Genomic DNA, 72,089 nt, shown 5'->3' on the forward strand with positions numbered 1-72,089 from the left:
CCTTGATCCTCCCAAAATATCTGTGCCCAAATCTGTAACTCTTAAACTAGCCTAGCCCTCTTTTGTCTCTCATCTCCAGGTAGCCTCCAACTACTTCCCACCCTTAATCTTTTATTACTGGAGTCTGACCTCATTTGACTCCTCCTGAAGACCCTCCTCAAACTCCTCCTCTAGAACACCCCTAGATTTCTCTCATAATCTTTCTGTAGATAAGAGCCCATCTTCCCTCTATGAAAGAGCCAGAGAATTATCTAGCTCAGACTCACTCTGTGTCAGATTATTCTGGCCTGCTTGTCCAATACAAGCATCACAGATACAGAGGCTCCTTAAGAGTCTACTCATTATGGCTTTACTTTGGCCGAGAGAAGACTTCAGTCGAATTCATTTGGCAGGACCCAGTATGTTGGTATTTTGGGGTCTTGAGCACCCCTAAACCCTACACCTCAGCATTTATGTTACCCCTAACCTCTACAATCTCCTCCAACCTTGTTATTTTACAGATGGGGAACTGAGGCCCAGAGAAGCTACAGTACTTACCCAAGTTCATGAAATAAGTCAGAAAGACCTGAGTTCAAATTTGACCTCAGACACTTACTGGTTGTGTAACCCTGACCATGCCTCAGTTTTCTTATCTGTAAAATTGGGATAACAATAGCATCTACCTTTGTAGAACATGAAAGGAGTGAGACAGAAGATCCCCGAGAATAAATTTGGAAGTGGATTTTATTACCGTGGGACTGTCGGGGTCGCATACCCAGATCAGACAGTGAGTTGGCATGGACAATGTGCTGGTTTTTAAAGAGATTACAATAGTCTGGTTACGTAAGCTGAAACTACAATCAGTGATTGGTCAATGTATATTTGAATTTTTCCCATGCCGGAGAAGTTTTTTTCTAGGCTGAGGGACAGGGAACCTAGAATGGGCAGAGACGGGGAATAACTGGTAGGTGGGTGGGGTGGGCAGGGGATGGGGAAGAATGGAGCAGGCCTTTATCCTAGGCTGAAATTCCTGATCATGGATCACTTAGGGAAGGGAAGGGTGGAGTTGTGCTGAAATTCCTGCTCACAGATCAATTAGGGAAAGGGAAGGGTAGAGTTGTGCTCAACACCTTCTAGGATTGTTGTGAGGTTAAAATGAGATGATTTTTGTAAAGTACTTTGTAAACCTAAAGCATTATATAAGGCTAACTATTACTGTTGTTTATTCAGTTTCATTATTTTAATATATTATTTCTTGAATTTTCTTCAGAGTTTCTTTTTCTTCTTGTTGCTGGATAATAGCACTCAATTAATATGTAATTGTAAAGCCTTCCTCTAATGTCCTTCTCTGGTATCTTATTGTGTAGAAAACCTGGATTCTTTTCTTCTTCTTCTTATTTGTGTTATAGATAATTAAAAAAAAATTATTTTATTTTTTGTTTTTATATCACATTCATATCCAAATATATTTCTCCTTCTCTACCCCTACCCCTAAGTGAGCCTTCCCTTATGCAAAGATTAAAAGAGAAAAAGTAAGAAATACGTCAGCAGAACCAAGCAATTCCCATTTTGACTGTGTCTGAAAGCACATGGAGCCCCATAGTTTCTCCATTCAGCCAATGAAAAGTGGAAAGAACATTTTCTCTATGATTTTCTATAGTCAAACTTGGTCATTAAAATTGCCCAGCATTCACTTTTGATCTTGTGTTTGTATCTACATTGTTGCAATCATTGTATATATTGTTTTGCTGGTTCAGGTTGCTTTCCCTCCGCATTGATTCATGGAAGTGTTCCCTTATTTCTCTGAATTCTTCATTTTTGTCAAATCATAGCAACAGCAAGGTAATACCCTGTAACATTTATGTACCGTGATTTGCTTAGCCATTCCCAAAGTGATGTGACCCTGAATTTTTGAAATCTATGCCAGAGGAGCTTAAGCTCTGACAGGTCCCTATTTATAGGAATTGGTTAGAAAGTCTTCACGTGCCACCTCAGCTAGTCTGTCATCCAAGGACTAGCCTACTGAAGGCAAGAGAGGTCCATCACTAGGATCATTTCAGGCTGATGGATTTCTTGGCTACTCTTAAAGATTGCTTATCAAGTTGTAGAAGGGTTGCAATCTGTGTTAATGGAGGGAATTACTCTCTAAAGTGATAGGGGCATATATCTATATCTATATATACACACATATATACATACATACACATACATATGTACATATATAATAAAACTAAGGGGCATCATAGAAGAATGATTATTTCAACAAATATTTATTGAGTACTACAATGTCTTAGGTGTTATGATTGGTGCTATAAAGGATGCAAAGGTGAAAAAAACATAATTTCAGCCTGTAAAGAGATTAATATGCTTTCTTGTTGTGCACTGGAAGAAGTAGGTAAAGTGGGATGGCATTCTGCTCTCCAGATGACATTATACCATCCCCTACATTACACCACCCCTTACTTTAAAAACTACAAGTAAATGGAATAAACCATCCTATTTCTTTCCTTCCCACCCCTTACCTCCTTTAAAACATTTTCTTTCTAGCTTAAGAAAATGGGTAACCTTCCATGATTCAAAATATTAAGGAAGTTATGACATTTAGTGACAGAAAAAGTACTTGTGCATTTTCAATGTTCTTAAGAGTTAAGGAATATTAGCATAAAATGTATTTAATTGCATTTAACTACCTATACATGGCAGCATGTATATTCTCAGGTAGTCTTTAAAATAATAATATTGTAATCATAACTATAATGTCTTGTCAATTTCTTATCTATTTTTTCCTTGACTAGCCATTTTCATATCTTATACCAACACTGGACTATGGAAATCAGGGACTCAGTCAGAAAGGAGAATGTCATCAGGAATCCTTAGTGTACCACACATGGCTGCCAAGCTGCATTATGGAGAATGTCCCCCCAGTTAGATTGTAAGCTTCCCCCAGTCAGGGACTATTTAATTTCAGCATCTAGCACTGTGCCTGGCACATAAGTAAGGGCATAATAAGTGTTTAGTGATTGCTTAATTAATGGGATAAGACTAAAAATGACAAATTTCTAACCAGAAGTAATTTCTGAATGCATAAAAACTTCCCTTTGATTTGTGAATACATGTACTGAATAGAAAAAAGAACAGAATTTGAATCAGTGACCTGGGTTTGAGTTTTCTTTCTACTACTTGATGTTTGACCTTGGGCAAGTCACTTAACCTCTCTGATCCACATTTCCTTCAACCCTGAAATGAAGATAATAATACTTATCCTGTCTATAGATGTCTTCTTGTGCATCCTAATTATGTGAGATGATTTTCCCTAACTTTCCTTTTCCCCTAACTTTCCTTTTCTTCCCCCCACTGAGACTATTTTTCTTCCTCTGTCTTCCACTCTTCTTCTTCTTCTTCTTTTTTGCTTTTTGGAGGGGGGAGGGCAGGGCAATTAGGGTTAAGTGACTTGTCCAAGTAATTAACAAGTAATTAAGTAATAAAAAGTAACAGTAAGTGTTAAGTGTCTGAGTTCAGATTTGAACTCAAGTCCTCCTGACTCCAAGGGCCAGTGCTCTATTCACTGCACCACCTAGCTGCCCCCTCTCTTCCATTCTTCTTAAAGTCATCAAGATGAAACAGAAGGCTCCCTGGTCTTTTCCAATTGGATTCCCTCTATGTATGACCTCTAATGATGATAGAGCTCAAAGGGGACTCGTATCATCTCCCCATAACTGAATGCAATCAATCTATCCTTGCTAAAACCTTTATTATTGTTCATTCATGTTTACCTTCCTATGTTTCCTCTTAACTCCTGTGTTTGAACTTCAAAGCTTCTCCACAGCTCTCTGGTCTTCTCTTCCTCTATTTTATTAAAGATCCATTTTTCCCTCTGTAGTAGCTCAGTTTTGCTGGGCAAATTATTCTTCTCTGTATCCATTGTCTTTTACTATTCTTCCCTTATCATTTTATCTGCCACATCTTCTTCTAAACCTTTTTTTTTTTAAAGCAATCGGGGTTAAGTAACTTGCTCAAGGTTACACGGCCAGTTATTTCTGGGTGTGGTGCTGAGTATCTGAGCCCGGATTTGATCCAGGTCATCCCGACACTGGAGGTGGTGCTCTTACTGGCTGAGCCACCTGGCCACCCCTAAGCAATTGGGGTTAAGTAACTTGCTCAAGGTTACATGGCCAGGTGTTTCTGGGTGGGTGCTAAGTGTCTGAGCCTGGGATTCGATCTCCAGGTCTTCTCAACACTGGAGCCGGTGCTCTTACTCACTGTGCTACCTGGCCGCCCCTCTTCTAAACCTTTTAATCCCTTCTGTGACTCCCCCTCCACCTACTCTCTCAGCTGAGGAACTTGACTCATATTTTACAGAAAAGACTGAGACCATTCACTGTGAACTCCCCCGTTCTCCCTCTTCCTCACCTCCAAATGTCTTATGCCATTATTTCCTCTTCCACCCCTGTCACACATGGTTCTTACAACTTGTTCAAATGATCTCATTCAATCCCTTCTTTTTCAATAGATTGCCTACTCTGTCATTAACATTCTTCCACTTATCTTCAGTCTCTTTCTGCCTACTGCTCATTTTCTACTTCCTACAGACATGAATGTATCTCTTCATTCTGGAAAAAACTCTTACTTGGTCCTCCCTTCCCCACTATCATTTTATATTTCTTTTGCCCTTTGTAGCTAAACTTCTTGAAAAGGTCACCCACAATTTGTGCCTCCATTTTCTCTTGTCATTCTCTTTTTAACTCTTTACAATGCAGCTTCTGTCCTTGTTACTCCACTGAAACTGCCCTCTCCAAAGATATTAACAATTGCTTACTTGCCAAATCCAGTGTCCTTTTCTCAATTCTCATTCTCCTTGACCTCTCTGCAGCCTTTGACATTATTGATCTCACCCCCTTGATACTCTCTCTTCTCTAAGTCTCGGGACACTATTCTGTCCTGGTTCTTCTACCTATCTGAGCCCTTATCTGTCTCCTATGTGGGATTCTTTTTTAGATCATGCCCCCTCGTTGTATGTATCCCTCAGGGTTCTGTCCTAGGCTTTCTTCTCTTCTCCCCCTATACTATTTCTCTTGGTGATTGATTGTATTAGCTCCCATAGCTATCCTGCCCCAAATTTTCTGCTAACCTCCAATCTTACATCTCTAATTGCCTTTCAGACACCTTAAACTGGATGTTGAATTGTTGTTGTTCATTTGTTTCAGTCATGTTCAAATCTTTGTGACCCTGTTTAGGGTTTTCTTGGCAAACATACTAGAGTGGTTTGCCATTTCCTTCTCCAAAATGAAAAAAAAAATAACATGGTCCCAGACCTCAAGGGAGTGTTATTGTTGTTGTTCAGTCATTTTAGTCTCTTCATGACCTCACTTGAGGTTTTCTTGGCAAAGACGTTGGAGTGGTTTGCCATTTCCTTCTCCAGCTCATTTTACAAATGAGGAACTGAGGCAAATAGGGTTAAATGTCATGCTTATGGTCAAGCAGCTAGTAAGTATCTAAGGCCAGATTTGAACTCAGGAAGATGGGTCTGACTGCAGGCCTAGCATGATAGACACTGTGCCACCTATCTGTCTCCAGGATCTTGAGTAGACATCTTAAACTCAAAATATTTGAAATAGAATAAATTTTCTTTTTCCCTAAATCCTCCCCCATTCCTACTTTTCCTATTATTGTAGAGGGGAACACCATTCTCCTAGTTCCTCAGGCTGACTCTAGGAGTCATTCTGTATTTCTCATTCTCTTATCTGCCCCTTGCCCCATCAATTTGTGTCAAAATGCCTCCTTCTCTCCTGTGACATTGCCACTTTTAGGGCGGGCCCTGATAAGCTCACACCTCAATAGCCTGCTGATGGGTCTTCTGGCCTCAAATTGCTTTCACTCCAATTCATCTTCCATTCAGACACCAAAGTGGTTTTCTTTTCTTTTCTTTTTTTTTTTTTTTTTAAAGCAATCGGGGTTAAGTAACTTGCTCAAGGTTACACGGCCAGTTATTTCTGGGTGTGGTGCTAAGTATCTGAGCCCGGATTCGATCCCAGGTCATCCTGACACTGGAGCTGGTGCTCTTACTCGATGAGCCACCTGGCCACCCCTTGCCAAAGTGGTTTTCTTAAAGGACATATATTTCTCACATACCCCAAGCCCCCACTCAATAAACTCCACTGGCTTCTTATCTTCAGGATCAAATATAAAATGCTTTGTTTGGTGTTAATAGCCCTTCATAACCTAACCCCCTCCTACCTTTCCAAACTACTTATGCCCTACTACTTGCCATGTACTCTTTATTTGAGTGACACAGACCTCCTGGCTGTTTTACAAACAAGACACTCTATCTCTCAGATCCAGGCATTTTCGCTGACTGTCCCTCATATCTAAAATGCTTTCCTTCCTCTCATCTGACTACTGACCTCCCTGGATTCCTTTAAGTACCAATTAAAATTACACCTTTTACAGGGGCCTTTCTCAAACTCCTCTTAATTCTAGTGCTTTCCCTATGTTGATCATTTCTATCTATCCCAGGTACACTTTGTATACATGCTTCTCCCATTAGATTGTAAACTCCTTCAGGGCAGGGACTATCTTTTGCATCTTTTTTTTATCCTTAATACTTAGCATAGTAGCTACTTAATGAATGTTTATTGATTGATTCTAGAATGTTATATTCTAAGTTCTCTGTTCCTTTATAGTGGTAGCTGCTAAATCTTAGGTTATCCTGATTGTGACTCCTCATTACTTAAATTCTTTCTTTTTGGCTGCTTGCAGTATTTTTCCTTTGATCTAGAAGCTCTGGATTTTGCCTATGATGTTCCTGGGAGTTTTCATTTTGTGTTTTCTTTCTGGAGGTGACCAATGTATTCTTTGTTATTTCTGCTCTGCCTACAGATTCTAGGAGACCTGGGCAGTTTTCTTTTAAGATTTCTTGAAATAGAATGTTTAAGCTTCTTTGTTTGTTTGTTATGGTACTTAGCCCGATGATTCTTAATTTTTTTCCCTCCTTAATCTGTTTTCTAAACAAGTTGTGTTTTCTATTAGATACCTTATATTTTCCTCTATTTTTCAGACTTTTGACTTTGTTTTAGTATTTTCCATTGTCTTATGGAGTCATTGACTTCTCTTTGGTCCATTCTAATTTTTAGGAAGTTTATTACTTGGGCAAAGTTTTGTCCCTCTTGTGCCATACTATTAATTCCCTTTCTAATTCTTTCTTCTATAACTCTTATTCCCCACCCCCACCCTCAAACTATCTTATTTCATTTATAAAAGTTTTTTTAATAACTTAAAAAAAATTCTAGCCTCATCTCTTCAAGGAATTATAGTTGTTTGTGCCCATTCTGTGTTTTTCTCTAAGGCTTTGCTTCTATATGTTTTGGAGTCATCCTTTTCTTCTGTATTTGTGTCTTGAATATCTCTGCTAACACAATAGCTCCTAATGGCAGGGTTGTTGCTTCCCCCCACGCCCCCATTCTTCCAGCCTGCTTCCTGACTTTGATTTTCATATTAGGTCTGGGATCTGCTATACTTTGGGAGGGAAGACCTAGGCTAGTGTTGTTGATGCTTTCTTGGGGGTATTTAGTGTTGTGTAATTCCAGAATCTCAGGGACAAGTTGGGGACCTTCAAGTTTTGAGTGTTCCCAAAGTGGTCTGATCCAGGGCAAAGTCTGATTGCTACCCTTTGGTCTGAGCTCTGCAAGTTCCTGGCCCGGATTTTGATCAGAGCAACAAAGAATGCTGCTGGACACAGCTCCTGTTAGCCAGCTGGGAAATTCTGCTGTTTCAGAGTGATAGAACTTCAGGGCTCCCTTGCTTTGGAATTCCTACCCTACTTATTCCTCTGTTAGAAGCTAGACCTGAGATCTTTCTCTGCTCCTGGGATCTGAGTCAAACTACTACTGCTTTCTTTTGAATTTCCTCCTTTACAGTACCTGCCTGCAGGGAACAGCACTCTGCCCCATTTCCCCTCAACTCTCCACGTGCAAATCCTCTTCTCAGGTTGCCCTGGATCTGTGACTCAGAATTGAGTAATGGGCAAGAAAGTTGCCATTTGGCATGTGGACACATCACAGTGCCCCAGTATAAGTCAGAGGGTGTCCCCATGTGAGCTTGGGACCTCTTCTTTCCCTAATGCATTGCTTCTCCCTGGGCTGCATGCTTCTGCCCAGATCTAGTCCCTGGTGTCAACAGATTTCATTGTCTTCCTATGCAGACCTGGGCAAGACAATTAACTCACTGTAGCTTTTTCTGCAATTCTCTATCAGGATTCAGTCTGGTGCATTTTCTAAATCTATTTAGAGGAGTTTTGTGGACAGAAGTTTGGCTGCATCTTGGTTCTTTTCCCCCTCTTCCCACTGTCTTCTTCGAGTCTGGCTCAGGGAATTGAGACTCAACTGAGATTTTAGAGATATACATATATACACGCATACATCTATATATTGTATATTTATATGTAGATTTATTTATATAGAAAAATATAAATTGACATATGTTTAAATATACATCTCTCTCTCATCCATGAAGTAATGGACAAACGTAAGGTGGGAAGAAGATGGTAATGATCATTATTATTTTGCTATTGTGTAAAGGGGATTTGATGAGATTGTTAATCAAACTTATTAGAGGGTAATAAGGATAAAAGCAATACTATGGGAGAGGCACAAAGACTTGGCATTTGTCATCTTTTGCTATTGCAGTGATATATTCAGATAGAGCAGGTCTAATGGTAAGGGGTGAAAGTGTCTGTTCTAGAAGTCCCTTATGTTTTGGATACCCATTGGAAAACAAATACCTTTTGGTGCTAATGGTCCAATGGAGAGGCAATCTCTTTCTCATTGCTCCTGCACTGTCTAAATATCTCAATGTAAAGGCAGGGGTAGGAAGGACCCACTTGCCTCTAGTTTTCCATGCCTTTGCTTTTAACCTTACTCTTCTGCTGGTTAGAGGGGCTCTGTGGTCAATTCTCTTCTTTCTCTAAGAGTAATACTGCTTAGAAATTTTCTTTCTGTTCTGAAGGTGACGTTCTGAATTCTTGAACTTAAAGGCACTCTCAAGGCAATCTCCAAAACTGATATTACCCCAAAAATCTTTCATTGACTAGGGAATCAAAATCTCTCCTCCCCTACACAGGAGGTGGGGTTCAGGAGCAGTATTCATGAATTCTCCTCTTAGGAGCATTTCTGAGGTGAACACATACATTCCTGCTCACGCTACATGCTTCTTTGGGGATTCTCTTACTGCCCTGGCTATTGCCATCTCTTGGTTAAGGAAAGTTCACTTTGAGGAGCTCTCTCAGGCTTTGTGTACAAATATAGCTGTCTTCATTACATACTTCCGTCCTAAGGCAGCCATCACCATTTTGTAAGGAAAGAGACTGTGCACGCTCATGCTTCCTCCTTCATTCTCAGAACACAAATTCATTCTGCTAGATATTGACGTGTCTTCTAAATAGGATAAAGGCAAAAAAAAAAAAAAGACAAAAGAACCAAGAGATGGCTTCTCTGACAAGAGTCTGTTTTCAGAGTCCTAAGCTAATCATTTGGAGGGTCCTGAAACCAAGTAAGGAACTGCTACCTGACTTCTTAATAGACTACCAATGGGCAAGCTCACATTCTCATTGGGAAGGTGTCCATTAGACACAAAGAATCACTATCTTTTAGACCCTTTAAAATAAAATCGGATCAGGTAACTCCAAATCATCCCCTACCTTTTACAATTGTTATTGTAGCTATTTTTGGTTCTGCCTCTTTGTCTCTTGCTTGGATTTCAAAGGAGATACTCCATTTAAAAAGTGTTGTCACGGGGCAGTTAGGTGGCACAGTGAATAGACCACCAGCCCTGGAGTCAGGAGGACCTGAGTTCAAATGTGACCTCAGACAGGTAACACAAAAAACTAGCCGTGTGACCTTGGGCAAGTCACTTAACCCCAATTGCCCTCCAAAAAGCAAAAAAAAAAAAAAGGTTTGTCACTCCTAGTTCCTTTTGTTTAGCTAATTTAGAAGTAAACATGCAGACCTACCTTTAATTTATTGGGAGAGAATATCTTGAAATCTAACACTCCTAGATCTCTAATCTAGTCGTAGGGTGAGAATAATAATAATAACAACAATTAATATTTAATAATTTATGTATTATATACAATATATCACATATAACATAATTAATACATAATATATTTATATATTATTTATATGTATAATATAACATTTTAAGGTGAGTAAAGTACTTAAGTGCTCTTGTTTCAGGAATTGAATTCAATTCTAGTTCTCTATCCATTAAATCAGTTGCCTCAGAAGCCTGACAGCCAACATTCCGCTTGTGAAAAGCTGTTTACCCCTTTGGTGGGAATGCCTACATTGGCTAGTCAAGGGCCCCAAAAGTTTCTCTACCTAATAAATAGTTACTGATGAGATGCAGGCTCTGGGAACACCCCTTAAACTCTGATTGAATCATCCCATTTGATGAGACATTTGCATGAGGGTAAGCCTTTCACTGTGGCTCTGCCCAAACCTTTGTTACTAGCTTGTCCCCCCATTGTCCATCTACTTTCCACCCTTGAGCCTCTCAAAATATCTATACCCAAATCAACTGTTACCTGACCTCATTACCTCCTCCTGAAGACCCTCCCCAAATGCATACCCTAGACCACCCCTAGATTCCTCCCACAACCTTTCTGTATATAAGACCCCATCTTGTCTCCGTGTGTGAGAGTGCCATAGAATTTTCTAGCATAGACTTACTCTGTGTCCAATACAAGTGAACTTTTAATACACTTTTCTTTGGCCAAGAGAAGACTTGAGTTGAATTCATTCAGCAGGACCCAGAGTGTTGGTATTTTGGGGTCTCGAGCACCCCTACCCTAAACCTCATCATTTTATGGTAAACCTCTTCCGCACCTCACATGTTCCACCAATAAAATTTCCTTTGATTAACAAACTCTCCTTTTAAAATGTAAATCTTCTCTTGTAAGATTAAATTTGAGTGACTCCATACCTTAGTCTGAACTACTGAATCTCAATGCATAATCATCTCCACCGATAACTGTTGCACCCTGTTTTTTCAGTCCAAAAATTGGTTGGTAGCCTTTCATCACATAATTGTTGCATGGTATAATTTGTTTGTTAGGCTGCTTAAGGTAAACAGAGCAGAAATGTATTCACCAGTGGCATTTGTATCTGCATTTATCTCCTGCATGTTGAGAGCCAGGAGACTAAAATTCTTAATGTACAGAAAGTGTATTTCCAAAAGTGCCTTGCCTGATTTGTTTAGAGCACTGTAGTACTGAAGTTTTGTTGCTCACCCAATGAAGAGCTGAGGTGCAAGGGGAGAAAGCAGGCAAGCAAAGCTGCCACGAGGAAATCATGTGATATGGTTAAGACTTGCATCTTTCCAATTGTAACCTGTATTCTTGAGTATTCTGTGCAGTCTAATCTCACACCAAAGATAGTTTAGTAATAAAGGATTTTTACATAATCCTGGCACAATTTTTTTTTTTGCCTTTTGGAGGGCAGTTGGGGTTAAATAACAAGGTTACATGGCTAGTTTTTTTGTGTGGGTGTTAAGTGTCTGAGCCTGGAACCGAACTTGGGTCCTCCTGACTCTGGGGCCAGCGCTTTACTCATTGTGCCACCAAGCCGCCCCCTGGCACAACTTTTAAAAGCTTCACATAATGATTATACTGCACTTTTTGGCAAAAAAAAATTTGTCATAAAATCTACAATGATTATGTGGTAAAATATGGTACTTAGATATGATACTTAGATAAGATACTAAAATATGGTACTTATAGATCAAAATATCTATACCCTTTGATCAGAGATTCAATTACTGGACATATCCCAAGGAGGTCAAAGGGAGAAAGAAAGGTCCCATATACATTAAAATATTTATAGCAGTAGTTTTGTGCTGTGTTAGCAAAGAAATAGAAATAAGGTAGATGTTCACCAACTGGGAAATGGCTAAGCAAATTGTAATATAAGAATGTAATTAAATATTATTATGAAATGATGAATGTAAAAAATAGAGAAAAGTATGGGAAGTTTCATATGAATTGATGCAAAAATGAACTAAGTAGAAGAAGGAAAACAGTATGTGTGATACTATAAAGCCAATCACAAGTAGCTCTCCTGAGGACTGCTACTGTGAATAACTTTAAGAGTCTAATTGCATAGTATAATGAACTCTCTATTTATTCAGCAATAAACTAAAGCATAACATTCAAGAAACTAAAGCATAATATTCCCAACATCACAACATAACACCTTATTATTAAGGTAGTGTAATGGGAATGTAAATTTTTAAGATCTTTCCTGCCCCTAGGCTAAAGTGCACTTGGAGCCTGGGGTGGGAGGCTTGTTTTTCAGTAGATACTTTTTGATTGATCAGTGGGTCCAGAAGGTTGTTACATTCTCTGAGCCAGGAGAAGGCTATATAAACCCTGATTTGAGGCTTTGTTTTGGGGGCTCACTTTGAGAAGTGTTTTGTGATTTGATCAGATGAGACTCTGGGAAGCCGTTGTTGAGAGCCCCCCGGCTTTGAAAAACCCAGATGTTGATTGGGTATGGATGTAATAGTTGGGCAGTTTGGAAACTTGTCTACTTGATCTGTTTCTCTGTCTTGATAATTCTGTCTGTATACTCTGAAGTTTGGGGTACTGACCTTTTTCCCCTGAACTAGGTAAACGATATAATGTTTGACTGATTAAAGTAAGCTTGTTAACCCATTTTGAGTTGCTTTCCTTTAGCAAAGCAGATCTAAGAACCTGTGTTGGCAGCCACCCTGGGGACGCTTGGGGTGCTTGCTGCTACAGGTAGCCACATAGTCTTAAACAAAATATATCATTCAGTATATCTTATACTCATCTTTATGGGGTAGCAGAAAATACAAGCAATCTAAATGGAAAGAACAGCAATCTCCAAAACCTGAATGATATATAATCTTTTTTTCTCTTTTTTTTTGAGGGGAGAGGGTAGGGCAGTTGGGTTTAAGTGACTTGCCCAAGGTCACACAGCTAGTAAGTGTTAAGTGTCTGAGGCCGGATTTGAACTCAGGTCCTCCTGACTCCAGGGGCAGTGCTCTATTCACTTCACCACCTAGCTGTCCCTGTTATGTAATCTTAATGACCAAACTTGGCCCCAAAGAAGAAATGAGAAAATGTACTTTCCTCCTGTCTTTGCAGAGATGGCCAACTATGAATGAAGAATCTTGTAGATATGGTCAGACTTAGTCAGTGTGTTGTTAGCTTTTGCTAGACTACATTTTTTCTTTTCAAAATTCTTTGCTTCACAGAGTGACTTTCTGGGTAAGACAGAGAAGAGGAATATACTTGGAAATGAAGGTAATATAAAAACAAAAGATAAGAATGAAAAAAACTTTAAATAAAAAATGAAATTGTCCAGTGTTTTCAATAATCTCCAGATCTTTCCTAACACAAAACTCTCATCTCTTCTCTGGGTGTATTCTCTGGGTAGTGTTATATGGATATCATAGAATACCACAATGTCTAAAGAATCAAAATTGTGGATAATGCAAAGGATAATGCCAAAGATGCATGACGTATGTAAATAGGCTACCATGTATTATCCTTGATGATACAATACTCTAATGGGTATAAAGAATTCCATTCATGAAACTTAAGAATAGAGTCAGAGAGGCAACTAGGTGGCACAGTGAATAGAGCACCAGCCCTGGAGTCAGGAGGACCTGAGTTCAAATCCAGTCTCAGACACTTGACACACTTACTAGCTGTGTGACCTTGGGCAAATCACTTAACCCCAACTGCCTTGCTTTACTCCCTCCAAAAAAAAAAAGAATAGCATCATAGAATAGAGTAGAAAGAATAAGAATAGAAATCAGCAAGCAACCACAACAGGACTGTTCTGGTACCAATAAAATATTGAAAGAGCTAGATTCATTCCTCCAAAATGGTGGGTCCTTTATGGAGGATTTATGGGAAAATAGGAACAAAAGTCATACCCGGTAAGGAAATGTGAGTGGATTGCATTTTGCATTGTTTGAAGGCAACCCTACACCACTGAGTTTATGGATTTATTCCCTCAAATGACAGTAGTATCAATAGTCTCTGTATAAGTAATATTTAACTCTCACTGAAAATTAACTTAGTTGTGTCTTGATTAAGAGGTGTAGGTAGCCAAAACCTAGTCTGGAGCATTAAGTACTATAGGAGCTATTCTGTTTGGAGGTAATTTTAAAGGGTGTATAACTACTTCTTGTTTTCTTTTCTTTTGACAATGTCAAGGTATGATAGTATAATTTAGGGATGATATAAACCTTCTGCCAATAAAATGGTAATGGTATGGACCATTTGAACTTTATAGGAGGGATTTCTCTTTTTCCCATTTGTTGCCCCTGAGTAGTGCTAAGGAGATATGAGCCTCAAGGGATCTATATTCTATCATCATTGATCAGAGAGATTACATCTATTAATGTCTGAGTATTTTGCAAAAGTATTCTGGAGATATTTCTGTGTTTTCATTGATTTCATTAATTAATAGATGTGATTATCCTATTGTTAAAGCTAAAAGTCTTGATTAAGTCCCATAATATTTATTTCTTACTGAGAAATTCCATAAATGGGCCAGTTGTTTTAAACAAATGGCACCACAATTTCAACCTGATAAAAATAATTGGAGCAATGATTATACTATTGATCTAATAGTTGAAAAGCCCCATACTGCTTTCCTTTTTATAGGGTTCTTTAGCTTAAATTGTTGCATTAGATGGGATGTTTGTTAACTATGTTGAACATTCTAAGATTTTTTTTGTTCTGTACATTTATGAAAGACTTTTGAGAATTTCTTGTGCATTGTTAAAATTATAAGCCTAATATAACAAAAGTGGAAAACAGTTGTGATCTTAATTCATTTTTAAAAAAATTAGTGAGTGCTGCGTAAATTCAGTTTTTGGAAAATGCGTTTCTTTTTTTCTCATAGTGCCTTAAGAATGTACTAGTTATGATACCATAACTTAGTTACCTTACCATTAAATGAATTTAATTATCTTCCCACATGTCATTGGATTCAGAGTTTAGAGAACCTGGGCATTGCCAGTTGCTATCTGTATGAAGTTAGGCAAGTTATTTTTCCTCCGTGGGTCTTACTTTCCTCATTTGTAAAATGAGTGGGCTGTGCTCTCCTTTGATGTCTGTATGTACTTATGTAAGAGTGTGATATAGATTTGTAGGGGATTATTTTTACTACTCCACCTTGGCAAACCCTTTCCAAAAGTTACTTAAGGCTAGCTGACTAAATGATTCTCATCTGATAACCCTGCAGGGAAACACACCAATGGGAGCTTGAGCCAGTTGCTTTGGAGTATGATCCCTGACCTCTCAGGGCTATCACTAGAATCCAGAGGGGGCAATACAGCTAAACTGTGGGGGCCCAATTCATTAATGGGAGTGGGAATTGGGCTAGGTATCCTTAGTCATTATGTGGACTATACACAAATGAAAGTTCTGTTCCATTCTAATTCAACAGAAACTAGAAAATACTGGTTCAGTCACAGGATAACCTTAGGAAATAAGATTCTCACCCCCTCTTCCTCCCTAAAGACCATGTGTACAACGTGGCAAACATCGAGCTAAGGATCAAAATCTTCTATCATTACTATCTATTAATAGCAAGTACTTAAATACTTTGTCATTTTCAAAAAGAAGAATTCAGTAAGTAGGTTAGAATAGTTAATCTCTAAGGTCCCTTCTAGATCTAAATCCTGTGATTCTATAAAAATAAGCCATTCTCTCTTTAAAACAGATGCTGCCCAATTCCTGTCTTCCCTGATCATTCCAGTCCACAGTGACTTCTCCCTTTTCTGAACTACGACATTGTTTGCTATCTCTGTCCTTCACTTGGCACTTAACCAAACAGTTTAAGATTAAAAACTTCTAGAAGACAAAAGCTTATCCTGTTGCTGCATATTCTTTGTAATGGTGACCCTCTCATCTTTATTTCTACAACATCTCTCACATTCATCCCCTCTCGTGACTTACAACCTATCATCTTAGCTCAGAACTTCATCATCTCTCCTCTGTCCCATTGCAAGGTCTCCTAATTGCTCTTCCTGCCTCAATTCTCTCCCCATTCCAGCCTTCCTTCCATTCATTGCCAAAATGATCTTCCCATGCTGCTCTCCTACTCAATAATTTCCAATGACTTCCCATTGCCTCTAGGATATAATGTAAATTCCTCTATTTAGCTATCAAAGCCCTTCACGACTGGTCTCAACCTATCTCTCTAGCTTCATTACACATTATTCCCTTTTCCATACCCTGTGATCTAGCCAAACTAGTTTTCTCTCTGTTCCTCACACAAGGCACTCAGTCTCCCAGTCTTTGCACTGGTCATACCCAGTACCTGAAATGCCCTCCCTCCCCACCTCTACTTCACAGAATCCCTCACTTCTCTTAGCTCTTGGCTCTAATAACACCAGCACCAACACATCATCTTTCCTGAGCCTCCCAACTACTAGTGCTAAATTACCTTGTCTTTATTTTCTATATGTTTATATATTTACATGTTGTCTCCTCTAAGAGATTCGAAGCTCCTAGAGAACAGAAACTATTGCAATTTTTCATTTATATCCCCAGAACCTTGTGCATAGTAGATGCTACAGAAATGCTTGCTGATTTATAGTCCTTTAGTCCTGAGTACAAAAGTTTTTGGCAGCAGACAATTGTAGAATTTTACAGTTGGAAGGAAACTCAGTGGACATCTAGTCCTACTCACATCTGAAAAAAATCTCTTCTGTGGTCCACCTGGAGAACCCTCTCTGGGATGCTTCCCACTTTGGCACTTGCAGGTTTTATCCTCAACTGCCCTCAGGTTTATAGACCCTGTGCTACTAAAATTATAGCTCATGAGCCCCCGACTTGCAAGCTTCTCTTGAAGAGTAAGCCAATATATAATTAGCTCAAAGGAAAAGTATTTACTAGGAAAAGGCATAGTAAGAATAGTAGCTATAAAACATTTCCCCAACAAACCTAAGGTATATTCTCTCACAAATACGCATAGCATCTATGCAAAGAGGGGCAAAAACTTGGAATACAATGGTGATAAAGCACATAAGTAGGGGCCACACACATATGACCAGGGTAACTTGTGCCTCAAGGACTCAGGCCCTATATGTCCTCTGTCTCCTAATGGAGTTCTCAAGTTTTCCCCTTGGTGCATTGTCTCTGCTGGGCAGGTGGCTCAGCTGGCCTTCTGGCTGGAGGCTGTGTCACTTACAATGTATCTGCAAATGTCATGACCACTGGGGCAGAGGAGAGAGAAATCCTCTCTTCACACCTCAATCTTGTCCTCCCCCCAAGAACTTCTTTCTCAGGGCCAGGTTCTTCCTTAACTGATGGCTTCTGCCTCAACTGACTTGAAAAAAAATAACCTAATGACATAATATAATACTAAGATATAATATGTAATAACACGTACATACATGTATACATGTACATGCATACCTGTATGTATATACATATATGTGTATTTGGAAAATTCAACTTTTTTTTTTAAGCAATTGGGGTTAAGTAACTTGCTCAAGGTTACATGGCCAGTTATTTCTGGGTGTGGTGCTAAGTATCAGAGTCCGGATTCGATCTCAGGTCATCCTGACTCTGGGGCTGGTGATCTTACTCACTGTGCTACCTGGCCACCCCAAAAATCCAACTTTTTAATGGCCCTCAGAGTACAACCAGTATTTACTGCCAACCAGCATAGTCAGAGATGTGCTGGTAAATGTTTAACCATTAGCTCACTGGAAAAAAATGTTCACACAGCACTCTTTGAAATTTAATCTGCATTATTAACAATTTTTCCATCAGTTTCTTAAGTCTAGACAATCAAAAAAACAATAAATGAAGCCCAGATTTATAATATTTGCCAATTTCTAAGGTATAAATATTCATAGTGAAAATTTAACAAGGGACTCAATTCTCACAATCAGTGAGTAGAACTGACTTCAGTACAGCCTTGACATTGGCCCTTCAAATTCAATCAGAGAAACAGGTCCATACTTCTGAAAAGGACAACAACACAATTAATATCTTGTTAACACGTAAATATCTTGTCATCTGGGGTGGCTAGGTGGTGCAGTGAATAGAGCACCAGGCCTGGAGTCAGGAACACCTGAGTTCAAATCCAGCCTCAGACACTTAACACTTACTAGCCGTGGGACCTTGGGCAAGTCACTTAACCCCAATTGCCCTGCCTTCCCCCCTCCAAAAAGCAAAAAAAAACAAAACCCAAAAATCTTGTCAACTGTGATTATGGGGTGTGGGTGAAGATGGTTAGGGAACAACACACTCTTCTACGCGTGCCACATTGGCAGCTTTGCTTCTTTACCATTCCACTTCTGAATATCATCATTCATTGTTATGAATTTCTTTCTTATATCAAGCTTAAGTTAACTTCTCTGGAATTTCCATTCATTGCTTCAAATTCTTCCTTCCAAGGCCAAACAGAACACATCTAATTCCTCCTCCAGATGACAGTCTTTCAAACACATGAAAACAGTCATCATGACCCTCCACTAATTCTCCCCCCTGCCCCAAGTCTTCTGTTCTTCAGGCTAAGCATTCCTAGCCTTTTCAGCAATCTTCATACATCTTTTTTAGAAAAAAACATTATTTTTAATTTATGGAACAAAACAAGAATTTTCATAGCATAGTATAATAAAAAAGATGATTACACATGAAACTGAAAATCTAAGTACAACTTGCTATTCCTTTCAAATATACAACAAAATTATCATATAAATTCCCTCCCCCCTTTTCCCTTCTGTTTCCCCTCCCCCCAGAGATGGCCGCCATTAGGCAGAAATAATACTTACTAGAAGTCCTTCGCTATCCTAAGTGCTTTCCTTTGATCCTCTCCAGAATATCAATGCCTTTTGGTATAGTGCTTAGAAATGAATACAATTCTCTAGATGTGGTCTGATCAGGACAGATTACAGGAAGACCAGCACTTGATTTCTATAGGAATATGCCTCTCAATGCTGTCTAAGACCTCATTGTTGTTCAGTCATTTTTCAACCATGTCTGACTCTTCGTGACCCCATTTGGGGTTTTTATGGCAAAGATAGTGGAGTGGTTTGCCATTTCCTTCTCCAGTTCATTTTATGGATTAGGAAACTGAGACAAAACAGGGTTAAGGGACTTACTCAGGGACACACAGCTATTAAGTGTCTGAGGTTGGATTTGAACTCAGGAAGATAAATCATCCTGACACCGGGCATAGCACTTTATCTACTGTACTACCTAACTGCCCAAGATCTCATTATATTATCTCCTATGATACTGTTGATTCATACAGAACTTGCTCTTCACTAAAAATCTATCCTTTTTTTTTTTTTAAGATGACCTACTGCTGGGGGGCAGAGTCAAGATGACAGAATAGAAACAGGACTTCCTCGGGGCTCTGGCTCCCACCTCCTCCAATTCATGTAAAAGGTGACTGTGAACAAACTTTGGAGCTACAGAACCCACAAAATGACACAGAGAAGCTAAGCTCCTGCTGAGGACAGCCTGGCAGGCTCGCAGGAAGTGGCCAGTGCAGGGCTTTGGAAGCAGAGCCCAGCCCCATGCAAGCTGGAGGTCTTAGCCCCAGGCAGCCTGACCAGCCACCGGCTATAGGGACTTCAGATCACCAACAGCTGTGGTGGTTTCCAGAATTATCAACCCATAGATGCTAAGGACAAAGTGTGAGGTCAATGCAGTGTGGACTTTGGGATCCAGTAATTTGGGAGTGTGGTCAGTCTTTATCCCCTGGAGGGAGAAGCTGCTGAGGCACCGTGGCCGTGCAGCTGCCACCATGTGGCAGCTTCAGCTCCTGGCCTCCGGATTTTAGGGGGACCAAGAAGCCAGTCTGAGGGGTAATCCCTCTTGCTTTAACCTGCTTGGATCTGGATTGTGGTATAGGATGGAGGTCCTGGGCTGTGCAACAAGCTCGACAGAGAGTGTGGAGGCTTCAGAGAGGGCACCCAACTAATACCTTCTGCAGCTGAGAAAACCCCAGTGATTGGGATGAAGCTCCCCTGTCTGGTAGCAGAGTCCTACTATGGTAAAAAGCCCAAAAGTCAAGTAATTGAGTGACAACATGAGCAGGAAAAGGAAGCAAAGCAAACAGAGCAACCCAACTTTACACTCCTATTTTGGGGACAAAAAGGATCAAAGCATGGAACAGGAGGAACACAGTGAAGTCAGAACTCTTGCACCAAAAGCTTCCAAGAAAAAAATACAAGCCGGTTACAGGCCATAGAGGACCTTAAAAAGGATTTTGAAAATCAAACAAGAGAAGTGGAGGAAAAATTGGGAAAAGAAATGAGAATGATGCAAGAAAATTATGAAATGAGAGTCAACAACCTGACTGAAGAAAATAAAACCTTAAAAAATAGACTAATTCAAAAGGCAAAAGAGGCTCAAAAAGGCAATGAGGAGAAGAATGCCTTAGAAAAGCCGAATTTGCCAGATGGAAAAAGCTCACTGAAGAGAATCATTCCTTCAGAATTAGATTGGAGCAAATGGAAGCTAGTGGCTTTATGAGAAATCAAGATACTATTAAACAGATCCAAACAAATGAAAAAAATAGAAGGCAATGTGAACTATCTCACTGGAAAAACCACTGACCTGGAAAAGAGATCCAGGAGAGATAATTAAAAAATTATTGGACTACCTGAAAGCCATGATCAAAAAAAGAACCTAGAAATCATCCTTCAAGAAATTCTCAAGTAAAATTGCCCTGATGTTTTAGAACCAGAGGGCAAAATAGAGGTTGAAAGAATCCACCAATCACCTCTTTACAAAGATCCCAAAAGAAAACTCCTAGGAATATGATAGCCAGATTCTGGAGTTCCCAGATCAAAGAGAACATATTACAAGCAGCCAGGAAGAAACAATTTGAATATTGTGGAAACACAATCAGGATAATACAGGATCTAGCAGATTCTACACTGAGGGACTAAAGGGCTTGGAATATGATATTTTGGAGGTCAAAGGAGATGGGATTAAAACCAAGAGTCACCTACCCAGCAAAACTGAATATCATGTTTCAGGGGAAAATATGGTCATCCAGTGGAATAGAGGACTTTCAAGCATTCTTGATGAAAAAACCAGAGTTGCATAGAAAATTTGACATTGAGATACAAGAAGCAAGAGAAGCATGAGAAGGTAAATAGGGAAAAGAAATCATAAGGAACATACCAAAGTTGAACTATTTACATTCCTACATGGAAAAACAGTAATTGTAACTTATGAAACTTTTCTCAGTATGGGAAAAGGAATAGAAACGTGTATATATATTATATATGTATATATGTGTGTATGTGTGTGTGTATATACATACATATATGTCTATATAGGAGGGTATATGGGCATATGAATACATATGTGAATGTGTGTATGTATGTGTACAGGTATACATAGATAGAGGGCACAGGAACAATTTAATAGGAAGGGATGATACTTAAAAGGTGAAAAGGCAGGATAGTTGTGGTTAAGTGACTTGCTCAAGGTCACTCAGCTAGTAAGTGTTAAGTGTCTGAAACTGGATTTGAACTTGGGTCCTCTCCACTCCAGGAACGGTGCTCTATTCACTGCACCATCTAGCTGCCCCAATGAGAATTCTTAAGTCTTTCAAAGTTGTTTGTTTTGACTATGTTGTTGTTACTATATAAATTGTTCTGGTTCTGCTCATTTTGCTCTGCATCATTTCATACAAGTCTTCCCAGGTTTCTCAGAAACCATTCTTTTTTGTAATTTTTTTAAGGCACACTAGTATTCTGTTACATTCAGGTATCATAATTTGGCCAGTCATTTCCCAATTAACGGGTACTTCCGCAGTTTCCAGTGCTTTGTCATCACAAAAAGAGCTGCTATAGATATCTTTATATTAATGGGTCCTTTTCCTCTTTCATCTCTTTGATGCAGAGACCAAGTAATGATATTTCTAGGCCTAAGATTATGCACAGTTAGTAACTTTTGGGACATAGTTCTGAATTTCTTTCCAGAAAACCTGGTCCAATTCATGGCTCCACCAAAAGCACATCAATGTAGCTATTTTCCTGAACTCTCCAACATTTAAAAATTTCCTTTTTTTTGTCACAAATTTGAATGGTGGGAGGTAGAATCTTATAATGACTATAATTTGCATGTTTCTGATTATTAGTAATTTAGTACATTTTTAAAAATATGATTGTTGATAGCTTGGATTTCCTCACTTGAGAACTGACTGTTCATATCATTTGATCACTTATCACCTGGAAAATGTCTTAGTCCTATAAATTGGTATCAGTTTCTTGAAAAGAGATCTTTGTAAAAATTTTTCTGCAAAAAAAAAATTCTAAGTTAACTGTTTTCCTTCTTTACTGCATTGGTCTTATTTGTATAAAACCATTTAGAATTTTATGTAAACAAAATTGTCCATTTTATCTTTTGTGATTCTTTCTATTTCTTTTTATTTTCTTCCCCTATCCACAGATGCACAAGATATTTTTCTTTGCTTATCTGATTTGTTTATTATGTTGCCTTTTATAGCTAAGTCACTTATCTATTTGCAGTTTAACTTAGTACATGATGTTAGTCTAAACCCAATTTCTGCCAGACTGCTGCCCAGTTTTTCAACAGTTTTTGTCAGATAGTGAGTCCTTACTCTGATACCTGGGGCTATGGGTTTAATAGAAGCTTAGCAGTTATATTTTGTATGTAATTTGTTTCCCTATTTTACTTCTCTGTCTTCTAATCAGTATCAAATAATTTTAATGATTACTGCTTTTTAGTATAGTTTGAGATCTAGAATTCTAGGTTCCCTTCTTTCCCACTTCTTTTGTTCATTATTTTCCTTGAGATTTTTGAACTTTTGTTTCCTCAGATTAATTTTTCTTTTCTTTTCTTTTCTTTGCTTGCTTTTTGGAGGGCAATTGGGGTTAAGTGACTTGCCCAAAGTCACATGGCTAGTAAGTGTATCAAGTGTCTGAGGCTGCATTTGAACTGCGGTCCTCCTGACTCCAGGGCTGGTGCTCTATTCACTGCACCATCTAGCCACCCCTGAATATTATTCTTTTTTTTTTTAGGTTAATTTTTAAAATTACATTTTCTTGCTCTATTAAATAATCCCTTGTCAGTTTTATTGGTGTGTCATTGAATAAGTAAAATCATGTAGGTGGTGTTGTCATTTTTGTTATATTGGCTCAGGCTACCCATGAGTAAATAATATTTCCATAATTATTTATATTCTTATTTCTATAAACAGTATTTTGTGGTTTGGTTCATATAGTTCCTGTGTGTTTCTTGGTAGATAAATCCCCAAGTATTTTATGCATTCTATAGTATCTTTAAATGTTTCTTTATCTCTTCCTGTTGGATTTTATGGGTAATATATAGAAATGGTGATGATTGTATGGATACATTTGTATACTGCTACTTTACTGGAGTTATTGTTTCAATTAATTTTTACTTTACTCCCTAGAGTTCTCTAACCTATCACGTAATCTACATAAAACTAATAATTTCTAAGTATATCTTAATATATAATTGTACCCATTACATATAATAATATATAAAATCTCATGCATTCTTACCAATCCTGTGCCTTTTGAAAAAAGTACACTATCTCAGCCATATTTCAGTCAAAGGTTTCTTCCCTTCTACTTTCCTTGATACCGATGAGGTCAAAGTTGTCTTTGCATTGAGATCTCTTTAAACTTGCTTGTTAACCATACTTTGTGTATTCATGTTTAAATATCTTAGGCCATGGATTTTATTGCTGCCTCCTTTCTTTGATTATGTCTTCTTGAACTTTTGATGATTTCTACTGATATTCTTCTTACTACACCATGGCCTCTTTCTATGGTATCCAGTTTGGTGGACACCTATATCAATATCTAGTCTAGATTAATATAGATGATTTTGTCTATTATCTACAGATATATATGTAGATAATCTATATCTACCATATAGTAGTATATCTACTATGTATAGATAACCAATATCTATAGTAGATATAGTAGACATATATACTATATTCACTGTATATATAGACGATCTGTATATAGATACCTATAAATATAGATAATATATGCATATGTACTATATATATCTGTTATATTGATATCTATTATATATTAGATATCTATATACAGATAATTTATATCTATAGTGGATATAGTAGTATTTCTTTTATAGATATTTATGTATGTATATAAATATAAAATATAAATTTTATAGATATCTATATATTTGTTTTATCTTGATCTACCATATATGTATCTATAGATATCGATATAGATAATCTGCATATAGTAGTATATCAATGTACAACAGTATATACACACAGTATATGTAGCACACATATAGTATATGTATAGGACTATATATAGTGGTATATCTATAGATAATCTATACGCATATAGATTAGATATTGATATAGATATATAGATACATACATATGTACCTCTCACACTGACTGTTGCAAAGTCTTCTAATTTATCTCCATGTGTCCATTCTTTGCTGTCTTCAAGCCATCCTCCAAATAATTGCCAATTTCATATTCCTAAACCATACATTTGACCATGTCATTCCGTACTAAAAAATCTTAAATGGCTGTAGGTTAAAATCCAGATTCCCTTGTCTGGCCTTTTCTGTCTGGATCATACTTACCTTTCAAGTCTTGTTTCATATTAGTTTCCTTCCACACCTAGTTCTTCTAGTCTAACTGGCTTCACACATGACATTCCATTTCCCACTTCCATGTCTTTGTACACAATTGGAATGTGCTCTCTTTTCCCCTCCACCTGAGAAAATCCCTCACTTCCTTTACAGCAAAACTAAGATGTCACTTCCTAAAGGAGAACTTTCCTGACTTTTTCAATGATGATCATTCCCTCCCTCCTAAAATTATTTTGCTTTTACTTTTTTATATAATGTATATTTGATTTATATGAAGTTTCTTTCCTTTTAGAATGTGAATTCCTTGAAGGCAGGGACTATTTCATTTTTTTCTGTTTGGATCCCTAATGGCCAGAGTTTAACAAAGTTTTGCTGAATATGTATAGAAGAGACTTTAGAAATCTATGTTTTTGGAGTCAAGATGGCGGAGTAGAAGCAGGACCTCCCTGTTGCTCTGGCTTCCACCTTCTCCGATCCATGTAAAAGGGGACTCTAAACAAACTTTGGAGCTGCAGAACCCACAAAATGACACAGAGAAGCTAACTGCCCACTGAGGACATCCCGGCAAGCTGGCAGGAATTGGCCAGCATAGTGCTCTGGGAGCCGAGCCCCACCCCACGCAGAGGCTTTAGCCCCAGGGTGGGCCTGATCAGCTGCCAGCCTAAGGGACTCCAAATCAGCAGCAGCTTGTAATGGGAATGCAAATTTGGAAGATCTTCCCTGCCCCTAGGCTAAAATGCACCTGAAGCCTGGGGAGGGAGGCTTGTTTTTCAGTAGATACTTCTTGATTGGCCAGTGAGTCAATAAGGTTGTTACATTCTCTGAGCCAGGAGAAGGCTATATAAGCCCTGATGTGTAGCTTTGTTTTGGGACTCACTTTGAGAAGTGTTCTGTGATTTGATCTGAATTCTGGGAAGCCGTTGTTGAGAGTCCCCCGGCTTTGAAAAACCCAGATGTGGAAACCCAGATGTTGACTGGGTATGGATGTAATGGCTGGACAGTTTGGTAATCTGTCTACTTGATCTGTTTCTGTCTTGATAATTCTGCCTGTATGCTTTGAAGTTCGGGGTGCTGACCTTTTTCCCCTGAACAAGGTAAACGATATATGTCTGACTGATTAAAGTAAGCTGGTTAACCCATTTTGAGTTGCTTTCCTTTAACAAAGCAGATCCAAGAACCTGTGGTAGCTGCAAACCCTGAGGACTCTTGGGGTGCTTGCTGCTACACAGCTGTGGCCATTTACAGATTTATCAATGCATAGATGTGAAGGACAAGGTGAGAGGTCAGTGCAGTCTGGACTTTGGGACCCAGTAAGTGGGAGTGCATGGCTTTTGCCCCCCGGGGTGAGAAGCTGCTAAGATGCCGGCACAGCCAGTCAGAGCCACTTGGCAGCTTCAGCTCCTGTCCTGCAGAGTATAGGGGGACCAAGCACCAGTCTGAGGGGTAATCGCTCTTGCTTTAACCTGCTTGGATCTGGATTGCAGTCTAGGGTGGAAGTCCTGGGGTGTGTGTCCAGCTTGCCAGAGCATGTGGAGACCTCACAGAGGGCACCCATGTAATACCTCTGGCAGCTGAGAAAACCCCAGAGTTTGGGACGAAAGCTCCCCTGTCTGGTGGCAGAGTCCTACTGTGGCAAAAAGCCCAGGGGTCAAGTGACTGAGGGGCGACATGACCAGGCAAAGGAAACAAAGCAGACAGAAGATTCCAACATTAGACTCCTATTTTGGGGACCGAAAGGAGCAAAGCATGGAACAGGAGGGAGACAGTGAAGTCAGAACTTCTGCACCAAAAGCTTCAAAGGAAAATGCGAGCTGGTTACAGGCCATAGAGGACCTTAAGAGGCAGATAAGAGAAGTGGAGGAAAAATTGGGAAGAGAAATGAGAACAATGCAAGAAAATTACAAAATGAGAGTCAACAGCCTGACTGAGGAAAATAATACTTTAAAAAATAGACTAATTCAAATGACAAAAGAGGCTCAAAAAAGCAATGAGGAGAAGAATGCCTTAAAAAGCCAAATTTGCCAGATGGAAAAAGAATCTCAAAATCTCAGTGAGGAGAATCATTGCTTCAGAATTATATTGGAGCAAATGGAAGCTAATGACTTTATGAGAAATCAAGATGCTGTTAAATAGATCCAAACAAATGAAAGAATAGAAGGCAATGTGAAATATCTCATGGAAAACACCACTGACCTGGAAAATAGATCCAGGAGAGATATTTTAAAAATTATTGGACTACCTAAAAGTCATGACCAAAGTAAGAACCTAGAAATCATCCTCTAGGAAGTTCTCAAAGAAAACTGCCCTGATGTTTTAGAACTAGAGGGCAAAATAGAGGTTGAAAGAATCTACCAATCACCTCCTGATAAAGATCCCCAAAATAAAACTCCTAGGAATATTATAGCCAAGTTCTGGAATTCCCAGATTAAGGAGAGAATATTACAAGCAGCCAGGAAGAAACAATTTGAATATTGTGGAAACACAATCAGGATAACACAAGATCTAGCAGCTTCTACATTAAGGGATCGAAGGGCTTGGCATATGATATTCCGGAGGGCAAAGGAGCTGGGATTAAAACCAAGAGTCACCTACCCAGCAAAACTGAGTATCATGTTTCAGGGGAAAATATGGTCATTCAGTGTAATAGAGGACTTTAAAGCATTCTTGCTGAAAAAAACTAGAATAGAAAATCTGCCATTCAGATACAAGAAGCAAGAGAAGCATGAGAAGGTAAACAGGGAAATGAAATCATAAGGAACTTATCAAAGTTGAACTATTAACATTCCTACATTGAAAAACAATAATTGTAACTGATGAAACTTTTCTCAGTAGTTGAAGGGAATAGAAATATATATATGAGGGTATATGGGCATATGAATACATATGTGAATGTGTATACGTATGTTTACTGGTATACATAGATAGAGGGCACAGGACCAATTTAACAGGAAGGGACGATACTTAAAAGGTGAAATTAAGAGGTGAGAGAGGAATATAATGAGAGGAGATGGGGAGAGACAGAATAGGGTAAATTATCTCATATAGAAGAGGCAAGGGAAAATGGTTACAATGGAGGGGAAGAATAGGAAGGCAAAAGGGAATGAGTCAACCTTATTCCCATTGAATTTGGCTTGAGGAGGGAATGAAATACACACCAAATAGGGTATGTCGCCCTCTAGGAGAGTAGGGGGGGAAGGGGATGAGAGGGGGGATGATGGAAGGGAGGGCAGGCTCAGGGGGAGGGAAGTTGGAAGCATCCACTTTTGAAAAGGGACAGGATCAAAGTAGAGAATAGAACAAGTGGGAGGTGGGATAGGAGGGAGGGAAATCTAGTCAGTCTTTTACAATATATCTACTATGTTCTTGTTTTGCTTTAACCACACATGTGCAACCTATACTGAACTGCTTATCTTCCCAGTAAGGGTGGGTGACAAGGGAGGAAGGGAATGAATCTGGAATTCAAAGTTTTAAAATCAAATATTCAAATATTTATATATTATTATTATTATTAATAATAATACTATTTTACATGTAATTGGGAAATAAGATATACAAGCACTGGGGCATAGAGATCCACTGGAAAAGTTGAAGGGGTATGGGAGAAAATATGGGAGAGAGCAGTTTGGAGGAGGGTATATCCTGTGAGACTGCTATTTTGGGGTGGTGGGTAGGGGAAAAACAGGGAGAAAATTTGTATCACAAAATCTTGCAGAAATGAATGATCTAAATCAGAAGTTAATTAAGCATTTGAAAAAAATTAAAAAGAAATCTTTGTTTTCTATTCATGGGGGGTAGGGAGGGGAGATTGTTGTTATTACTACTTAAAATTTGAAGAAACCAGAAGACCAGCCCATACTCTCCACAGATCAATAATATTTCATAACAAGACAGAGACATAAGTGGAACTATAAATACAAAATTCTGACTTTGGTTCTTTAAGGTTATGGGATATTTGGTAATTTTATTTACTTAGAGTTAATATTTTCATGTGCAAAGAAAAAAAATGGACTCTTAGCAAAAGTAGAGGATAACTGGTGGAAATCCCACATGCTCCATTAGCATCCATGAAGCAGCTAGAGAAATATAGAAAGAACCTGAGCACCTTGGGTGAACTGAATTTATATAGGACCTGAGCAAATTTGCACAGGATGGGCAGGTATGGATGACCTGTGATCTGCATTGTTGGATGGAATAGGAACCTGGATGAGATCACAAATCTAACAAGTATTGAAATATAAGAAATTAAGAGAAATATTCAAATGAATAGGACCTGACATAGACCAGCAAATTAAGCCACTGGAAGTATTAAATATAGGTCACTCTTATGAATTAAAAAAAGCATCAATATTCACTTTATATAGGTGTATACCATGTAGTAAGTTGAAGATTCCCATATATTATAGTTTAAAAATGTCCCAAATTAGTTGTTAAGCCCAAGTTTTCTCTATTTAAGCAATCAATCTAAATGAGGGGAAGCTAGGTAGCACAGTACATAGAGTGCTGGGCCTTAGTTCATATCTAGCATAAGACACTTACTAGCTGTGTGACCCTGGGCAAGTCACTTCACCCTGTTTTGCCCTAGTCTCCTCATCTGTAAAATGAGCTGGAGAAGGAAATGTCAAAACACTCTAGTATCTATGCCAAGAAAATCCCAAATGGGGTCATGAATAGTTGGACACAACTGAACAAAAAAATCTAAATCAACTGTGGTGTTGCTTTATTTTGCTGTCTGGAAACAGTACTACCTATGTACTTAATCTTCTAGCTAAGCTGTCTTTTCTTTTATTAGCATCTTATAAAGAATACTTTGCCATAGACTAGTCATGCAGAAGATATGCAGGCTTTAAACACATGCATTTGTAATTCTGTAAAGCATGGTGTTGAGCTCTATTACTTGTTCCAACAAAAACTACTGAGGAAAATGTACACTCATTCCTCTGCCCATTGCTTCCAACCAAAGACCCAGACTAAGATAGACAAGCAAGCTCAGTGAAAGCAATCATAAGAACAAAGTAGTGCATGGAAACCTCATTTATTTGCTTTCAAATGTAGTCAAAATTATTTGAGAAGGAGGGTTGTTGGATTAAGAAAAGATTTATGGATCCAGTGATGTCAGTGGGAAAATATCTCTTGAACAATGAGGTTGAAGCCTTTTCTTTTAAAAATAAATGCATTTATTTCTTTTTATGTGATTTAATAATCTGTTCCTTTCACTCTGTCCTCCTGAATGAATAACAACAAACAAGCAAAAATCACAGCCCTCAAGTCTGAGAAAACAAATTCTTACTTTGGTCTTGCTGGAAAATATAGAGATGTTTCTGTCTGAGTTATAGGTTTATCACCTCTCTCGTAAAAGATGAATGGTATGTCCTAACTTTTGTATTCTGGACATGTGGTTTGTCAATGCATTGATTAGAGTTCTAAAATCTTTCAAAGTTGTTTTTCCTCTATAGCGCTATTGTCGTATAAAGTGTTCTCCCATTTCTGCTCACTTTTCTCTGCATCAGTTTATTGGGTTTTTCCAAGTTTCCTCTGAAACTATCCATTTCACATTATTTATGTTATATTGTACTTTTATTTTGTTGAATGTTTCTCTTTTACATTTTAATCTGGATCCAGTCACACTTGGGAATTTTATAGGCAACATGTGGCCCATGGGCCATTAAGTTTAATACTTCTGATCCAGAACATTTCATTCCTTAAGGAAGTGGATAAGTTAGGTGTGAATGTAATTTAGTTTATTCTCTTTAAGTGAATATATATATGTACACACATATACAAACACACAAATATATGTAATATACACATATGTTATATATATATATATATATATATATACCTATTTAAAACATAGGCTTTTAAAATAAGTGAATCTTTCTCAAATAAAATACACACTTCCCTGAATTCTTAGACATAAAATACTGGGTATAATTTAACTTCTTCTTGATCACTCAGGGTCATTGTTATAACTCAGTAAGATTGGGACATAATGTTGTTAGAAAAAACAACATGCTATCTTGTCCTGATTCCTAATATTTTCATGCTTTCCCTTCTTGGTCTTTTTCTAAACTCATTCCACGCAAATCTCTCCCCAGCTTTGGACCTTTTGCTTTGAGACTCAAAAAACCAATTTGGCATCCTGTAAAAAAGTTAATAAACTGGTCAGTGACTTGGATGGAAGATTACTCTGTTGGGTTTATATCCCAAGGAGGTCAATTACAAGAAAAAAGGAAAATTCCATGTATGCCAAAATATTCATAGCAACACTGTCTGGAATAACAGAAAGCTAGAAACAAATTATGTGCCCAACAATTGTAGGGACTAGCTGATTCCCTCCCTTAATGCAATGTGACAGGCATTCTGTGGCTCATGGATGCAGTGGAATGCTGCTATATCATAAGGAACCACAAATATGAAGAATTCATAAAAATGGGGAGGCTGTATGAGCTGAATGATAGTGAAGAAAGGATTACCAAGAATAATATAGGCAATGACATAACGGAAGGTAATGTGAAAAGGCAACAAAACTCAAGTCAAGGAGAATACTAGTTCCAAATTATTGAAGTTAAAAAGAAATCTTTCATTTCTGTCAATAAACTACAAAAATAGAAATTTATGTTTACTCTCAGTTGCAATCTCCATATTAAGAGGTTTTTATGGGGGGTACGTATCTGAGAGGTGTATTGTTTACTGAGAAATTGCTGATGCATCACAATGTGTCAGTTTATAAAAAACACACCTGATTTTAGGTCATACTTGAATTTCATAACAGATAATTTGGGAAAATTTAGGAAAGATATTCAGACCAACATGGTATATCTGATATACACATACCTAGCTATTCAGTTACATGCACATGCACAAACATCACTTTTTTTTTAAGCTGGTGCACAATGGCATTATTGACCTTTCTTCCTCCCCTAAACTTACTTCTTCAAACATCCTCATTTTCCTTATGGATACCACGATCATCCCAGTCACATGGGTTTGTAAGGAAGACTGGCTTTTGCCTTTTCTTTCATGTCCAATCAGTTGTCTACTCTACCTCCAAAACATCACATGCACACAGCTGCTAAAATAATCTCCTTAGGAGGTCTGACCATGTCACTCCCCTGCTCAAAAGCCTTCAATAGCTTCTCATTAATTATTAGATGAAAGACAAACTCTTTAGTTTAGCATTAAAACTCTCCACAATTTGGCTTCCAATCTGCCTTTTCAGTTTTGTTTCGTATTACCCACCTTTAATGAACTTGATCTTCCAATAAAAATTTACTATTAGCTATTTCCTGAACTTCACATTCTATCTCCTACCTCTGTGCAATCATTTAGGTCTCCCTCAATGCCTGATATACCCTCTCTCCTTATATCAGTCTTTCAGAATCCTTATTATCTCAAGTATCACCTCTTCAACAAAGCTTTCCCTAATTGTCCCAATGAATCATTACTTTGCATTAGTGACCTTCACTCCCCCTCCCCCCTTTTAATGTTTCAAATACAAAAGTATTGGTGATTTCATCACAGGAGCTTAGCTAATGGAGCAAGTGAAATAAACTGTTTGGGAATTGGGGGCAGCAGATTTTAGAACACATCTGAAAGCTAAAATTACCGTAATGAAATTCAGTCATACATGAAAGCAACCTTCATTATATTCCATTCACATTTGTTTCCAAAGATGAGCTATTTAGAACAGCCACTCTGCATTAATTCTTTAGTGTTTCTAAAAGGGCAGGAATTCTTCCCCCTCCTTTTTTAAAGCACCTTAATTATCACTGAATTAATATTTCATTTTTTCCTGATCTTTAATTTCTTAGTCTTTACATATAAGTGTAGAAAACCTGGGCCACTTAAATCTTGCAGAAAAGTACTGAAAATCCAGAGCATTTGTAAATCTATCAATGAAGACAAAAAAATCATTGATAACTGCTAAGGTTCTTAGAGTGACAGCAGAGGTAGTGATGTTGGTTTAGTCCTCAACTTAATATTAAAAATTCTCTGTTGAAAATTAGTAGAAAAATGAAACAGTAATTTTTGTTTGCCTAAAATAAACTTTGTTTGGAGAATAATTACAAGTGTAGTTTTTGACCATATAAAATTGTTTCAGAGAAATCTTTTTAGTATTAAAGCAGGCTTATCATCCATACTGGGACAGCAAGGAGACACAATTGATAGACTGACAGTCCTAGAGGCAGGAAGACTTATCTCCCCAATTCTCCATAATTAGGGAAAAAGGAAAAGGAGCTATTTGTTCTGAGATGTTTATAGTAGCTTTCTTTGTACTAACAAAGAACTAGAAATTGCAGGGATGTCCATCAAGTGGGGAATGACTGAACAAGTTGTGGTATATCATTGTAATAGAATATTACTGTGCTATGAGAAATGATAAGCACAATGATTTTTAGGAAAAAGTGGAAACACTTGCATGAAATGAGTGAAATGAGCAGAACCAAGAGAACATTGTATGCAGAAACAGTAATATTGTTTTAAGAAAAAACTTTGAGCAAATAAGTTATTTTTATTATGATAAATACCCAAATTAACTATAAAGGATATATGAAGAAAGACTCTATCTGCATCCAAAGAAAGAACTTATAAATAGAAGTATTTATAGAATAAATTTACATATACATACACACATGTTATGTTCCTGTTTGTTTCTAATGATAGCCATCTCTAGGATGGGGGTAAGGGAAGAAAAAAAAGAAATTTACATGATAGTTTTATTGTATATTTGAAAGGAATAATAAGTTGTACATAGTAGATTTACAGTTTCATATGCAATCATCTTTTTTATTGTACTGTTATGGAAATTCTTTTTTTATTCCATAAATTAAAAAATAAAATAAAATATTTTTTAAAAAGACATCTTCCTGAGTTCAAATCTGGCCTCAGATACTTACTAGTCATGTAACTCTGGGCAAGTCACTTGATCCTTTTTGCTTATTTTCTCATTTGTAAAATGAACTGGAGAAGGAAATGGCAAACTGTTCAAGTATCTGTGCCAAAAAATCTAAGATGAGTTCACAAAGAGTTGGACAGGACTGATACAACTGAACAATAAGAATATCATCTATACTATGACTATACTTATTTATAAGAGCTTTTAATTAGTATTTTGGCCTTAGTTTGTTTTGGCTTATAATTCATAAGGTTCATTTTTTTTAATTGGCAAGAAAACTTCTAGTAATGATGTCCATATTTGTAAAAATCTCAATTATTCATTTTCAATTAAGTATAATAATTTAATAATTAAATATAATTATGTGAAGTACATCTGTACCTAAATAACACTGCTCATGGTTAATGAAGCTTTTCTAAATGGTGTGTCATATTCCCAAGGGTTATAGGCTAATATCATAAAAGACCCAATTCCTGTCATAAAGTTTTCATAATAGAGCTGAGAGAAAGGTACTCCAAATACTCCCTACAAGGATGAAACCACCAATTCTTATGTGTTTTAATCTCTAAAATAAGGGGAAAACAAAGGTGAAGGTAACTAATAGAGTGTGATGTTTCCTATGATCTTTCAAAGATGCAAGAAAAGTATTCTTTGCTTTTATTCAAGGGTCTTCCCAAGCAAGAAGTATGTTTTTTTTTTTTTAGCACTTTTCCCCTCTATCATTTGGATTGGTACATATTCATGGCTCCTTCCCTTAACTTCAAATACAGGAGAGGGACCAGAACAGTTTCCATCTGTCCTGGCTGTTTTTCCATATATAGCTCCTCACATACCCTGTAGTCTGGGTCCTAAGAGAAAGGAATGAAATGGGTGTGGCTTGCTGCTTTAGCTTGCTTTTTACCCATTTTAAATTCAATAAGCATATATTGTACCAGGTATGGCGCTAAGCGATAGGGACAAAAAAAGAAAGGCAGTGATAAATAAGAAAAAGAAAACATCTTGTGAAGGTATGGGGGAAGACAATGCATAAAAGGAAGCTGAAAAGCAGGGGAATATGGGAGGCCACCACATGGTACTTCATGGGGCAGGTGAAGGCATAATGTTAGAAGCAGGTTGTAACTAAGCAGCACCATGATGAAAAATGGAGAGTTACTTGGAAAGTTCAAAGTCTTTGATGAAGTATGGCTTTGGGAGGAGTTTAATGCTACCATATGGTTAATGTCAGTGCATATTACTCCCCTCTCTGCCACTCATTTCCTGTTTTCCCCATGAATAGATAGCAGTGGGAGTAGGAATTGTTTCATTCTTTGTATTTACATCCCCAGTGCCAGTTACAGTGCCTGGCAAATAGTAAGCACTTAACAAATACTTGTTTATTGATTGAGATAATGATCTCACATAGATTGTCCCTGGGGCAGGTAGGTGGCACAGTGGATAGAGTGCTGGGCCTGGAGTCAGGAAGACTCATCTCCCTGAGTTCAAATCTGACCTCAGATACTTACTTAACTGTATGACCCTGGTAAGTCCCTTAACCCCAATTGCCCTGCCTTCCCCCCTCTAAAAAGATAAAAAAAAAAGAAAGAAAAGAAAACCCTAAATGGAATTTAAAAAAAAAGCCAGACACAACTGAACAACAACAAAAAAAGAGTGTCCCTGAAAGAAATAGTAAAAGATAACAGTTCAAATTTTTGTGTGTGTGTGTATGTGTGAAATCTGGATATGAAATATCAAGAATTTGATAATTTCACCTGTGCTTTGGTTATATGTCATCTGGTGAGTGTCATTTTGTGAGCAGAGTTTTAAATAATGCATTTAATTGACACTGACAAGTTTGACAGCTACCTATGCTATTTCTTCAACCACAATCCAAATGGATAATCCGCAATATTTTATTAATGTCAGATGGTCCACACTAGATAAAGGTAAACTGATGTCCACTTATGTGAGGTACCCAGATCTTCCTGCTTTCATAAATTCAGAAGCACAGTTTGGGGTAGCAGATAAAGCACTAGATTTGGAATCTGGAATTTGGAGGAGAAACTGGGTTTGATTTCTATCCCAGGTACTTGTTACTTATGACACCTTGGAAAAATCCAGAAAAATCTTTCTGGACCTCAGTCTCTTCCACTGTAAAATGACAGGTTGAACTCCATGACCTCTTATGCTTACTTCCTGGTCTCAATCAATCATCCTAATAAACTGTTCACTTTCTCTGCATTATAAAGGTCTTTCTGTAAGAGCACAATGACTGGCACATAGTAAGTACTTAAAAATGTTCCGGGGTGGCTAGGTGGTGCAGTGAATAGAACACCAGCCCTGGAGTCAGGAGGACCTGAGTTCAAATGCGGCCTCAGACACTTGACACACTTACTAGCCGTGTGACTTTGGGCGAGTCACTTAGCCCCAATTGCCCTCCAAAAAAAAAAGCAAAAAAATTTTCCTTGAATGACTGACTGATAGAACCAAAATAATGGGTCCTGTGTATATTAGGTGGTATTACTTTCACCCTATTTGTTAATTCATAGGTTTGAAGTGATAGCTGGGCAACTAAAATGCCTGAAGACATATAGTACATATATTGAGATAAGTTTGAAAAGGACAAAGAAAACTAAGAAAAATGGATTAAATTTAAAGTCTGTATAAATACAACACATAAAGTATACATTAACTACACTGTTAGTTCTAATCCTACCATGAGAGATGCTGATAGTTTCCTGCTGACTTTACTCCCTAAACCCTTCCTCTTTCCCACCCACCCTACCCCCTAGCATCCCAATGAGAAAAAAAGAGACCAACCAGGAAATGTAAAATAAAACCCATTAATTAAATAGTCACAAAATAAACACAGACTTTCCCATTATTCCACTGGACTAAATCCAGCCAAGAAAGGAGATTGCAAAACAAAAGCTGTAGCTTTATTACTCTCAAATGGTGATAAATACCGTGTTTACGAAAAGTCATAATCCCCAGGGCTGACACTAACTTAAAATTGTTACAGAAAGTTTTTCTAACACTTACCCTAAACTAAGGGATTTAAAAAAATAACCCCCAACTTACTTTTCATCTGGAATTTTAGGAAAGTTCACATTTTCTCAGAAAAGCACTTCTAATTTTTGCTGTATTTCTGTGAGCTAACTCTAGGTATTTGAAAAATTGAAAAGTTGATTTTTTAAAAAGTTACTGATAAGAAAAAATAAAATATGTTTTTCTCTTTTTTTTTTTTGGAGAGTGGAAGGCAGGGCAATTGGGGTTGTGTCTGAGGGCAGATTTGAACTCAGGTCTACTGACTCCAGGGCCAGTGCTCTGTTCACTGTGCCACTAAGTCACCCCCCAAAAATGAAATTTAATTAAAGCAATGCATTCCTCACCCCATCCCCCTTGCTTATAGGAAAAAAAAAACCTGGAAAATATTTGCAATCTAAGAATAGTAGAACAGTTTGAAGAAAATGCTCACTTCCACCTGGGCAGAAGTCTGGAGGTCTTTTTGGAATTTCAGCAGGTTGGGATAATGACCTTGCCCTTATGTTAACTCCCTACCACAAGGAAAAAATGTCTTGGTCTGCACGAAATAATGCTCTGGTCTGGTTTTTTGAGGAAGATTGATTTATCATGGCATAGCAGATACAGCTACTAAAGGTCTCTTTGTTGAATTAAAAGAAAGGTTCATAAATCGCTTGTCTTGCCATGTTATTATTGTTAAATCACTGTTTTGCAGGTAGAAGCAGAGACTAACATTTTGATATTATTTTATATGAAATGAGGATCTTAAAATGATCCTACTTCCTCCCTCCCCCCTTGCTATTATGTAAGAAATCTTTTTGTTATTTTTGCCTTGTGCTGGACGCTATAGGATCAAGGTGACTTTCCAAACATGGTGGTGTATTTTCAATTTTCGCCAGGGTTTTGAATTCAAGTGGAGATGTGTGTGTGTGTGTGTGTGTGTGTGTGTGTGTGTGTGTGTCTAAATCAGGCCATCCTCCGTGTGACATGCCACGTTCTGTAGCAAATGTTCTCTGTGTCTTTTCTGGTCATCATTTTTTGACTTGTTTCTGTATACAGAATCCCACTCCACCCAGGATATTGGTTAAATTCATGAACATTTACTGATCATGATGCATCTAACAGTGCTTGTATTGATGTTTTCATTGACTCCTCAAAATGACCCAGCTTAATTCCTGCTCAGCCTGATTTGAAAGTCCTTTGCTCTAGATGTTAGCCAGGTCCATGGGCAGCACAAACATTGGAATAAAGTAGAAATCGAGTGCCCCCTTTTTACTACCTCCCTCTCCATTCACCATTTCCAATTAATTAAGCCCTTGCAAAAAGAAAACAGCAGTACCCTAGCCATCCTGCTAATGAAGCCAGGCCAAATGGGGAAAAAATCTAGTTAGACTCTTGAAGGCTTTTCACAGCTGGTGTCGATTTTACAACATTGTTCTCTAGGGCTGTGGAGTCTTGTCCAATTACTTTAGTGTTTTGGATGACCCTGCTGCCTTTTCTTTTAGGGTACAAATGGCAAGACTGGGGGAGGATGGCTTAAATACTGAACCATGTTGGTAATAATGTTGCCTGTGTAAAATAAACATGAATAGAGACAGGAAAAAATAAAAACATGGAGGAAGATAGCATTTTGACTAGAGTTTGGTAGTTTTGACTTTTTTAGTCTCCTATGTGATTCAGGCAGAACGTTATTTAACAATAAGCAAATGGTTTCACAGTGATGGAGTCAGCAGAAGTATTACCAGAGTAGGTCAAACAGGGCTTTGCTTGACCAACTGTAAGGGACACCAAATTAGTACCACAAGTATTGGAGGAAGGGTTGTGACGCGAGTTATGGGGGAGAAATTGGACGAGCTTCTGCCCATCTGTTTCGAGCCAGACTTTTCCAACCTTTCTGATCTAGCGGGGGTGGCACCAGTAGGGTCTTGTTCATTATCTTGTTCCTATAGGGAACCTACAAGGTTCTTCCAAGGAACCAAGGTGACCTACCAGTGGCCTACCTGGGACTCTCCTCGCCCAATCTTACTCCCTGAGGCTAGTCAGGAATGAGGGCAAAAACCAGACGATCCCTGCAGCTGCTGAAACCAGCCCCTGCACTTGACCTAGGGGCATGATAGCTGGCATGGGTGGCCTTTTCTTTTATCTATGAGATCCTAGCCCTCCCATCTCAAGGGTCAGGTCTTCCTATTGCCAGCTGTCCCCAAGAATGAATCTTTTGGTTGGTACAGATACTGAAGTGGTATAGATACTTAAAGACTCATGATGATGGTTGCTTTACATTTTGCCATCTGCTCTGCTAAGATCAGATCCACAGTCCTGGTTCCCACTCCCACCACCTCAGTGCCTAAGGGTCCTTGTCCTTTGCCACTTTCTGTTTGGGGTCAAGCTTCACCTCCCATCAATGTGATTAGGGAGAAAGTTTCTCTTTTTAAGTAGGCAGGCATAGTGGTAGCAAAGGGAAAAGATAGGCGGGCCGAGAAGTATATCAGACCTCTCTCCTTCAATGCCTGTCATACTAAAGAGGTTACCCATAAAGAGGGTTAGGGTTGTTCTGGAGACCCCAAAATACCAACATGCCGGGTCCTGCTGAATGAATTTGACTCAAGTCTTCTCAGCCAAAGAAAAGTAAAGTTTATTAAAAGTTCACTTGTCTTGAACACAGAGTAAGTCTGTGCCAGGTCATTCTATGGTGCTCTCACACCACATGGAGGGAAGATGGGGTCTTATATCCAGAAAGTTGTGGGAAGAATCTAGGAGTGGTCTAGAGGAGGAGTTTGGGGAGCCTGTCTTCAGGAGAAGTCAAGGGTGGATTGATATTTTGATAGGCTCAAGGGTGGGAAGTAGATGGACAATGGAGGGCTAGTCTAGTAACAGAGGTTTGGGCCCAGCCACAATGTAAGGCTTATGGCCTCATGCAAATGCCTCATCAAATGGGATGATTTAATCAGAGTTCAAGGGGGCTCTCAGAGACACTGAATAGATGAATGACTTGACTAGCACCCGCTTAGCAGGAATAATCAGCCACCATCTTTCTATAGCTTTCCTTCACTCAGGCAACACTCTCTGGCTCCACCTCCTCTCCTTTCCCTCCTGTTGCTCTTCCCTGGTTCTCTTTCTCCTTCTCTGCTAGATCATTATTAATGTCCTGGCTATCTGTCAAGGATCTCTCCTGGGGGCTCTTCTCTCTCCACACCCTCTCTCCTGGAAATCTTTATCATCTCTTATGTGGATGACTTTCAGAACTAGAATCTCTCTCCTGATTTTCAGTCTGCATTAGAGGATTTGGAGATCATAGATAAGGCACTAGAAGTCTTTCTATACACACACATATTTACACATACATTATTCATAGATGTGTGTATATATATATATATATATATACACATAGAGACATGTATGTCTGTGCACAGAGGTATGTGGTGCCATGGATGAAACAGGAAGACTCAATTTCCTGAGTTTAAATTTGGCCTTAGATACTTACTAGCTATATGACCCTGGGGAAGTCAGTTCACTCTGTTTGCCTTAGTTTCCTCATCTGTAAAATGAACTAGAGAAGGAAATGGCAAACCACACCAGTATCTTTGCCAAGAAAACTCCAAAATGGTGTAACAAAGAGTTGGACATGGTTGAAATGATATAACAAATATATGTATGTGTGTGTGCGTGCATGTGTGTGTGTGTGTGTATGCATGTGTGTCTATATACTCATCTATTTACAGGTCATGTCCTCCCACTAGAATATAGAGCTACTGAGAACAGGAATTGTTTGTTTTGTCTTTGTATCCCCAACACCTTGTATCATAGGTACTTAATCAGTGACTCTTTAGATGGAGTGGAAGCTATAAGATGATCCACAGGACTGAGTGCTTTCAGTCCTATGCATTTCACTGTATTCCAGGGTCTCTGTCTTCCCTGCTTTCCCCCAGTGGAGGGTGGTACAAAAATTCCTAATTACAGCCTTCTTTCTTAGAAAAAAATTCAGGGAGTTTTTATCCAAATATTTGTGTTTTCCCATCTGCTTTGATGGCCATCCAGTTTCCAGATAAAACTCAGTATTGAGTATAATGACAGCATCTGTAAACAAAAAAGTAATGTGGTTGCTTTACAAAAACAAAAAAACAAAAACTCAGAACTTCAGGTTTCTGGATGACTCAGTGACCACTACTATACTTTATATAGTGATAATAAAAGAATTGCAGAATGTTCAGACTTCTTTTATACAACTGCACACTTTCCTGATGTAACAGCCTGCTGCCATCTTGTCTTCATCTGAATAGCAAGAATAGGGTGTGTTCTTGGCATTATCATCCTTCCCTCAAGCTTAGGCTGCAAGGAGACTGGAATGGAATGTTGTCTACAGGAATAAAAATGACTTGAAATTGTGGCAGGAGGAGAAACTAATTCTTCATGTCTTCAACACTTGCTTGCTTTCTGTGGTCTCAATTTCAGCTGATTGAACCCTTCAGAAATGTCTTCAGAATACTAGGCTGAGTCAAAAAAGGAAGAGAGAAATAGAACATAAGAGGAATTGGCTGTTCCTGGGATGGATTGAGCCCCTGTCCTAGTCATAGAGGCTCCTGTTATTCTCTGAGAAAGAATTTTACTACCTACAGGGAGGCTGAGGAATCAATGACATCAGTAATATCCCCATTATATTCAAATTAAAGTTCAAAAACTGACTTATATGAGCCTCAATATGTCCCATATTAACTCAATGGTGGTGGGCCAAAGGGGAAAATATTTTGAAGAAGGAAGACTATTTAACATTGCATGTGGAGTTGACAAAATTGGATCTTCAGTAAATGTCCCCTAGCCTCAAGTTTTATACCTCTGCTGACCTCAGTATCAGTTCTGATATCACCAGAATGCTAAGTGCCGCAGTGGATTGTGTTGAATTTGGAGTCAGGAAGCTCTGTGTTTATATCCTGTCTCAGACACTTGCTGTCTATGTGACCTTGGGCAAGTTATTTAACCCCTGTCAGCCTGTTTCCTCATCTATAAACTATAATAATAACACCTACTTCACAGGTTTGTTGTGAGAATTAAGTGAGATAACAGATGTAAAGGGTTTGCAAACCATAAAGTACTAGATAAATGCTAGTTATTGTTATTACTATAATTAATAATAATATATATTACACATGTAACTGTATACAGGATCAATTACAATATATATGATATGTGTAACTATTATATAGTATGTCTATAGAAGTAATGTATAGTATATACTATTTATGTAACTATAAATAGTATGTCTATATAATTAATATATAGTATATGTACTATATTTTTGTTGTGTTGTGGTTTTTGTCCTTTCCTCTTGAAGAGGACCATGACATCAGGGAGATGATAACATGACTTGCAGTTGACTTTGATTTGAGTGAGAGAGGGCTGTGTAAGGTCACCAGCCTCATTTTCCCCTCCAGAGTCATCTGGGTCATCCAGTGGCCAGAGAAATGGTCTGGATGATGGACTGGAGATGGCCCAGGATGCAATGGGAGACCCTGGCCCTTGTAGGTCTTTTCAGGTTCTCACTTTGAACGAGGTAAAGCCCACTCTGTAAATAGGCCTCTTTAAGAAGTGAGTCAAAAGATGGCCTCTATAACAACAGCAACAACAACAACAATAATAATACATATATGTGTAATACATCATATATAAATAAACATATATCCGAATAAATATATGTGTATATATGCACACACGTGTGTATATGTGTATATTTGCACATATGTATACATGTATGTGTGTATATGTATATATGTATGTGTGTGTATATATATATAGTTAACCCTCCCATATCACCAGGGTTAGGGGTGTGGGAAGAAATTCGAATTTTTTTTCTTTTATGGTATTATAAAACTTGGTTTGATATTATACAATACTACACATGTATTCTATGCATTTCTGAGTTTCTAAACCTTTTCCATGTTGTCTGATGGCCTTCATGTGTTGTCTGCAGCTTTTGCAAAACTCCCCCAAATTCCCATTTAATTTCTTATGCCAACCTGTGATACACTGAAAACATGATTACTATATATATATAATTGATACATAGTATACATACCCTATATGTGTAACTATATATGTATATTTAATTAATACGTGGTATATATACACTATATAGAGTATATATAATTAATATATAACTTACATTATATATTGTTGGTAAAGTACCATCCTGATAAAAAAATAGATTAGGTAGCCTCCTATACAGAGTGAAAGTGCTTTCATTTAAAAAATCATTCTATCTAAAATATCTTTCCCATACAGCCTAAATTCCTTTGCCTTAACCCCAAACAGATGCTTTATTGGATTGCTAAAATGTGAACATGCTATGAATGGTAATTTATTAAGCCTTATCAATCACTTGTCTCTCAGGGTGGATGAGATTATTAATTTTTTTTCCACAGGGCATGTATTTGCAGTACCAGAGAGAAGATAAGGAGAGAAAGTAGGTGCCTTTTGGAAGACAAGAAGAGAGAGTGTTGCCCAGGGATGGGGAACACAGGAAGGGAAGCATTGGAAACACCAAAGACAAACTTCACTTCCTTTACAATTTGATCTAGGATTAGTCCTACATAGGCCAAGGACCATCTGGGCCTGTGGTGGTCTTGAGGAGAGTGAGTATATCGTAGAAAGTAAAGAAAGCACCGATGAATTCTCTGCCTTATTTCATCTACAACCAAGGGCATGTATACTGGAGCCAGTCTTGTGAGCTGATTGTAACATTTTCATTGTGAGCATTTATACCTGTGGAAATCTACAAATGCTACAAATATGGGCTTGATTTATTGTTCTATTGATTATTTAGACTTAAGAAAATAATGGAAAAATATTAATATTGTAAATTAAGATTAAAAGTGTGTCATGTATATATTTCCTCTCCCCCCTCCCTCCCAAGCCAGTTGATAAACATTTACCAATATATCTTTGTTTATAAATCTATTCAACAAATTGATGGCCTCCGTATACCCCTAGGATGATATACATATAGTCTTTTGGTATCTCAGTTTCTCCATTTAAAAATGTATGTCTATGGGGCGGCCAGGTAGCACAGCGAGTAAGAGCACCGGCTCCAGTGTCAGGATGACCTGGAGATCGAATCCCGCACTCAGACACTTAGCACCCACCCAGAAACACCTGGCCATGTAACCTTGAGCAAGTTACTTAACCCCAATTTCTTTGGGGTGGCCGGGTGGCTCAGTGAGTAAGAGCACTGGCTCCAGTGTTGGGATGACCTGGAGATCAAATCCCAGGCTCAGACACTCAGCACCACACCCAGAAATAACTGGCCATGTAACCTTGAGCAACTTACTTAACCCCGATTGCTTAAAAATAAAAATGTATGTCTAAGTAGTAACCTGAAATTTTGGTGATGTAGGACATATTAAAATGAAGTTATCTTTTAAAAATTAGAATAGACCTGTTTTATATTTTCTATCTATATTGTATACTAAAAACTACCCTATTAAATTGTCATTTAATTTTTAGTGTCTGTATTAAAAAGACTTTCAGATTCTTGGCTAGAAAGTTGTACAGAGGTCTAAATCAACTTTATAAATATCTTTTTGGTGTGGTCTTTTCTTCTAGGGTGTAACAAGGACAAAATCCATCTCAGCTGTAAGAGAGCCATTCCATTTATTTCCTTTCCCCAGGTCTCCTGGTGGTAATTAACAAATGGTTCTTGTTTTCTGTCTATTAAATGTATAAGCAAACATGGTTTATCTTTAACTTTCACAAGTAATACTGATTTATGGGGCTATTTTTTATATAGTCTGTTTAAAACCCTAAGCTGGCTTCACAAGCACATTTCTCCCATTTGACAAGCTGATTATTTATGTAGCACCTGGGGACCCTCTCCCCAGTCAACATGTGGGTTCCTCCCTATTAACTTTCACTGGTTCAAGATATGCTGCATGTCTACAATTGTACAAAAGCCATAGCCCATGAGCCCTTTATGGTTTCCTTTACTGATATGGTTTCCTTTACTAGTGAACCAGAGTTCACAATTTGTTGAAAGCAAAGATTTTTTTTTTTAAATGAAATGCCTTAGTAAGAAAAATAACATGAGATCACTTTCCCCATAAGCCTCTGGAACAACTCTCCCACAAATACACACTACATCTGTGGTAGGAGTAGGCACACAAAGGGAACACATGTAGAGAGGTACATACACAGGGCATACATGGGGCAGGTCACCAATGTCTTCTGGTAATATAATCAAACTTCTCCCTCTGAGTCTGCTTCCTTTTGGTTTCATGTATCATGGCTTCCATATTTGCCACTCATATAGTCTTTGTTTGGTACATGACCACAGTATAGACTTTTTGCCAGGTTTTGCTTCTTCTGGTTTCACGTGGTCACTACTGGATAGTACATCACTGGCCCCATGGTGGTTTCTAGGTATGGCTCCTTTTAGAATGTAGTTTTAGAGCTTTTCTCTGCTTTCCACTTCTGGTTTCATCTGGATTCTCAGTTGGGATAAAAGGGATGGGCCTTTTTTACTCAAAACCCCTACATTTAAGCTATGGATTTTTATTTTTTTGAATGACAGATCCCTCATATATCAAACCAACCCTTTTCTGATTTTCTCCTTTGCAGGGCATGAAGCTCAAGATCTGGTGCAAACTGAAGTTCATGTCCATGCCTTTTGGCCTAGTATCTTGTCCCTGGCAGGGACCTCTAGATGCTTTTTACCATAGTTTGCTTGTTGCCTGTTTTTTTTTTTCCTAAGTCAATCAGGGTTAAGTGACTTGCTCAGGGTCACATAGCTAGTAAGTGTCAAGGGTCTGAGGCCAGATTTGAACTTAGGTAATGCACCACCTAGCTGCTCCTTGCTTGTTGGGAAAGGGTAGGTGAAGGCAGAGCTAAGACGACGGAGTAAAAGCAGGGACCTGCTTGAGCTTTCCCCCAAAACCTTTCAAATATCTATAAAAATGACTAAACAAATTCTAGAGCTACAGAACCCACAAAATGACAGAGCAAAACACATCTCCAGCCCAAGACAGTCTGGAAGGTCAAGAGGAAGGGTATATTGCACTGGATAGGGAGTGGGGTGCAGTTTGGTATGGGCCACATGGGCACACAGGCACAGACAGGGTTAGAGCAGGTCTCAGGGGACTGAATCACTGGCAGTTGTGGTAGTTTCCAGACTTCTCATCCCACAAACACAAAATACAGCATAGAAGTTCAGTGGGAAAACTTTGTTGGATGTAGGTGAAAGAGGGGCATGGTCAAACCCCAGCCCCAGGGTGGTAGAGATAGTGGTGGTGGTGGTGGTGGCAGCAGTGTCTGCTTCTGGAGCTCTGGACCCATAGACCGTGGGGGATTGAGCATCTAATTCAAAATCTCTGAAGCCTGGGATAGTACACCCACCCCTATCCCCAACCCCACTGAGAGCCAAGTCCTGCCTTGACAAAGAGTTAGAAAGTCAAGTCTTTGGCTGGGAAGATGAGCAAACAGGGTAAAAAATACCTCAGACTATAGAATCTTACTTTGGTGGCAAAGAAGATCAAAACATACAACCAGAAAAGGACAACAAAGTCAAAGCTCCTACATCCAAAGCTTCCAAAAAAATATGAATTTATTGCAGGTCATGGAATGGCTCAAAAAGGATTTTGAAAATTAAGTAAGAAAAGTAGAAGAAAAATTGGGAAGAAAAATGATAATGATGCAAAAAAATCATGAAAAATGAGTCAACAGCTTGCTAAAGGAGACCCCAAAAAATACTGAAGAAAATAATACCTTAAAAAATAGACTAACTCAAATGGCAAAAGAGGTCCAAAAAGCCAATGAGGAGAAGAATGCCTTAGAAAGAATTGGTCAAATGGAAAAGGAATTTAAAAAACTCACTGAAGAGAATAATTCCTTCAAAATTAGAATGGAGCAAATAGAAGCTAATGACTTTATGAGAAGTCAAGAAATTATAAAACAGAACAAAATAATAAAAAAGAAATAGAAGACAATGTGAATATCTCATTGGGAAAACCACTGATATGGAAAATAGATCCAAGAGAGAGAATTTAAAAATTATTGGACTACCTGAAAGTCATGATAAAAAAAGAGCCTAGACATCATCTTTCAAGAAATTATCAAAGAAAACTTTCCTGATATTCTAGAACCAGAGGGTAAAATAGAAATTGAAAAAATCCACTGATTGCTTCTTGAAAGAGATCCCAAAAGGAAAACTCCTTGGAATATTGTAGCCAAATTCCAGAGTTCCCAGGTCAAGGAGAAAATATTGCAAACAGTCAGAAAGAAACAATTTGAGTATTGTGGAAATACAATCAGGATAACACAAGATCTAGTGGCTTCTGCATTAAGGGATCAGAGGGCTTGGAATATGATAATTCTGGAGGTCAGAGGAGCTAGGATTAAAACTAAGAATCACCTCCCCAGTAAAACTGAATATAATAGTTCAGAGAAAAAAACTGATATTCAATGAAATAGGGAACTTTCAAACATTCTTGATGAAAAGACCAGAGCTGAATGGAAAATTGGACTTTCAAATACAAGAAAGGGTAGCCCCTACCAAGGAGATTCAGCTGCCATTCCATGCTGGCATCCTTTCTGATCAAATCTCCGATGGCTTCAGATTGTGTCCAATCTCCTTTTAATGTCCAAGTCTTTGTTCTTGTCCATAGTATTTCTTGTTTACTGTGTGAATTGGTAAGATTTTGGTTGCAGGGAGAGTGTGAGAGGAAGAGTTCAAAGAAAAGTAGTATCATCACACAGTGGGGCAAGGAAACCACAACAGAGAGGAAAGATGTAATATATTACTAACTTAACTATTTTTTTTGCTAGTTAGGCCATACATGACCAGTACAAGATGATTAGAGTGTGTGGGAGAATTCCAAGAGCCTCCACTCACCATCAACCCTGTCTACATCCATTCTTCTCTCTTCATGCATAAATAAGGGTTAGGTGAGAATGCTGTGGTGGTGAGAGGCTACTCAACAAGTTGACCCAGGCTGAGCAGGTGTATGCCCAAGCGGCCTTGTACAATTTGAGTATGTAAAGTGAGGTGGAGAAAGAGAATATACCCTTGCAGACTAATTTGCATTTCCCCCTAATTTTGTAGGAAGTACAGTCATGTGTTTCCTTTTTCTAGTCTTAGGGAACCTCCACCACAGGTGAAAAGAGTCCCAACCCTCCCAACGCCATAGCAGGGATGGGGAACCTGTGGCCTCAAGGTCACATGTGGCCCTCTAGGTCCTTAAGTGCAGTCCTTCGACTGAATCCAAACTTCACGAACAAATCTTTTATTAACGTGAGGACATTTCCCCCATAAGCCTCTGAAACAACTCTCCCACATATACACACCTCATCTGTGGTAAGAGTAGACACACTAAGGGAACACATGTAGAGATTAAAGGAATTTGTTCTGTGAAATTTGGATTCAGTCAAAGGGCTGCACTTGAGCACCTAGAAAGTCACATGTGGCCTGGAGGCAGCAGGTTTCCCCCCACCCCAAAAGCTTATAGAGATGTTATCTCTTAAGCCAATAGAATGCCTCCTTCATACCTACCCTATAATGACCCATTGCTGGATCTTCTGGTGATGACCTTACATGGGGCAAGGTGCCAGCTGAACAGTTTTACAAATAATTAAGTCTCCACTGGGACTAGCAGTTTGGTGGTACAGCAGCCCTACCCTTCCCTTGGTGTCCTTGGCTTGAGTGTCCACCCATAGGACTGGAGCATAGGTGGCCTGTGGAAGAGATTTGTTGTGGTTTGGACTTCCTCGGACTATGGTGGTTGAACAGAGACTTGAGTATTTTCGGGCCAGTTACCCTCCCTTCTACCCCTGGAGTCTAGACCTTTAGCCATCCTCCCCACTTTGGGGGTGGGGTGGGATGTCAGCTTGCCTTCTTAGTCCCACTTGCATCACTCAGGTTAGGGCAAAGCTTTTCAGACTTTGAACCACACCCATTCAATTTTTCTATCACATTAGTGTAAGCTATGAAATTCATATAGACAGATCAATAAAAAAAGATTTATGTATTATTCACAATGTTATGTAATGGCAGTCTGACTTATGTAAAGACACCATGAGCTTGCTCAAATAGCATCTCTACATGTAAAGAGGCCTATGGGGAGATGATCTGGGAGAATCATGAGGGTGTGTAAGGGAAGTGCTTTGAGAAACTGGGGGGTATGCGTGCAACTGGTTCTAGTTGGTTATTTAAGTGTTTGGGAGGAGGCTTTTCTATTGGCTGTGTTGCTGGGAAAGTCAGCATCTTAAAAAAAAAAAGCCTGAGTCAGCTTCAGCCAGATCTCTCTTTTTCTGTATTTGCACATGGGAGAGTTCAGTAACTCTTTCAAGTTATTCAGTGAGAGACTATGCAGTAAGGGAAAGAGGTCCTTAATTCCTTTTTCCCAGTCTGAGGCCTTGTGGCCTCCCCAAAACAGGCCTAGGTCCTTGACCCTTTTGGTCATTCTTTTCCACTCTAGGTTTAGGGAGCAGAGTCTCCCAACTTCAGGGTCTGAGAGATGGAAACCAGGTTGGGTGCTGTAGCCAGTCTAGTATTGATGCTGGAGGGGCAAGGAATGATCTTCAGGCTTTGGGAGTACCCTCCAAATGTATGCTAGTGAAAACTGATATGAAGATTTACTTGGAAATCATGCCTCCTTTGGATGTGAACTAGATGGAAACAAAACTATGTAGGAAGTCAGCTAAGTTTGAGCTTGATCCCTCAGAGTAGTGTAGGGGGTAACTATATGTATGTTTGTTCTTGTTATATCTGTAAAAGCTAACTAATGGCAAGTGGTTAACTTACTAGGGTGCTAGTCACTGCTCCTCACAATTGAGGGAGGTTGGACATAGGTGGTTTAGGTTTGCAATGTGATAGACAAAACTCCCCACCCCCAACCTCCCATCCCCCATCCTCATGGTGCTCCTATGGAACTCTGACGGGAGATGCAGCAGGCCTGATGCTGAGAGAATGGAGCTAAAGAGAATATATTACAGTTGTATAGAATCCATATTATTCCCCCCAACTGTGCTTCTGGCCCTTCGGGCTTTGGGGCCATCATCTTGTAGTTAATGACTCCACCCCTTTTCAGGTCAATTTTATGTGTCATCTTCTTCTACTGGACTACAAGCTTCTTGTGAGGAGGGGTTGTCTTTGTTTTTATTTGTATCCTCAGTGTATAACACAGTATTCTGGTTGACTTGTTTTATTTCCAATAGGCTTGGTAAAATAGTTGCCAAGTAGGAGTAAAGGCTTGCTCATTTTTTTCCCCAAGTAAGTATAGCTACAACCTATACACAGATGGATAAAAGTGATTTAGTCACAAATTACTTGTACTTTTTGAAAAGTTTATATTATTAAGGTTTTTAAACTAAAAAAAGTTTCAGTTTCATCCAGTTGTGTATTTAGAAAGGGTTGGATTTGTGAAAACAGGATGGAATGAAGGGGTGGTAAGGACCAGATGTATCAAGGAATAATTTGTAGAAAGACTGATTTGGTAGTGCCTCTCAGCAAGAGTGCAATATCATAGGATAGTTTAAAAGACAGATTTTTAAATTCAATTTTCAGCAAACACAAGACTTCTAAAGTAAGTGGGACCTAATTGTCCATAGCCTGAGCCTCATAGCACTGTTTGAATTTAGTTAGATTGATTGTATTGTGGGTCTCACCAGGTGGTTTTGATCTCTAAGCATGTGCATTTGGTGGAGGGGGGGGGTGGGAGTGCAATAAGAGGGTTGTGAAAAGCTTGTTGACAATTAGAAAACAAGAAGTTTTGACAGTGTCCTTGAATGAGCACTTCCTGGTTCAATTGTGGTTGTAGATCTCTGTGGGAATCACACTTACCAGCCCACTGGCCCTGTGTTACGTGGTCTTGGGGCTATATAGGGCAAATAGCTGTCCCTTCTCCAGTCATACCTCCGTCTTGTGTTTTATATATAGTAAAACTTTACTACTTTGGACTTCATAGATAGCTGAATGAGGGAAATTTGAATTATTGCATACTTTAAAAACCATGAAGCTTCATGCTTTGGTAACAATATTTTAAAATTGAAATCGGAAATAAATCATTAGAGTAATTTTTCACTATGCATTTATATACAATGTACTTAAGTCCTTAAAAAGTATTTTAATCTTAATTAGGTTAAATGATTCATGTAGAGACTTGCTTATACTATTAATTTGTTTAGCAAACATTTTCTTCATAGGTCCAAGATAAACTTCAACCCTGCCCAGGATGAATTATCTTAAAATGATAGGATTTGGATGAATGAGATTGTACTATATTTGCGAAAATATGAGAGGATGTTTTGTATATGTCCAATGGATTTGGAGGGGAAAGGAAGGAATAGAAATACAAAATACTTTCTGCTGTTAAACAAGTTAAAACAGAAATGACACACCCTCCCTGTATCTAGTCAAACAGTACTGGTACTGATAACACAGTTGGTACTGATTAATTGGGGCAATAGAAACTGATTTTGGTTTCCTTAACTCTTTCCCTTTTTTCCCAAACCTTTTCTGACTCTGCAGGGGCATAATGAAGACCAACATATTCTCCTACACATTATGCCCCATTGCATAGGTCCTAACAAAACTTCAGACTGGTCAAAGGTATCTTTCTGAGACACAGCATTCCTTAAATGTAAATCCATAAAGTCTGTGAAAAGCATTTCAAGTTTCCTAATACTTAAAAATCCTATTATCTAGGTTTGTATTCAGATACCTTCTTTGTTATAACTAATTGCTAATTGCTTATTAGAACTCATTGGGTATTCAAATGACTCTAGTTTTAAACCTGATGTTATCTTTTTCACTAGGCTGTTTTGTCTATGGTGGCTAATGTTTCAGACTGGATGAACAAATATGGCATACCAAAGTTAAAGCATTTTAGTTTTAATTTGGTTAAGAGTGGAGGGAATTTTTTAATTTTCTGTCATTAGTTCTTTTTTTTTTTTTGCTTTTTGGAGGGGCAATTGAGGTTAAGTGACTTGCCCAAGGTCACGTGGCCAGTTTTTTGGTGTTAAGTGTCTGAGGTCAGATTTGAACTCAGGTCCTCCTGACTCCAGGGCTGGTGCTCTATTCACTGTGCCACCTAGCCACCCCTCTGTCATTTGTTCTTGTGCAACTAACACCTCTGGGTACAGAAAGAGAAGCAATTCATTATGGTATTCATTCAGTAAGACTTGATTTAGAAAGGGAGCTTAGTTCTCATGGAAGCATTATCCTCCATTTGAGAAGCACACAAGCTGGTTTCTGAATTTAGGAACTTGCTTTTAGGATGTTGTTGTTCTATCAATCTCCAAATTACTCCTAAAGCAAATATTTAAACTTCTTAGTTTTTGTTGTTGTTCATGAAGGCTTATTCCCTAAATATAAACTTTGTTGTGGGACTTTCCATTAGGTCTTAAAAGAGACAAATGATATGTTCTGATGAAATATGGGAATATTCATCAATTTTTAAGGGCCCTGTGTATCCCCTTAAATAAATAACTAGTGACATTGGGAAAGCATGGAATGGACAGTTCTGTAAGTCTTCCTTTAGCAACCTTAACGAGCTCAGTGTTTTATTCAGAAAGCTCTTGAGTTAAGTGTTGTTTGGGGTTATGGTAAACAGTTACAAGATGAAGAGGTCTTCATATGAAAGCCTTCTTATTACTGTGGATAGCCCAGCTGTTGACATTTTCAGAAAGGCAAAGCAGGTTAGTTCTTGGCTTCACAGGCTACCAAATAGCTCTAACAAAGGTGTCAGCCTCTCTCCTGCTTTGTAGGGAGCAGTTAAATGCATATGAATCCAGGCCTTGGCACTATTTTCCTCCAATACTTTGGCTATAGTGCCAAGTGTGTTGAATGGAAGGAGAACAAGAAAACAGAATGAGACATCAGTGTGACTCTGGGGATTCTGATAGCTTACTGGCATTCCCTGTGTGTCTGTGTTCCCCTCCATTGTGTAGGTCCCATTGAAAAGCCTTGTACAGTGGGTTGTGCTACAGAATGCTCAGTGTCTCAGAACTGGGGAATGCTGACACTTTATGACTAGATAGCACCAGTTACATCCTGGACAGCACCATGGACATTCTTCATTATTATTTTGGGTGTAACTGTCAGAGACTGTTGTTGGTAGTCATAGTACCCTGGCAGTAACAGTGGCACTATGCAGTATATTTCTTCTCCTACCCCACCCTATAACCCTAGAGGATCTGAAGGGCATTATATAGGGGCTGAGGAAATAGCTGTAGGAACTATGATGAATGATTGATTGCTCAGCCCATGGTTTAGCAAAATAAAACTATGCTATGAACTGTGGCAACTCTATGAGTAGCCTGTTCTGTTGCAATATTACTGTTGCTTGAACCTGCCATTGTTTTCTCATTCATGTTTTAAGGATAACAAAACCAGAATGTGGCTTTTTTAGGTCAGCAAATGTTGAAGTTTTAGATAAAGTCCTTATTTTTTGTAATAGATTTGGTTAGAGTAGCCTGCAAATTTAGAAAATTAGCAGTATCCTTGATTCAATGCTGGTTCCTCCAGTGGAAGAGGAAAATCCCTTTGCTGGAGGATTATGAGCATTTCAAAATCAATATCCTGATAATTTTGGAATAACTCTTCTAGACAAGACACAGGAAGTAGATCACCCAGGTTCCATATACCTATTCCAACAAAACTATGAAATTTACACTGGACCAAATAATGGCCAAGAAATCCAATGAGAAACGATAATAAATTATTTCTTCTACTCTAGAACTGCACAAAAAGCCAGCCCCCAAATCCCATGAGCACTAGGAAAGGGAGCCTATAGCAAAGTTAGCACTAGGACTGGCAAACAAACCAGTAGCCTCCAAGCATGACCAGACTTAGGCCAGAAGCAAATATTGCCAACAATGCAAGACAGAGTCTTCTTAGGGTTAGCAGAGTCCCAGAGTGGGGACCTTTGAAAACCCAGGTAGTTGCAGCAGCCAAAGCACTGTAGCAGTGTTCACAACAGGACACCAGAACCCTTTGGCTTTGAGGTTCCTAGTACTTTTTCTTGAGATGCTATAGAGAGTCCTGAAGATCCAGCACTTTGAACCTTAAAGATCTGGAGGTGGGGCCTAACCTTGGGAGACAGAGGTCAGTGTAGGAACCCAGGTGAGTTAGGGTGAAAACAAGGAGGGTCATCTAAAAGCTCAGCAGGGGGAATAGCCCAAGTTCCCAGTTTAGGAATTAAAGTGAGAGAGATGAGTAAACCAAAGAAGACATTGGGCAATATTAAATATTATTGCCAATTTAGAGATCCCCATAAAGAAGAGAGTAACTCTGTAACAACTTCAAGCAGACTTAAAGGAAAAAATGGATTTTCCATAAGGATTAAGTAAATACTTAGAAGAAATAAAGCAAGAGATTTAAAAAATGAAATAAATACTCTTGAGGAAAGAATTGGAAAGGGAATAAACAGCTTAAAAAAAAGAGGAAGTGACAAATCTTACTTAAGTAGTAGACTCACTGAAAATTAGAATATACAAAATAAAGATCTAAACTCTATTAGATAGGCTGCGGCTAGGTGGCACAGTGAATAGAGCACTGGCCCTGGAGTCAGGAGGTTGTGAGTTCAAATTTGGCCTCAGACACAACACAAAAACTAGCCATGTGACCTTGGGCAAGTAACTTAACCCCAATTGCCTTTCAAAAAGCAAAAAAAAAAAAAAATTAAAAATCCTCTATGAGATAGCAAGAAGTATCAGATTAAATTAAAAAATTAAAAAAGACAAAAATGTAAGAATTTGATAGAAAAAAAAACAACTGACATAGAAATAGGTCAAGAAGAGATTATTAAATTAAATCTGATTCACCTAAAAGTATTATAAAAATAAAAGCTTATGATTTTCAATAAATCAAAAGTAAAAACTGCTCAGATTTATTAGAAGCAGAGGGTTAAATCAAGAAAGACTCTACCAATTACCTCCTAAAAGGAACCCCTAAAGGAAAAGTCCTAGGAATGTCACAGCCAAAATCTAGACCTCTTATTTCATTTTTTTCTTTTTAAAAATGTAAATATTTTATTTCCCCCTATTTACACATAAAAACACTTTTTAACCTTTGTTTTTCACAATTTTGAGTTCCAAATTTTCTCCCCACCTTGTGCTCCCCTCATTGAGAAGGCAAGCAATTTCATAAAGGTTATACGTGTTGTGCAAAGCATATTTCCATGTTGCTGATGTTATAAAAGAAAACACAGACAAAAAACCCCCCAAGAAAAATAAAGTTTAAAAATTGTACGTTTTGATTTATTAGACCTCTCATTTCAAAGCAAAAATATTATCAATATCCAAAAAGAAGCAGTTCAAGTACTAAGGAGCCATAATCAGGATCACACAAGACTTGGCACTTTCTACAAAAAAAAAAAAATAAGAGGAGACATTGGATTGCAACATTCCAAAAGACAAAAGATATAACCAAGAATAACTTACCCTGCGAACCTGAGTATAATCCTGAGATGGGAAGTGGGCTTTTAATGGACTAGGAGACTTACAAGAATTTCTGATAAAAGAACTTTGAAATGCAAACACAAAAAGTCAAGAGAAAGGTAAATGTATTTGAGTACTTGGAAGGAGCTGTAAGATAATGTAATGCTGACATTCTAATGCAGGAAAGAGAAACACAAGTCCTTTCAGAACTTTAATGTCTTCAAAGGATATTGAGGCAGAGAAGAAAAATGGGGTAGATTGGCACTTTTTGGAGAATCTGAAAGAGAGTAAAGAGAAGGGATGGTAAAAGGAATATGCTAGTATGGAACGATGGAACAAAAGAGTATAATTTGCTATTTCAAATAATCGTGGTATCTTACAAGGAAAGTATGCAAACATAGAGCACTAGATGGAGGGAGTAGGCATCAGTTTACACTCATTATCAGAAGTGGACAAAAGAGTGTTGAACGCACATTCTTAAACAAGGATACAGTTTGGTATAAGAATATTTCAAACTCACCAAGGAAAAAAGTGGGGATGAGTGGGATTAAGAGGTAGAATTAATATAAGGAAGTTAATAATCTTAAGGAAAAAAAAGTTTCTGATTCTGAATAAGGGTGGGCACTGGGGGAGTAGAAATTAAAAAGATAGAAAAGAAAAAAGGAAACTAGAATCTAAGGAGGTGTCTCAGACTGTCTCTTAGACATTTAGGGAACAGCTGAACATATTGTGGATCTAATGCAATATTATTGTTCTATAAGAAATGATAAAAGGGATGATTTCAAAGAGTCACTGGTAATATGAATTGAAGTGGAGTGAAATTGAAAGAACCAAGAGAACAATTCTTATGACAACAACATTGTAAAGAAAAACTTTGAAAGACTTAAGATCAATGCAATAGCCATTTCTCCTAAGATGAAGCATGTGATCTACCTTCTGACAAGGAAGAGATTGGCACAAGGTAGAGAAAGAAACATAATTTTTTTTTTGGACATGGCTACTATGCAGATTTGATCTGCTTGACTGTGCTTATTGCTTGCAAGGATTTTTTAAAAATTCTTTCTCTAGGTTATTAATTGGGAAGTGGGAGATGGGGGGACTAGAAAAATAATTCAAAAGAAAAAGAGGGCCTTTCAAACATGTTTTAAATGCACATAAGAGAACAGAAGGAGGTTCAGAAGTAAGCAAAGACAAGCAGAAAATTTTGAAAGAATATGGCATTTATTTTATACTTAATAAAAGCAAATGATATGAAATCCAGATTCATATTTTCATATAGAATTGTCTTTCTCATCTTGCTCTGTATATGGAAATACTCTTTTTTTTTGGTTTTTAAGTTCAGTACAAAAAATAAAAATAAAAAAAGTCATTCAGGGGTAACTTTGTTGGAAACATCATACTCTTTTATTAGTCAGTGGTAGTGGGAGGGAGAAGGTAGTGAATCTTAGGACAGAAAGGCTATGGTCAGTCTGGTTACATATTGAAAGGGAATGTATAAAAAATTTTGATTCTTGCACCACATTCCTTCTCCATTCTTGCAAATAGTAGATGTTTAATAAATGCTTGATGAATTGAATGAACCTTTTGCATATACTAGTCCTTTGAGAAGAAGGCAAATAGAAAAATATTCAGTAAGAAGATGTAGAGTGCTGGACATAAGAACACTGAAACAGTGAATATAGATCTTTAGTTGCTGTAAAGACTGGCATGGGAAGGTGGCTGATTAAAAGCAGCTTACTATAGGCATATTCATATTGATTCGTATTCCAAAAGACAGGAGGAGAATATCCATTCCCTCTGATGCCTTTTCAGGAGTGAGCCAAGTTTTCTCAGGTACATGTGCAAAGACTAGGTCATAGTTCCTCCCAAGCAGATAAAGTGTAGTGTAGGAACGTAGGAGGGAGTAGGTTACTGCCACAATTAAGGAAGCATGGCAGGTGAGCTTTTGGAGAAAGAAGGCAGACACTGCTTAAAATAACTTCAACAAATTCTAAGTGTCTCTTAGACTCTTATGTCTCTCTGTATGACCGTATAAAAGCAAGATGAGGTCAGACCTTGGATGGTTTTCCTAAAATGATCCATAAGTTGTGTTCATAAAGCTGATTAGGTTGGAAGGAGGAAATACCAGAGAGTTGGTAGAGACTACTTTATGGAGAGTTTGGTTACTTGAGTGGCTTTCCCTGAGAGTCTCTGTTTTTGTTCTTTTGTGTCATGTGGGTCCCTGGGAAAGCTTGTGCATTGAACTATACTATAAACTGCTTGAGGTCTTAGGATAGAGTATTGGGAAATAATGACATTCTCACCATGTCAACAACAGCTGCATCCTTGACAACGTCTTATAAATTTTTCTCTATTCTCTTGCATTTACCCGTATCTTGGAACTCTGACACCATCCTGAAAATCACTGCAGCACATAATTACTAGAAGTCAAAAGGAACAAAACATTAATGTGAATAGAAAAGTAATTAAAACATTACACCACTATGTCTTCTAGCATATTTAATGCTCCTCCCCTCTTGGATAACATAGTCCTTTAATTGGCAAAGGTGAATACTTTTGAAAAGCTCTCTTTGTGTTACACTAGTGGGTATAGAAGGATCATGTAACTCCTTTTCAGCAGTTGCTAAGGTGATCAGGGAAGAAATATTTTTTTATTCACTTTATGATCCTGTTATGTTCAGGAGGTGAATCTGAAAAAGCAATGACAGATGGCTATATCTGGGATACTAATGGTTCTGCTGTTGTCAAGTTACCCTACATGTAATACGTTTGGATGCAATGCATACATTCCATGTTGACTCTGAACCTTAAATGACTTAGGTTCCAAATGTCATAACAGGAATCCATCTTGGTCTAGCTCCATAATTCTTGTGGCCAGAATAAACAAGTCAGAACAGCAGCTACAATATAGATCACAGGATGCTAGAGGAAGAAGGAACCTTAGAGATTGCATAATCTATTCCCCTCATTTTGCAGAGAAGGAAACAAACCCAGAGAGGTTAATTGATTTGCCCAATGTCACACAGGTGACAGTGGCAGAGCCAGGCTTTGTACCCAAGTTTTTCTGACATCAAATTCAGTGATCTTTCTGTCTTACTAGGTTGCATTTCACATGTTTTCGTCCTGTGAGTTCTCATATGAGTCAGGATAAAGATGGTTATGAGTCTTATGATGTTGTCCTTGTGACATTTAAAGTATTTACTGATTCCTTTCTCAAGCTAGTGGTGGTTGTGAATTGGGTCTCAGAATGTGATAGTCTCAAGCAAGAATCTTAAGAGTATTTTGCCTACAAATCAACTTTTCCTTCTAGAGCATTGACACCCTTTCCCCTGTAAAATCAATTAACTTTGAACCACATCTTTATTTCTTTATCCCCAACAGAACAGACAGGTCAATGAGGTAATATAAAGGGAGTCCCCGCTCCAGATATACAGAATATACAATGCCCTTATTCTTGTTCAGCACCAGATACTTCAGCCCAGAACTGAAAATACTGGAGATGAACGAATCAATAAATCAGCAAGTATTTATTAAGCACCAACTCTGTGCCAGGTATTATGTTTGATGCCAAGGATACAAAGAAAGAAATTAAGCAGTTCCAGCATCAAAGAGATTCTATTATATGAGGGGCAACAGCACATACATATAGTAATATATGTTAAATAATTACAAAACAGAATTTCTGGAGGGGACTTAGAAAAGCCCTACTAACAGCTAGGGTATCTATCAAGAAAGGTTTCATGTAGAAGAAAGAACTTGTGTTGACCTTGGAAAGAAACTGGAGATTTTGAGAAGTGGAGAGGAAGAAGAAATGCATTCCAGGAAGAGGGCAAAGCTTATACAGAGGTGAAGATGTGGGAGACAGGGTGTTGTATATGAGAAACCTCAAGAATGTTAGGTTATCTGGAGTGTATAAATGTAGTCTGTATATAATCTGAAGTTATTTTGCAAAGTTATTTTAGCTTAAACGCTGAACAGAGGAGTTTGTATCTTATCCCAGATGTAATAGATCTTATTGAGCCAAAAAATGACATGATCAGACGTCTGCCTTAGGAAAATTGCCTTAAAAGTTGTATGGAGGGTGGATCGGAGTGGGGAAATACTTGAAGTAGGGAGATTAAAAGAATATTGCAATAGTCTAGACAAGGGGTGATGGGGGCCTGAACTAGGTTTGTGGCTATGTGATAAGAAAGAAACAACTGTGAGAGATATTGTAGAGGTAAATTGGAAAAGATGTGGCAACTGATTGGATAAGTGGGGCTTGGGAGAGTGGGGAGTTGAGGATGATTCCAAAGTTACAATCTGTCTGACTAGAAAGATGGGAGTGCCCTGACAGAAACATGAAAGAACCATATCACCAGACTTTTCAGGCACAGACTTCTTCAGGATCTTGAAATTGGAATTTTATTTCCTGAATATGGTCACAGAGAAGTTGCTCTTAAAATAATCTTTAGCAATCTAAAGTTGGACAAGTGTTATATAATCTCCAATAGGTGGGACCTACATGGTGGTTCTCTTCAGTGTGTCTCATTCTACCATAACTCAGATATTCAGAGCTATCACTCCATAGTTTTCAATAACTTCAACTGCTGAGACCAGACAGTTACCAGACAGTTAGTCCTTGGCTGATATAAGACCATAATCAGTAGTTTGCTTTGCACCTTTAATACCAGATTCAGCACCCAGGACAGTAACTATGCCATTGCTCATGAAAATATCAGTAATTTATCAATACAGATATTTGTTCAACATGGAATGACATGCTGAGTTACAAGATTGACAAATATCCAACTATCTACTTCAAGGCCTGATCAGTTTCATTTGCAGGGGGCAGTTGGCCCTTTCCTTGCCTAGCACCTTCCAACTCTCTTCTTAAACTGATCAATAAGCCTCTATTAAACTTCTAATATGTCAGTCACTATATATGTTAGGTAACGGGGATAAAAAAACAAAATATTTATGATCTATAGGTGTGAGTCTTCTTAGTAGTCTATAAACCTTTGGTCACTATCATGTTTTAATCTTGAACCACATTTTCTAATTACTTTTAGCCATCCTCTCCTCTGTCTTCCCCTGGGTCATTGAAGTCACAGAGAAAGGTACAATGTGTCAAGTTCTTCAAAGAATTTCTTTACTTCTTCATTCTTTGCAACAGTTGTTGGTATATTCTGTACTTGTCTTTATGTTTTGTACCGTGTTTCCCCGATAATAAGGCACTATCTTATTAATTTTTTTTGACAGAAAAACACCAGAGGGCTTATTTTCATGGGAGGGCTTATTTTAATGAACATTGACAGCAATTTTAATAAACAGGTAAATGTGAACAAAAAAATGTACCTTTATTCAATAAGCAAATCACTGGGGAAGAACAGGATGACGCGCTCACTGCTGCAGCTCTGATTGGATACAGCTTGGAGCGTGGCGTGCATTTCACCTGGAGGGGGGACGGTGCATACAGAAGGTACCGTAATGTAGCGTGTAGTGCAGGGGATCACCTTCACTACAGTAGCAATCTCAATAGGGCTTATTTTCGGGGGAGGGCTTATTTTAGAGGAATCTTACACAGTAAGGGGAGGGCTTATTTTCGGGATAGGTCTTATTATCAGGGAAACACGGTATGTATTTGTATGTATTTGATCCTGTTCATCATGAGCATTACAAGGTAGGATTACCAAGTGTTTCATGAAATGATGCTTCTTTTTGCCTTAGGTTACATGATGAAACTAATATCTCCATTTATAACTTTGTGTATTTTCCTTTCTAAAGAGAATCTATCAGTTATCCTTCTATTTAGCCTAAACTTCTTTGTGGATGATTCATTGATATTGAATAGATTAATATTTTTTTCTCTTTTTTCTTTATTAATTTGTTTGTTTCCTTTTAGTTTACAGGATTCAATTCCACAATTCCTTGAATTTCACATTTTGTCCCCCTCCCTCCCCTCCTCCCCCCATGGTGACTTATAGTCAAGTATAGGATCTGTAAATACTTTCACATTATACATTGGTCAGGTTATAAGGATGGATTGTACCAGCTGGAATGAAAAATGGTAAAGAGGACATAAAACCAAATAAGAGAATGAAAAAGATCAGGTATTTTGCTTCCACCTGGATATAAACTTAGTTCTTTCTCTGGATGCACATTTTTCTCTCCATCATGCATCTTTTGGGATTGACTTATATCACTGCATTGCTGAGAAGAGTCCAATCTATCAAAGTTGGTCATCATACATATGTTGTGTCTGTAATTGTGTACAAATTTCTCCTGGTTCTACTCTTCTCATTCAGCATCAGTTCTTTTAATCCTCTCCAGGTAAATATGAAGACTGCCTGCTCCTCGTTTCTTATAGCACAATAGTATTCCATAACATGCATATACCACAACTTGTTCAGCCATTCCCCAATTGATGGGCACCCCCTTAATTTCCAATTCTTTGCCACCACAAAAAGAGCTGCCATAAACATTTTTGTACATATGGGTCTTTCTCCCATTTCTATGATCTCTTTGGGATATAACCCTAGGAGTGGTATTGCTGGATCAAAGGGTATGAAAGTATTTATAGCCCTTTGGGCATAATTCCAGATTGCTCTCCAGAAAGGCTGGATCAGTTCACAACTCCACCAACAGTGCATTAGTGTTCCAGTTTGCCCACGTCCTCTCCAGCATTTGTCATTTTCCTGTTTTGTCATCTTAGCCAATCTGACTGGTGAGATGTGGTACCTCAGAGTTGTTTTGATTTGCGTTTCTCTGATCAAGAGTGAATTAGAGCATTTCTTCATGTGCTTATAGATAGCTTTAATTTCTTTCTCTGAAAACTGCCTGTTCATATCCTTTGACCATTTATTAATTGGGGAATGACTTGTATTCTTATAAATTTGACTCAATTCTCTGTATATTTTAGAAATGAGTCCTTTGTCAGAGATGAATAGATTAATATTGATATGGTCTAATTCTTCTAGTATGTTAACTCTTCTATCATTGGACAAAGTTCTCACATTTAGTATACTATAAACTAAATAAATATGTATAATCTAAAATGGTTATTCTTAGCGTTCTCTTCTTCTTAGTAATATGCTCCCTTATTTCAGTCTAACCTGTTGCTTGATTTTGAATATCGTTGGTGACAATTCAACCATGACCTCATTAAAGTCAGCTTAGGTAAATGTTGATTCAATATCTGATAGTCTATGAAGGGACAAAGTAGGTCTCAGGGGCAATCTCCCAACTTGCTAAGAGGTTCTGTCAAGTTCAAGGTACTTCCAAATCTACTCAAAACCATAATTCACAAGCCCTCAAAAATGTGTTTACCATTAATGGTTTTCCAGGAGACTAATAGTTCAAAGCAGAGACATTTAATGAAATGGCATTGTCAAAAAATATAGCAATAAAACATTTTCCCCATAAACCTCTCCTGTAAATAAATACACAAAGAATGAGTACACATGTGGTTAAAACACATATATAGTCAGATGATGTATTCTAGTGATATCATCATACTGCTCCTTCCAGACTTGCTTCTACTGGATCTTCACTGCATGTTAATTTGCTCTACCTTGCCCCACTTGACACATGGTTTCTGCTGAACATAGTCTTTGCCAGGTACTACTCTGCCGGAGGTGTAATCTCTGTTGATTATGGATTTCCTGGGGCAGACTCACTAGGAGCATGACTTGAAGAGCTCTTTCTTCCCTGCTACCAATTTTTGGTTTTAGTGGAAATCTTTGGCCATAGGGCTATCTCTGCAATGGTCTTTTAATTAACAGCCAGAAGCTTTAAAAATGTTTTGTGTATCTATAACTATATATCTATATGTATAACTCTTCAGGAAAGTAGCCTTCCCTAACAATGATCCAGCAATGGCTAAAGACTGGAGCAAAGGCTGGGGAGAAACCCTTGTTGGCTTTTTTCTTTACAAAACTATTTGTCTTGTTCTTCATAGTCTTGACTTTGAGGTCTCCAATCTCTAACATGAAAATCCCCAACTCCAGACACCAAGCTCTTTAGAACAAAGACAAGAGACATTTTTTCCTAAGTCACTCAGACCTTCAATCTCAAGTCTTCTTTTCTTCAGACTCAACTTTCTGGTCCAGGGGTTTAGATTTTTCTAAGACCTGATTCCAACTTGTGGTGAGCATTTTCTATTTCTCTTGATTTTTTTTTTCAGCATTTTACTTTTTTCATTTTCTGAACTTTATAAATATGGACATTTCCATGTACAATGAAGACTAGAAAAAGAAATGGTCTATGAAAACTTGATGTCTACCACCTACAGTTTGTTTTCAGATGCCTATATCTATTTATGTAGATACAATGAAGATATATATGTATATATGTATTACATATATAATAAATCCAACATATTAGTTCCAAAGCTGTCCTGTTTGTTTGTGTCTCCCTCTGAATGTCCCTTTTCTGTTTTATAATTTGAGTATGTTATATTTCCTTTATTTCTCCTTTATCTGTTGTGAATTCGTTTTAATTTTTAAGGTTGGAAATTTGGTTTCCTTTTCTCTTCTTAAAAGTCAAGTTATGGGGCGGCTAGGTGGTGCAGTGAGTAAGAGCGCTGGCCCCAGAGTTGAGAGGACCTGGGATTGGTTCCAGCCTCAGATACTTAACACCCACAAAAAAAAAACTGGCCATGTAACCTTAAGCAAGTTACTTAACCCCAATTGCTTAAAAAAAAGCCAGGTTATCTAACAATATATCTGTTTTATTAGTATTTAAAATAGCTCTTGGTTTTTTCAATTCAATTATTTTTGCTTTCAATTTGATCAAGTTTTGTTTTCAAAATATCTATTTTTTCTTTGAGATTTTTTTATGTATTGCTTTTTAAGTTTCTTTTTATTTAATCAATTCATTGATTGGCTGTTCTTTCTTTTTGTTTTATTTTGGTTTTTGGTCTTTTTGGAGGGGCGAAGGCAGGGCAATTGGGGTTAAAGTCACATGGCTAGTAAATGTTAAGTGTCTGAGGCTGGATTTGAACTCAGGTCCTCCTGACTCCAGGGCCCGGGCTCTATCCACTGTGCCATTTAGCTGCCCCTGTTCTTCCTTTTGTTGATAAAAGTATTTAGAGATATAATTTTTTTCCTCAGAACTCTTTAGCTTTATCTCCAAAGTTTTAGTATGTTTTCATATTGTTGTTACTTTCTTTGGTGAAATTATTTATTATTTCTCTGATTTTTTCTTTGAGTCACTAGGTCTTTAGAATTAAAATATTTAATTTTAATTTAAGTTTGAGTGCTTTCTTCAAATTCCCCAATATCGATGATAGTTTTTATTATTTTGTGGTCAGTGAAAGATGTACTTAATATTTATGCTTTTCTGCATTTGTTTGTGAGGTTTTTAATACACTAGCAGATGTTCAGTTTTGTAAAAGTGCCATATACGACTGAGAAATATTCATATTCTTTCTATTCTCATACAATAATTGCCAGAGATATAGCATATTTCATATTTCTAAACTTTAGTTTAGGTCCTTAAATTCTTTCTTGCTTAGCTATTTGTTGGATTTGTCTATATCTGAAACAGATATGTTGAAGTCTATTATAGATTTAGTTTTACTGTTCTCCTTATAATCTGATTATTTTTTCTTTAAATAGTTAGATTATGTCATTTTATACATACATTTTAAGTATTTATATTATTTAATTATTTCTGCTATCTTTAAGCAAAATGCAATTTCTCTGGTTTATCTTTTTTTTAAAGAAATCATGTCTATTTTTATTGTTTCCTTGTCTGAGATATATGATTACTTCTCCTATTTAAAAAGAATTTACTTTGCAGAATAACAAGTTCTGTTCTGGCCCTTCATTTTAATTCCACATGATGTTTATGTTTTAGGTGTGTTTCCTGTAAAAAAAAAAAACAAACAAACCAAACCAACAGCAAACCAAACATGTTGTCTTTCCTAATCCAATCTGCTCTTTTCTATTTTATGGATGAATTTAAGTCATTAACATTCAGTATTATGATTGTTACTTGTGTTTTTCTTTCCATCATATCCTTTTGTATTGAGACAACTAGGTGGCACAGTGGGTGAAGTCAGGAAGACTCATCTTCCTGCATTCAAATCTGGACTCAGATACTAGCTGTGTGACCCTGGGCAAGTCACTTAACCCTATTTGCCTCAGTGTCTTCATCTATAAAATGAGCTGGAGAAGGAAATAGCAAACCACTCCAGCATCTTTGCCAAGAAAACAAACCCCAAATGGGATCACAAAGAGTCAGACATGACTGAAACAACACAAGTGGAGAATTGAATGGTTAAATTTTGTTTTTTTTGTTTGTTTTGCTTTTTTTGGAGGGCAATTGGGGTTAAGTGACTTGCCCAAGGTCACATGGCTAGTTTTTGTGTTAAGTGTCAGAGGCTGGATTTGTACTCAGGTTCCCCTAACTCCAGGGCCAGTGCTCTATTCACTGCGCCACCTAGCCGCCCCTGAATAGTTAAATTTTTAAAGGAAAGAGTGAGTAGAGTGGCTCAGTGGACAGAGTACTGGGCTTGGAGTCTGGAAGACCTGAGTTCAAATCCAGCCTCAGACATTTGCTAATTGTGTGATTCTGGCCAAGCCACTTAATTTCTGCTTGCCTCAGTCTAGTGGAGAAGGAAATGGCAAACTGCTTCAGTATTCTTGCCAAGAAAACCCCTTTGACAGTATGGTCCATGGAATCACAAAAAGTTGGACAGAATTCAACAACAATAGCAACAACAGCAGCAGCAACAACAACAACTACTGCTATCACTGCTACTATTACTACTACTACTTTTTCCTCTCTTTGACAACCCTCCCTTCACAAAGAAGAAAAACTTGGTGAAAGAGAAGGAATGTGATCAACCCTAGCAAATTATAATTTAAGCAATTTGCTTCTACTCCATTGTACTTCATTTTCTTTACCTCACTCAAATCCCATGCATTTTTCTTTTTTTAATCCCTCAGATGATTCTCCCTCTGAATTTTACACTCACTTTGCATGTGATTCATCTCTCCTTTACTCTCCCTCTTAACTTCCCCCTTTCCCTGCCCCCAGCTGTTTCTCTGTTAAGCTTAATATATACTAGATCTTGGCAATTGTCTTTTATGATTTAAACCTTCCCCAACCCCTCTTAATTCCAGTGCCTTTCCTCTGCTAATTATTCCCTATTTATCATATATATATAGCTTACTTGGTATATTTTTGCTTACATGTTTTTCTTTCCCATTATATTCTAGGCTCCTGGAAGGTAGGTACTATCTTTTGCCTCTTTTTGTATCCCCAATGCTTAGTCAAATGTCTCAATAGTAGGCACTTGATAAATGTGTATTAATTTATTGATTAATAATTTATTAAAATATGATATCCAGGTTTTGTGTTTTGTCATGGTTTTTAGGTAGTCTGATGATTCTTAAATCATCTATTCTTAATCTGTTTTCCATGGTAGATTTTTTTCTTATATTTTTTGATCTTTTGATTTTGTTTTAATATTTCTTCTTTTCTCCTAGAATAATTTCTATTTGATGCATTCTAATGTTGCTGGATTATGCTATGTGGGTAAGCTTATCCAACTTCTGTTCCAAGGTATTTATTCTGCCTCCCCCCCTTTTTTTTCCCTTAAGAACTCTCATTTCATTAAAAAAAAATCTTGCTTCATTTCTCTCAACCACTGTTGTAGTTCTTTTGGTCTGGCCATTTTTCCCCCTCTGAGACTGTGCTTGTATTTATTATACAATTATTCTTTTCTTATTAGTTTATCTCTTAAGCCATAACATTTCTTGATTGTCTTAGGTATTTTCATCTATTGACTCATCTCTCTAGTTCTTGTTTTGAGATATTTTGCTCCAAGGCCAGACTTTGCTACATCCCACACCCTTAGGTGGGGTGGTTAGGTCATATTTGGTCTTGACTTAGATTTCCTGGGTTCCTGCTGCTGGATTTCATGTCCCCTGATGTACCTACACTAAGAATACTACAGTCTTCAGTTCTCCACCCCTCCCCTCAGAGCATCTCTGATCAGAGGACTGAAAACTTTTTAGTTCCACCTGGAGTATTCTGATTAGAAAAGCACTGACTTCTGGCCCCTCCTGGAGCTGCCCCATCAGAGTCCTCAGGGTTTCTGGTGTCCCCTTGGAACAGAGCATTTTAGGGTTCAAGTGCCTCTTGAATGACCTTGAACAGAACACTGGCAGATTTCTTGTTTGTTTACCTGTACTCTTGCTGGCCTCCCTGGCAAGATCCCCCTCCAAAAATCTTCAGGCTTCTGGCTGTGTTTTTGTGTAATCCTGGGATGGATAAAAGCACTTGTTATTGTTTCTCTGAATTTCTCAGTCTTTCAAGAAGATTCTGTTTTTAGATATTTGCTGGACAATATGCTGGGAACCTGGGCTTCTCCATAATACACCACACCACCAAATTAACCAGAAATCTCTGCCTCCTGCTTTTAATTTCTGAACCCTAGATTAGGCCATAATCGATTTAAGAATTCCACCCCAAATGAACAATTCTGGGATTTGGTATTCCCCAGTTTTCAAGCAAAGTTGACTTCTCCTATACCTTTTAGTTAGCCAACAAAATCTAGAAAACCTTTTAGAAAATAAACTAAAAACCAAAACATGCATTCTTGAATAGAGTTTTTCGTTAAGTAGGGGAAAATGTGGTCCTATTAGTGAAATTATAGAGCCATCTTGTGGGGACTAGCCTTTGGGAGTCCTATCCTTTGAGAATGCTTAGCGTTCTGCCTGCTACATATCCACATGGATATTTGGTGAATCTGCTTCTAGGCATGTATAATGAAGTGTCCTACTACCTGTCTCAGAGCATGCATAGGTATTCTGTGACCGTTTCTGGCCTACTTACTGTGTTGTCTTTTTAATTGGCTGTTAAACCAGAACTGTCCATCCATGCAAAAGATGCCCAGGGGAGGCACCTCTTGCTTGGTTACATTCAAGTGAGATATACAATTTTTGACATGGCCAATATGGGAATTCACTAATTGGAAAAGATCAGTTTATATCCCAATCCTAAAGAGGGCCAATGCCAAAGAATGTTCAAATTACAGAATGATTGTGCTCATTTCACACACCATCAAGGTTATGTTTAAGATTCTGCAAACTAAAGCTTCAGCAATATATGAACCGAGAATTCCTGGAAGCACAGGCTGGTTTTCAAAGAGGCAAAGGAACTAGGGACCAAATTGCCAGCATTTGCTGGATTATAGAGAAAGCAAAGGAGTTCCAGAAAAAAAAAAACAACATTTACTTCTGCTTCATTGACTATACTCAAACCTTTGATTGCATGGACCACAGCATGTGGCAAGTCCTCAAAGAGGTGGTAGAACCAGATCATCTTACCTGTCTTTTGAGAAACCTGTATGCGGGCCAAGACACAACAGGTAGAACTGAATGTGGAACAACTGATTGTTTTAAGATTGGAAACGGAGTACAACAAAATGATATAATGTTGCCTTATTATATGCAGAATACATTATGGGAAATGCCAGGCTGGATGAATCAAAAGCTGGAATTATGATTGCTTGGAGAAATATCAACAATCTCAGATATGCAGATGATACCACTGTGATGGCAGAAAGTGAAGAATTAAGAAGACACTTGGTGAAAGACAAGAATTATAAAAGCTTGCTTGAAGCTTAACTTAAAAAAAAAACTAAGATCTTGGCAAATGGTCCCATCACTTCCCAGCAAATAGAGAAGAAGAAATAGAAGCAGTGTCAGATTTTATTTTCTTGGGCTTGAAGATGACTGTAAATGGTGACTGCAGTCATGAAATTAAAAGATGCTTGCTCCTTGGAAGGAAAGCTATGACAAATATGGACATCATACTAAAAAAAAGAGACTTGACCTTGCTGACAAAAGGCCATTTAGTCAAATCTGTGGCTTTACCAGTAGGAACATATGACTATGAGAGTTGGACTATAAAGAAAGCTGAGTGCAGCAGAATTGATGCTTTTGAGTTGTGGTGCTAGAGAAGACTTTTGAGAGTCCCTTGGGCAGCAAGGAGATCAAATCAATTAATGCTTAAAGAAATTAATTCAGACTATTCACTGGAAAGTAAAATGCTAAAGCTAAAGCTTAAATACTTTGATCACATAATGAGAAGACAAAACTCATTGGAAAAGACCTTGAGGTTGGGAAAGATTGAAGGCAAAAGGAGAAGGGAATGACAGAGAATGAGGTGAATAGTGTCATGGAAGCAATAAATATGAACTTGGACAAACTGTGGGAAACAAGTGGAGAATAGATGGGTCTGGTGTATCATGGGATCACAAAGAGTTGGACACAACTAAGCAACTGGACAACAACAGTAACTAAGGTGAGAATTTGCTTTGTTTCACTTTCATTTTTATCACAAAAGTTTTAATTTTTATTTCTTTTTAAAATTTTGTATTCATTTATTTATTTTATAAATATTTATTTCCCTTTCATAAGTACTAGGGATACAAATTTTTAAAAAGACAGTTTCTGCCCTCAAGGAGCTTAGAATCTAAAGAGGGAAGCCACTATGGAAAAGAAAACTGAAAGAGGGAGAGTATACAGGTTATAGGGTGAACACATGAAGGAAGGAAATAGAAGATTGCTAACTTTGGCCCCTCCTTAAAACAGGTTCTGAGAAGAGTTCTTAACTTCTCTCCAATCAGAGAAGCTCTGGGGGCAGAGAGTATTGATGAAGTGTGAGTACCAGAGCTGATGAGATCTTGTAGGATAAAGAGGTTCTTAGGGCATGATGGAGAAGTTCAAAGAAACTCAGAGGGTAGGAAATGAAGAGATTGGTGTGCTTAGTGGAAAGGTTAAGCAGGGGTGGAGTGAGCTATAGATTGAGTAATGTTGGGGAACATAGGGATAAAAGAAGAGGAGGTAGAGGTTGGCAATAGTTTTCTCCTGTGTGCCTAGTGATTGATGAAAGGAACAGAAAACAGAGAAACAGGTGGTGGAAATTGTTAGTCATAAGGGAAGTAGTGGATGGCAGATGAAAAATAAAGCTCACAATCTCTAAGAGGCATTGTTGGTAAAGGGTCTGGGTTATGGGGCCATAGTCACTCTCTCCTGGTAGTCCCTGACATTCTACCATAAATTGAGGGTGTTTTTTTCCCCAAGACCATCAACCATAATCACCCTGGACATCAGTTTCCTAATCTATATTAGCAGAAAGTTGAATTTCATGCCCTCTTCAAACCCTTGCAGATGTAAAAACATTCTAATTTTGTGAATGATAATATTCAGTATGTGATCTTTTTAGGTCTATGTTGTCCTAATTGAATGCTATTATCTGGTTGGTGTCAAGAAATAGTCACAACTTCAGTGCCATTACAGTTACTCAGTGCTATACTATCTATGTATCTAATGTCATGAAAATAAACTAAATGTTCCAGAGACATGCCTATTTGAAAACCTGTATTTGCTGTTGCTTTGTTTCAAGAAGGTGGTAGAAACCCCAGACCTAAGGTGTATCTTTGTGGCTTTTGGTTATATAGTTAGTTGTGGTCAAAATCATTTAACCTTTTGTAAATTATTAAGAAAGAAACGAATACAAAATGCTGAGCAATCAAGTTGACATAGATATCAGTTTGGTAGATGCATTTAGTGTCATTCAGTTTACCTCGGTTACATTTAATACCATCTTAATTTCCCATCAGTGGTGATGCTTGGTTTCTGTACAAATTGTACAAATACCATGCCTCCCTCAGGATAAGCTGAACACCTGAAGTCTTGTCACCATGCAGACTGACTCAGCTTTTGAAACTCAATACCTTCTCCACTCCCTCAGTTACTTTTCCCTCTGAATGAGGGCAGAAGAGTAGAACATTAAACTCCTCCCAAAGCCCTCCTTTATAGAAGACTCAGAACTCCCAGGTAACACTTTATTTTCCATTTTTGACTGCTTGGTTTGGACTGCACTGAACATCATGCTCCTATAAAAGGTACCCCCTGGTGGCCCACCCTCCTCACCTTTTTTTGTATATTGGTTTTCTCTCCTTAGAGTGTAAGTTCCTTGAGGGCAGGGACTTTCTTTTTATTTCTAAGTGCTAAGCATCCTGCCTGGTGTATGGTAGGCACCTCATATCTGTTTTATTTTTAAGAATTGAATTGAATTAAAAATCAAATGTATCCTCCAGGCTCAAGTGAACTAAGGAGCTGGAAAATAAAATTTGTAACATGAACTGTTTGAAATAACATTGAAAAAGAAATGCTGTCATAGAAATTCAACTAAAGACAAACTATAGAAAAGTGACTAGTATAAATGTTAAGCAATATATGCTACCCCCTTTGCCTCAAATTTCCAATTCCCTTTCACTCTGTAGACATATCCCCCTGAGTTTTAACCAGACCAACCTTATATACACAGTGTGCTGACAGCAGCAAACTTCTTTTCAAAAGCAATTCTGTGCTTCTGTTTATTCCTTTAAAATATTTTGAATAGCTTCTTTTCCCTTTAGGCCAAAGCATCACGAAGTAAAATATAGTCCAAAGGGGGAAAAGGATTCAAAAGACTTGTAAATCTTCCAGTACTTAAAATTTTTCCTATATATGAGGAAAGTGACCAAGGCCTCCTGTTAATGATGAAATCATTGTAATTTCTTTCCATAGAAGTCTCCTGTATATCAGAAAATGAAAAGGAGCTTGTGCTATATCTTTTCTATTTAACATTAGAATCAAGATGATTTTTTTTAAATGAAAAGAGACCAAAGCCGAGATAACCTGATAACAGTCTTAGAAATCTTGATTTATTTTAGAAACATTCTCATGATATCGATTTGATTTTTAAGACTTATAATTACAAAGTTGGCTTATTGTACATCATTTAGTTGGTTAACAAATTCCAGAGAAAGCACTTTTTAAAACAAAACAATCCAGCTCACAAATAAATTCAGATAAACATTAGAAATGGAGAGTTTAAGACAAAATTTTTCCCCTTTAACAGGAAGAAGCAGTATATTTGAAAATTCCCTAAAGGAATTCACATGATATAGTATTATATAAAAAAATGGAAATAGAAAGGTGAGGTGATTATCCTCCAGATTCAATTCTAAATCCTTCAGTTCTGTCTGTTGGGGTTTATCATGCAGAAAGACTGGAAGGGAGATGGGGGGGGGGCACAATTTCCTCCTATTTGTCTTGGTTTTGCCTTTTCCTTTTCTTGTTAGATACATTAACC

Source organism: Petaurus breviceps, unplaced genomic scaffold (genome assembly GCF_028583685.1).
Source record: "Petaurus breviceps papuanus isolate PSGF00001 unplaced genomic scaffold, PetGlider_PUasm1.0 175, whole genome shotgun sequence".
In the NCBI taxonomy this organism is placed as follows: domain Eukaryota; kingdom Metazoa; phylum Chordata; class Mammalia; order Diprotodontia; family Petauridae; genus Petaurus; species Petaurus breviceps.